We start from the raw sequence: 72,089 nt of genomic DNA, 5'->3' as shown, positions 1-72,089 counted from the left end.
GCAATTACTTTGGATGCAGTTTTCTTTAGTGCCATTAGTTTACTTGAATGTTAAGAGAAAGATGAAAGGTAGAAAGGTCTCACTAGGCGTGCTAATTTGTTTACACGAGATTTCAAGATTATTTCGTGGAACTTGAACTTTATATTTGCATTAATTTTGTAGAAAATGAGTACAATCTCTAATACATAATATTTTGATGCTTTCAAAATAAAATATAGTCTTTAACTTTGTTGATCTTCTTGAATGATTGGCCTTTTGGCTTGTTGATCTTCTTGGATGTTCGGTCTTTGGGCTCTTTGATCTTCTTGGATGATCGGCCTTTGGACTTGATATCCTCTTAGATGATCAGCCTTTGGACATGTTGATCTTCTTGAATGATCAGCCTTTGGGCATGATGATCTTCTTGGAGGATTAGTGTTTGTACGATGCTTCCGGAGAAACTTGTTTCGTGGAGTTGAACTTGAGTTGGTATTGATATTGACGTTGATTTGATGTGATGTGGTTCGATCTTTAATACTTGATCATCTAATTCTCTCTCGATTGAATGCGTACGCTTGATGTATAGAAGCAGAGCATGTGGATATTCTTAGGCTTGGGCTTGGAGTCTTTCAAGAATCTATTTTACTTTCTGCATGTTTACTACTCTTTATGATTGTCAACTCTTTTTTTTCGTACTTCTTTCTATCTTTTTGATCTCATCATTTTGATCGCAATAAACGAATGCGATGGAGTAATGTGATGGGCTTCACACACGCGATCGGTTGAGCTTATAAAATAATAATAATATCAGCCCATTGCAATTACAATATCAGCCCATCACAGGAAATGATGCGATAAAAATGATGTGGGCAAAAATATTAAATTTGAGGGTTGTGTCCTTCTTTGCCTTATCCTATTTCAATTTTTGTACTTCTCACTTTCAATTTAATATTGTTGAATTTTATTATGACATTCTCTCTCGTTTGGCTCAATTCTGAATTTTTTATTACTTTATTTGGTCGCCACATTCATTCTTTGCCCATTATGACTTCAATGATGAAATATATGCTTCTTTTCTTATCACATAAACTAGCGTCATATTAATTTCAGGACAATTGATTCACAAAACATTTCTAAAATTTAGTGGTCTACAAGCTTTACTTCAAAACTATTTTTACTAATTTTTTTAAGTCCATCGCATTAATTATTTCGTTTTCAGCAATGAGGACATTGTTGCATCTTCATTTCAATTTTTAAAATATATATATATACACACTATATAATGTTGAGATCGGATCCTGCTCGTAGTTAGATGTCCGCATGACACCCGTGGGGGCTAACCAAAACGAAGGTGGGAATTGTGATCAACGCAGAAGCTAAGTGATCGCAACTCCGCTGCCAAATTAAAAGGTGGGCATGAGTTTTGAATGAAAAGAGCGCCTCGCTCATAGTTGGATGTTCGCATGACACCCATGGGGGCAAGCCAAAATGAAGGCTGGGCACTTGGATCAACGTAAGATCACAAAACGAATATCTGAATCATGCAAAGGTCGAAAATCGCTTGAACACCCCGGTTTCATAAAATTTGAAATAAATCATGCAATGCGATGTCCATAAAGGTTAGAAATATTTAGGAAGAGATTATGATAGAAATTAATAATGACAACGGTTCAGCTATTTGAATAAGGCATCATGAGAAGCCTAGGCAGGGTGAAGGCGATTGAAATATTGAGAAATCTTTAGTTTTTTGCTTGAGGTTAAGCATTGTTTTAAATCTGGGGGTGTGATAACTGGTAGAAATACAAGTTATTAAAGCTCAAATTATTAAAACAGTGGGAGAAAGCAATGTTGAAATATGCAATATTACGATTGAATGCGCCAAACTAAAAGAAAAATTGTGATCGCATAAAAGCAGTTAAATTGCGTTATTCTGTGTAGGCACAATGCGATGGTACATTTTGAGTTTGCAATCCAAGGATACCTCAAAGATGATCGTGTAATGACTTTATATAAAGGCGGTAGCCTAATGTAATGAAACATGATGGGACTTAAAACTGATAAAGGTCAAATCGGAAATGCAGTTGACGGTCGTTGAAGAGCATACCATTGCAAATACATTGAACTTCCGGTGACAATCAGACGGCGCAACAGGGTATAAAAATTAATGTCGCCCATCCACGTAATCATTAGTGAGAAGAACTGCTTCTTTCTAGAAGTCTATAAATACCCAATGCTACCAAACAAGAAGCAATCCGCGAAGAGGTGAGGCGAAGCTGAGGGAAAGGAATTCTTGAGAAGAAATTAATTTTCGGAGAGGTCGAGAGACTGTTGAAAACAGCACGGAGAAGAGACACCCAACCCTTGCGAGAGCAAGATTCTACAATTTGGGAAAGAAATGAAGTGATAAGAGTAGTGTAAAAAGCTAGAGGAAGCAAGACATTGCTTACCTGGCTTGATACTTCTTACACTATTTATTGTTTTGTACTCAAACACTTTATTTGCAAAAATGGAAACTTCATTTCAATTTATGATCAGTCTATCCACATAATGCATGAGTAACTAAAATTGTGAATGGATTGAAAAGTAATTAGTTAGCATGACTTAAGCTATGTACTTTATGCAATCATCTTGTCTTATGTATGCTTCATTCATCATTTGAAGTACTTGAGAGAGTAGTCTAAAAGACAGAATCCGGGCTTGAGAGATTCGGATTAGATCGCATAAACAAGAGTAGAGACTTAGAAATAAGTTCTATCTACTACATTCCATACACACTGCATGCATCCTAGAAATAGGATGTGGCGTTATGCATTGAGAAATGTAGTGCTTAATATTTGTATATAGCATGATCGCATGACTTGTACAAAATCTTAGGAAATTCTAGCTAATCTCTTCTCAACCCCTTCATCGCATACTTGTTACAACACCACCCTTTCGTTGCTACGCATTTAATTCCATCGCATTAGAAAATCTAAGTTAAATCACCATCTACTTCTTAATCACCATCGCAATAGGATCAAAGAGTCCATCGTATATCTATTTAATAATCCCCCCATTTGACCCTGGACTTACCAGGACCCTAAGAAGGCTTATACTTTGGCTTTGTTAGGAAAACTTGCATGATCATCACATCCACACACCCTTTCATCGCATGATAAATCAATGCATTAAGTTTTTGGTGCCGTTGTCGTAATAAACTCTATATTTTGTTTGTTGTTGTAAGAGACTCTCTTGTCAACTTTATACCCTAGACCAAAGTGTCCTAAACTAGATACGTCACCAGAACACTTACCTTTTGTTAGAATGATATCCTGTTTCTCAAATCCAGAGTTAAGCATTCTCACTGATTTGCACATTGACTCCTTTTCTGCCCGCATTTGATTTCGTTCACGATTCAATCAACAATGTGGGCTTGAGTCCATGGTTATCAATTAGAAGAGATTCAATCAAATCCTTTTAAGCAAAAATAGCTTTTTCATCCTCTTGTCACGTAACATAGGATAAGAAATATCACATCTCAGGTCAAATTTTCTTATTTTCACTACTTACAAACACATCAAGCTTAGGATTTTCATATGAAGAAGTGCCAAACGATATACAATTGTTAAGAGATTTAACATCCTCCTCAGATTCACAACTTTCTCCAAAATTGTCATCAGATTAACTCAGGACATAGCTTTTATCTTGAATTTTTAGAAAATTTGGACATTCAAATTGGAATTGTCTGTATCTATCACATTCCCTGCAGAAAAGATTTTTCCTTGCCTGGGCCAACACCATGCCAAATTTTGTCAGCGTCCTTTTTGAAACTTTGTAATCTGTAGTGTTTTATAGATGTTACATCACTTATCCTACTACTTTGAGGAAAATAATTTCTATATCTTTTCTCAAATTGCTTCATCACTCTATTAATTAATTGTTTGGATAACAATGATATTAAGTTAGTAAGAGAATCTTCCGATGCTCCACCATTTTCTTCATTCAGAATGTCAACTATAGACTGAGAGTTATGCCCATGTCCTTCCTACCTTGTTTGTTCTCAAAAGACATTTCAAATATCAATAAAGACCCAAACAACTCATCAGCATTCATGTTTGAGATATCCTTAGTCTCCTCAATAGCAGTAACTTTCATGTCAAACTTTTTGGACAAGGATCGAAGCACTTTTCTAACTAGTTTCTCTTCAGGGATCTTTTCTCTAGAGCATAAGATTCATTTGCAATATCCAGCAAATGAACATTGAAATCAACAACAAAGTTTTTTTCAAGCATTCTTAAGTTTTCAGACATTGAAGTTATAAATTGAAGCCTTGACATCTTTACTTTCGAAGTTCCTTCATTAGCCATAGAAAAAAGGTCTCATGCTTCTTTAGTAAAAATGCAAGTATTAATTAATCAAAATATGTCTTTGTCAATGCCATTAAAGATGGTGCTAAGAGCATGAGATTTTCCAATAGTCGTCCACTCAATTTCAGGTTTTAGAACCTCCTTACTATTATTAATAGTTCGGGGATGAGACAGACACGACACATTTTCCTATCTTGTAGTTAATGGACTCCAGGAAGGCTTGCATTCGAGAGTTGTAATAAGAGTAATTGCCGCCATCTAAAATAGGAGGTCGAGCTGTAGAATCACCTTCTTTTGTTCCTTCCATGATCAATACATCTAAAGGTGACTCGATCTGATATCAATTGAAGTAAAGGGTATGTACCACAAATTATAATGATGTCTCACACAATGTGCCCAGGAAATATACTTTTACTAATATAAAATGATGCATGAATAACTTCACTATTTTGAACCCATTATTTTGAGGGACATCTTGCAACATTTTTTGAGATACTCAGCAAGACAACTTTTAAACAAATATAGTCAATTTCAAATCTCTAACAGCTTCGGTGTACTAATTTTTTATGTTGTTTTTTATAAACCTTTCTTTTGTGTATTTGTATGGGTTGTCATGTGATTTCATCTACTAAAAAATGGAATAAAATACATAAATTTTTAGAAATGTGATAGGTCTATTGAAATCTATTGGGTTCTTGAAAAAACGATCACGCATTAGATATAGTTTTTATTTTATTTATTATTTTTGTTTTTGAAAATTTAAAATATTTATTTGTGAAGAAACTAGAACAGAAATAATGGTTAAGAGGACAAAACAAAACAGGGTGGAAAATATTTAAGATCCAATTGCATTCAAACAAGACTTTTTTCAAATAATTAACTAATAGAAATTTAATATGCTAAAAAATCAATACATAAACAATTAAATAATGTCTATCCACAGGAAATCTACTTTTAACTTACCAAATACTATTTAAATAACAAAGCTAACTTGTACTATTACACAAACGTTAAAATGGTAATAAACTGGAAAAAATATCGTTTTCGTGTTGAAGTTTTGGGTCTAATTTCTATTTTTTTTTTGTTACAATTTGTTTTTCAAGTTTGATGATTTACATTTTTCCTCTAGATTTTGCACAAATGCTCACTTTTCAGTCATTTACGTTACTGTCTATTAATTAATCCAAAATAATTATGAAGTGAAATCTTAATTAATTATACTTATTTTAATTCTTCTAAATTAATTAATAAACATTAGTATAGAAAATTGAAAGTGTGCATTGAGTAAAAATTGATTTCAAAAGTGTAGCCAACAAGAGCATAACTCAACTGACATAATGTTCATACTATCAATCTCGTGGTTTGAGGTTCGACACTATTCCACCTCCAATTTTCTTCCTTTATTATCCACTTTTTACCACTAATTTAAAAAATCAAGCTAAATTTTGAAAAAAAAAAAAAGTAGCTTTAAGATCCCATTGTATAACAATTTTGTATTTGATTTTTGGTGTTTGAAAATTAACCCTATAATTTGTATATTTCTTAAGTACAATAGTTGAATTCTTAGTCAAATTAAAAAAAAAAAAAAAAAAAAAAACAAACAAAAACAAAAATAAATTTTTAAAAGCTACTTTTTTTAGTTTTCAAATTTTGACTTTGTTTTTTAAGTTATTGGTAAGAAGTAGATAACAAAAAAAAAAAAAAAAAATTTGAGGTTAAAGTAGTGTCTATAGACTTAATTTCAAAAACAAAAAATAAAAACCAAATAGTTAATTTCCAAACGTGGCCTAAAAAACTCGTGTTTGTTTTGAAATTTGGCTAAAAACTCAACCATTGCACTTAAGAAAAATGTAAATCGTGGAAAGAAATGGGGAGGAAATAGACTTTATTTTAAAAAGCAAAAAACGAAAAAATGAAATGGTTACCAAATGAGAACTTAGTTTTTGGTTTTCTGTTTTTGAAAATTAAGCCTATACCCACGACTTCCACCTTTAACTTTCATGAAATAGGCTTAATATTTAAAAACAAAAAATAATAAAAAAAAATAGTTACATATAAGGACCTTAAAAAGTGTAACATCATTAAACTTAAGGACCAATGGGATTATTATATTTTATTAAGAAAAAGATAATTGTTAGAAACATAGTATATAATGCATGTTGTGGGTTTGGAAGAAGACAAGTTACGTAAAGAAGCAAGGTGTGAGAGACATAGAATGTATAGGAAGAAAAGTATACATAATTAATTTTATGTAACATCAACAATAAGATGCATTTTATTCATTAACTAGACTTGAACAATATTCATGAATTCGTTGACTATTTTATCGAAATGATAATAAAAATGATTTTAGAAATATATATGGTTGTTGTGGTGTGTGGGTATGTGGTCATGTGGTCATGGGCAGAAAATAATATCATAGCTAGTTGTATTGCTGCAAGTGAACGTGCTATTTTCGTCGTCATAAGCATCGAGGATTTTCGTCGTCATGTGGTCATGGGCACCGAGGATTCTACCAAGCATGGCTCCTTCTTCGGTGTCGAACAAAGATGGAGCCTTGGAAGTAGTCATAGTGTGATCCGTGGTTGAACTCTATGCCTAGATATGAGTTAGACGGATGGATGACTGGAGGCTTGGTGGTCCTTTGTTCGAGGGAAGGATTGTTGGGAATGCGACCAAAGTCCCACATTGGTTAAATAAGAAGAGGATCATGAGTATATAGGTGAGAATGACTATCTCCATTGGTATGAGGCCTTTTGGGATGAAACCAAAAGCAAAGATATTTTGAGGATCATTGTCCCTATCAATCGTTGTCCTTTTCACAATATAATCCAAATAAAGATTTAAAATGCTTAATTTGTCATTTTTTAATTTGATTCATGTCTGCCAAATAATATCATACCTTAACTTCATCAAACGCATCACATTTCAAACTAAATTTTGTCCCTTAATCCTCCATGCTACCAACAAATTTTTTGGTTTTTATTTTTCTACTTTCTGTCTTTGTTTTCTAAATTCAATTAAAATTTTATAAACTTCAAAAAAAAAAAAAAATAATAATCTGTCAAGAAATTTCGATATTTTTATAAAAGAAAGGTGGAAATCATAGAAAAAAAAGTTGTGAGGAAACAATTGTAATTAAAAAACAAATAATAATAACCTCTTTTTTTTTCTTCATTAAAACTTGACTTTGAAAAGATTTTTTAGAAATTATAATTAAAAGGAGTGGCAATTGCAGGAGTATAACAAGTATTATAAAAATTGAAAATATTTATGATTGGACCACAAGAGGTGTCACATTCCCTTTCGTCCTATCAAAAAATATTTAAATACTCTATATTCAAGTTAATATCGTAGTTATAGTTGGTCAGATCAATCCACATGGAGCGCTCGTGTTTTTCTTTAATTCCAAGTCAAATCTCTCCAAATAACCGATGGGGTTTTATTTGTATTAGCACTAAATTTAAATGGCAAAGAAAGTAAAACAACAAGAATACCTCAATTTTATATTTGTTGATTATTAAGTGACAATTAAGTATTAAAATGGTTATAGAATGATCATTATGATGAAGCCATAAATTAAGATGTTCTATGGAATAATTATTCTTTTCGAGATGTTGTATACTACTTACATCCCCCATTGACGATGGCAAATTTTAAATGTATAATTATTTTCCAAACACTTAGCACCATTAATCCATTGATTCCCTTTTCCCTTTGAACTCCTATGTTTTATTGCATGCGTGCATTGAGCTTTGTATAAATAATGTGAGTTTTTTAACCTAATTTAGATGACCAAACAGAATGCAAACAATCAGCAGAAATAAATCGAAAGCAGTAAAGAACGAACACTAGGATATATAGTGGTTCGACTAGTTTGGTCCACATCCACTTTGAGAACCAGCTTGAATTAATTTTATTATGAGCCATAAGGAATTTACAAATTACAGATAATCAACAATTCACCAATCTGTAATTTCAATATCCACTGATATCGAGAGATCTGCATTAGACGTCGTCTTTGAAACCGAGAACAACACGCTGCAAAACAAACAGCCTAAAACCGTGCACTGTCGCCTTTGACCGGCGAACCACGTGCAGACTGCGCGTCTCTCTCTCGCTGTCAACCTCCTGAACAAAACGCCTGCTCAGACCAGACCTTCCTAGACCAGACCGCACTCCTACACGGACACCCATGTTGGAACGCCGACTCGCTGTCGACTGTTGTTGTGTCCTCCAAGTCGACCGCCTCTCTCCCCTTTGTTCAGACAGTTGTGGCTTCATCGGTTTTGGTCTCAAACGGCGACTTCCCATTGCTTTGGCTATAGTCGGCTGTTGCATTTTTTCTTCTATTTAAAGGGTCACAATTTTGGCCCTAACTTGGAGAAGATAAGAATAATTACAAAATTGCCATTTTGCCCATAATCGCCAGAATGCCATTGGGCTTTTAAATTTACTAAAAACCCAATAAAACCTACTTAAATGTCTTGTTATTTTCTAAAAATTTCCCTGGTAACAAGAATATTTAAATGCCAAGTTGATTCTCCAATTTTTCTATCATCCAGATTTAATATTCAGCTCATCTAATGAGACGGATTCTTCGCAAGATGAATAGCACTCTGGCTATCACAATGGACGATAGGAATGAACTCTTGCGACAACAACTCACCAACTATCCTTTTCAACCACATTACCTCTTTCACAACTTCACCCACTGAAATATACTCTGACTCAGTAATTGTCACACCCCACCTCGATCCCGCACTCCTAAGCCCGAGGAGAGATGTGAGAGACCACAGATACCACTCTTTTGTGATACTTACTATCCAACTGAACCTCTTTACTACACTCAATAAACTTTAAGTCAAGGAGAAAACAACAACTGATTAAGTAGGTCCATTTTATATTACAACAATGTAATGTTCATATAACTTCAAGACTTTATTACAAAGTTTACAACAACCATTCTCAAAACCCTCCGGAAGTGTAACTGTGGCTTGTGGCAGATCTTGACCTTACCCTGGAACTCCTCACCTTCCGCTACCTAGAGAGGGTGGGGAGGGGGAGGGAGGGAAAGATATAAAACATGGAAAACGTGAGCTATAAAGCTCAGTGAGTGGCAGTTTTAAATAAACATAAGTTTGATTTTAAAATCAACAACAACCACATAGCAAAATTTAATCTCCCCAGCCTATCAGTTGGACAGCCCTGTTAAGATTATGTATTTCCCCCAGGTATTCTCCGCGAATGACCCATGATGACCAACGTGGATACAAGATCAATACCCTATTACCCATCGACTGTGCACATGTTGACATTTCTTGTTAGCCATGTTTGGGTATGCTGACAACTCCAGCCAGATATTCTGACAATCCCAGCTAAGCGTCCCACCAAGCACGCTAACAATATCCCGAGTATGACCCCCATTTCCAAATGCAAATATATACGCATTGTGATAACAATACAACAACAATAAAATCCAGGCAAAAGACATTTTCCGTTCATGCCAATATTTCAAAATACAACCTATATATATAATCATATATATATATATGAAATTAACGATTCAAATAATGGAATAACCACTCACCTTGGTTGGTTAGGAACTTTCCTTTCCGAAGTTCCTTTCTTGGTTTTCCTTTTGAACCCTAAATTCCAGATTCAATTATCAGCTTAAATTACTCATAGTTCCAGAACTTATTTTAACACTCATAGTTCCAGAACTTATTTTAAGATACTTCCTTATGAAAATATGTTCTAAAATTTCACAGGAAGCTTACCCTAAAATCTTAGCTCATAACTCTTCATGGGTTGGCTGGAATCATCAAAATATAAGATCTAGCCCAAGCTTACCCGATAGTTCGACCCTTCTGTCTTTTCCTCATTCTCTAGCCCGATTCCTTCGAGATTCGTCTTCAGCAGCCCTACCCGGAAAACTAGACTCTCATAGCTTGCAGATGGCTTTGAAATCACTCCAAACGCATGAGTATTCTAGGAGACATTCTTGTCCTAAGTTGATGCTACTTCCAGACCTTCCTGTCTGACAGCATCTCCTCCTTTTGGAACTTCTTGACCGACGCATGGTTTTTGCTACCAACGCATGCATTCTTCTATTAACACATAGATTCCTCAAAATTGGCCTTCATGTCCTTTGAAGAGAAATTGAGTTATCATCTGAAGTTCTTGGCCCTATTTATAGGCGTCCAAAATCTCCCCCAGCGCGACACCTCCTACTTGGCCACATGTCCAAGTATCCTTTCCCTACACTATTAACACAACCTTTACATCATCGCAATCCAAGGTGTCTTCCTCCCCTTTTACCAACACATAGCCATCACATTTGCATGTCTCCTTGTGCATCCACCTCATTTGCTTAAGGCCTAAGATTTCTTTCCAACAAGACACATGTCTGGTTGACGACCTTGAATGTGTCCATCCAATCTCATATGCGCTTATCCTACCTCAATGCATCCATCTACTGCAAATGCATTCATATGCTTCCATCTACCACAAATGTGTCCATCCAACTTCATATGCATCCATCATTCATATGCGTCCATCCTTTTTATGCTTCCATCCAATTAGCGTGACATACCTATGTCCGGACACTACCCCTTGACGCATGCATCCATCCCATCTTTGCACTCTTGCGATGTCTTTTTAAATCTCAACATAACACCCTTCAAGCCATTGCCGCCTAGAACCTTTCCCCACATGCGACCTACTAACCTCATAATTGTGCCATTTCCAATTAACGCAACCTTAACTTGTGCATCCCATTGACGCAACTTGGTCACATATGCTAGATGCTCACAAGGTTCATCCTTGGCCGCATGTCCTTTTCTCGATTAGCCATCATCAACCCATGGCTTTCTCATCAATGTATAACTTGAGTCATACTAAACTCAAAGCATTGCATCCTTGGCCGTTCCTCTTTCGCATGACTTACCCTTGGCCTATACACTCAACTAAGATTATGACCTACACTCTTCCAACGCATACTATTAGCTCAAGCCTTGTCCTATGCACCCACATGCCCTCGGATGTCCTCGGCACATAGCACATCACCAACGCATAACAACGTTTGGGTTGACCTGGTTCTCAACTCAACACATCATGGTATAGTTCACCATCACCTAGGCTCTTGCTAACGCATCCCTTATGACCAACGCATGTATGTCCTTGTTGCTTGTCAACGTCCTTAGTCTCTTGTTCAAGACCAGCGCAGCTAACCTCACAAGCCTTATGTACAGCAAGCCTTAGCAACGCAAGACGTTTCACCATGCGTTCACTAGCTTATCGTTTAGCAATGTTGCCGCATAGCATCATCGCATAGCGTCTACGCCTATTGCCTCGCTTATCGTTTAGCAAGGCTGCCGCATAGCGTCTGTGCCTATTGCTTGTCTCATTGTCGTATAGCTCATCATTTAGTATTGCTACCGCATAGCACCATCGCATAACGTTATCGTTTAACACGACTCCCCGCATTGTCTAGCGCCACACTTTACCACACGATCGCATATCGTATCGCTTAGCTCCCCGCGTTGCTACACGATCGTTTAGTGCCGCTTACACGATTGCCTACCTCATCGTGTAGCATTGCTCACTTACTATACGATCGTCTACCTCATCGTGTAGCACCACTCCTTTGCTACACGATCGTCTACCTTATCGTGTAGCATTGCTTATTTACTACACGATCAACCACGCACGCAACTCCAACGCCCAACGCTGATGTCCGTGCAACTTGAGCTTGCTGCATTTTTTGCTAACCTCTTAAGATATTGGCTGCCGCATGCTTGTCCCTGCATAGCCTTTCCTCTTGGCCACATTGTAGCCTCTTTCAACACCCAAATAACCTCTCAAATGTTCATGGCCAACGTATGGCATAACACCAACGCATAGCATAAGGTCAACGCATTGTCAAATACTTAACCAAATTTTCACCAGTTAAAGCTTATTTCAAAGCTACTTAACAAATTTATTTAAACACTCAAATTTTTCCTTCTCTTTAACATAGGATTTAACTGATACTTAGTTAATTCCCTTAATCACCTGCTTAAGTAGGGAAAATGAAAATTTGGGTTTCACATTTACTTCCCTCTTAAGAAAATTTCGTCCTCGAAATTTACTCAAACTAACTCCGGTTTAATGTTTCACAACAACCACTATTGTAACCTCTTATAACCTTTTCTATTAGCACGCTTCCACTGCGCTACTCTGATATTAATTTATTAGTTTGTCCAATGGTACCCCATCTAGCCATCGTGAAGCTAGATGTTGAACCAAACTATCTACAACATAGCTTTTTTATCTCAAATACTACATGAGAATAATTTAAATTCATTCTTACCTCCCTCGGTAGATCTTTAGGTACCGGTGTGAGTTCCAACTCCGGTTGCCTGTTAGGTCATGCCACTTCCACCATTTGTCTTAGTCTATTTCGTCTAATTCTTAGGTTTCTCTTCAAACCTTTATTTTACCACACCTCTTCTGGTTTTATTAAACTCAAACCTCAGGTTTTCTAGACTTAACCTTTCGGTTTTCAAGAATTTATGCTTTGATACTGAACTAATATCAACACAATCTCAGCCTTTTCGCAGGTTTTACGTATACATTTGCTCTGATACCAAGTTGTCACACCCCGCCCCGAGCCCACACTCCCGAGCTTGAGAAGAGACGTGAGGGACCGCAGATACCACCCTTTTGTGATACCTACTGTCCAACTGAACCTCTTTACTATACTTGATATACTTTAAGTCAAGGAGATAACAACAACTGTTTAAGTAGGCCCATTTTATATTATAACAATGTAATGTTCATATAACTCCAAGACTTTAATTACAACGTTTACAACAACCATTCTCAAAACCCTCCGGAAGTGTAACTATGGCTTGTGACAGACCTTAACCTTAGCCGCACCCTAGAACTCCTCACCTTCCACTACCTAGGGGGGAAAAGACATAAAACATGGAAAACGTGAGCTACAAAGCTTAGTGAGTGGAAGTTTTAAACAAACATAAGTTTGATTTTAGAAATTCATCTTTGGGAAAACAATCCCACAATTAACAACAACCACATAGCAAAATGTAATCTCCCCAGCCTATCAGCTGGACAACCCAGGCATGATTATGTATTTTCCTCAGGTATTCTCCACGAATGACCCGACCCATGATGACCAACATGGACACAAGCTCAATATCCTATTATTTGTCAACTGTGCACATGTCGACATTTCTTGTTAGCCATGTTTGGGTACGCTGACAATTCCAGCAAGATATTCTCACAATCCCAACCAAGCATCTCACCAAGCAAGCTAACAATATCCCGGGTATGACCCTCATTTTCCAATGCAAATATACATGCATTGTGACAGCAATACAACAACAATCAAATCCAGGCAAAACATATTTTTCGGTCATGCCAATATTTTGAAATACAACCTATATATAATCATATATTAATAGAAATTAACAATTCAAACAATGGAATAACCACTCATCTTGGTTGGTTAGGAACTTTCCTTTCCGAAGTTCCTTAGGTTTTCTTGGTTTCCCTTTTGAACCCTAAATTCCAGATTCAATTATCAGCTTAGATATACTCATAGTTCCAGAACTTATTTTAACACTCATAGTTCCATAACGTATTTTAAGATACTTCCGTCTGAAAACATGTTCTAAAATGTCTCAAAAAGCTTACCTTAAAATATTAGCTTAGAACTCCTCAGGGTTTGGGGAAATCATCAAAACTTCAAGGCTGGCCCAAGCTTACCCGACAGCTTCACCCTTCTGTATTTTCCTTATTCTCCAGCTCAATTCCTTGGAGATTCTTCTCCGACAGCCTTACCCTGAAAACTAGACTTTTATAGCTTTTTGGTGGCTTTAGAATCACTTCAAACGCACAAGTATTCTGGGAGATATCATTGTCCCAAGTTGATGCTACTTCCAGACCTTCCTGTCCGATAGCATCTCCTCCTTTTGGAACTTCTTGACCGACGCATGGTTTTTGCTACCAACGCATACGTTCTTCCATCAATGCATAGATTCCTCACAATTGGCCTTCATGTTATTTTAAGAGAAATTGAGTTATCATCTGAAGTCCTTGGCCTTATTTATAGACGTCTAAAATCTCCCCCAGCACGACACCTCCTCCTTCGCCGCCTGTCCAAGTGTCCTTTCCCTACACTATTAACGCAACCTTTACATCATCGCAATCAAAGGTGTCTTCCTCCCCTTTTACCAACATATAGCCCTCACATTTGCATGTCTTCTTGTGCATCCACCTCATTTACTTAAGGCCTAAGATTTCTTTCCAACAAGCCACATGTCTGGATGACGACCTTGAATGCGTCCATCCAATCTCATATGTGCCCATCATACCTCAATACGTCCATCTACCGAAAATGCATTCATATCCGTCCATTTACCACAAATGCGTTCATCTACCGCATATGCATCCATCCAATTTCATATGCGTCCAACCTTCATATGCATCCATCCAATTGGCGTAACATACCTATGTCCGGACACCATCCCTTGGCCCATTCGTCTATCCCATCTTTGCGCCCTTGCAGTGTCTTTTTAAATCTCAACATAACACCCTTCAAGCCATTTCCGCCTAGCACCTTTCCCCATATATGACAACCTCATAATTATGCCATTTCCAATTAACGTAACCTTACCTTGTGTATCCCATTGACGCAACTTGGTCACATATGCTAGTTGCTCGCAAGGCTCATCCTTGGCCGCATGTCCTTTTCTCGGTTAGCCATCATCAACCCATGGCTTACTCATCAACGTATAACTTGAGTCTTACTAAACTCAAGGTATCACATCCTTGACCACATACCTTCCTCTCCCGCATGGCTTACCTTGAGACTATGCCCTCAACTAGGATTATGACCAACACTCTTCCAACGCATACTATTTGCTAAAGCCTTTTCCTATACGGCCACATGCCCTTAGATGTCCTCGGCACATAACACATCACCAATGCATAACCTTTGTGTTGACCTGGTTCTCAACTCAACACATCATGGTATAGCTCACCATCACCTAGGCTCTTGTTAACGCATCCCTTATGACCAACGTATGTATGTCCTTGTTGCTTGTCAACGTCCTTAGTCTCTTGTTCAAGACCAACGCAGCTAACCTCACAACCCTTATGTACCACAAGCCTTACCAACGCAAGACATTTCACCATGCATTCACTAGCTTATCGTTTAGCAATGTTGCTGCATAGCATCATCATATAGCGACTGCGCCCATTGCCTTGCTTATCGTTTATCAAGTCCGCCGCATAACATCATCGCATAGCGTCTGCACCTATTACTTGTTTCATTGCCGTATAGCTCATCGTCTAGTACTACTGCCGCATAGCACCATCGCATAGCGTTATCGTTTAGTTCGACTCCCCACATCATTCAGCACCGCACTTTACCGCACGATCGCCTACCGCATCACTTAGCTCCCCGCATTGCTACACGATCGACCGGCGCCCGCTTACACGATCGTCTACCTCTTCATGTAGCGTTGCTCACTTACTATACGATTCATCTACCTCATCATGTAGCACCACTTCTTTGCTACATGATCGTCTACCTTATCGTGTAGCACTGCTTATTTAATACACGATCAACCCGCGCACGCAACTCCAATCCCTCGCGCCCTTGTCTGCGCAACTTAAGGCTGTTGCATGCTTTGCTAACCCCTCAAGACATTGGCTGCCGCATGCTTGTCCCCGCATAGCCTTTCCTCTCAGCCACACTTTAGTCTCTTTCAACACCCAAATAACCTCTCAAATGTTCATGGCCAACGCATGGCACAACACCAACGCATAGCACAAGATCAATGCATTGTCAAATACTTATCCAAATTTTCACCAGTTAAAGCTTATTTCAAAGTTACTTAACAAATCTATTTAAACATTCAAAATTTTCCTTCTCTTTAACATAGGATTTAACTTATACTTAGATTCCCTTAATCACCTGCTTGTAGACAAAGCAACAACTGACTGAAGAGCAACCTTCCAACTGACCACATTACCAAACAAACAAAAAATGTGGCCTGATAGAGACCTTCTTTTGTCAAGGCCTGCAACATAATCTGCATCTGTGAAGCCTTCCAAGAGTGGTGATTTATCACAATCTCTGCTAAAACACAATGATACACTGGCATTACCTTTCAAATATCGAAGCACCCATTTAACTGCATTCCAATGCTCCTTCCCAGGATTTGACATAAATCTACTTTTCATACTCATAACATATCCCAAGTCAGGCCTAGTACAAATCATCAAATACATAATACTTCCAACAACATTATAATAGGGAATATTAATCATCTCTAACCTTTCTTGTTCAGTAATAGGACACTGAGACGAAGAAAGCCTAAAATGAGATGCTGTTGAAACTACCTCACAACCATACATATTATACTTCTTAAGCAGTTTATGCAGATAACTCTCCTGTGAAATGATTAATAAACGTTTCTCCCTATCTCTTTTCACATCCATGCCTAGGATCCTTTTCAGTTCACCTAAATCTTTCATCTCAAATTCACTACTCAATCGTTTCTTAAGATAACAGATTTCATAATAATCCTTAGATACCAGGATCATATCATTTACATACAGAAGTAGATAAGTATATGTACCTTCATGAGATAGTTTCCAGTACACGCAGGTATCATTTGAGCTCCTGTGAAACCCCTGCTTCAGAATAAAGGTGTCAAACCTGATATACCACTGTCTTGGTGATTGTTTTAGTCCATAGATGGACTTGTGAAGACGACAAACCATGTTTTCCTTTCCTTTTACCTCATAGCCCTTAGGTTGAGCCATGTAGATCACTTCCTCCGATTCAACATGAAGGAAAGCTGTTGTGACGTCCATCTTTTCAACAAACATATCAAAGTGAACAACAATAGATAAAATTAAACGAATGGATGAATGCCTCACCACCGGAGAGAAAATCTCATGAAAGTCAACTCCTTCATTTTGAGTGTAGCCCTTAGCTACCAGTCTAGCCTTATACCTAGTCTTACCGTCACCTCCTGTACCTGGCTTGATTTTATAAATCCACTTTGACTGAATGAGTTTCTGATTAGGAGGCCTTGGAACCAATGACCATGTCTGATTCTTCTGCAAGGAGAACAACTCTGCTTCCATAGCATCCTTCCATTGTTCCTTCAAATCAAATACAATAGCCTCATCAAAAGTAAGAGGCTCTACTTCAATACTGTCAGCTGCATAAGTAAGAGCATAAGCAACTAAATCAACATAAGCATACCTTGTAGGAGCCTGTCTCACCCGTTGAGGCCTGTCACATGTAAGCTGATAGTTTTGTAGGTCACTGCTACTTGAGCTTTCTTCACCGAAAGCTCCCTCATCAATCAAAGTCCTGTACAGTTGAGACTATCTACCATTAGAACTGGATGACTGATCATTGGATTCGCCTGAACTAACTGATGGTCGTGCTTTAGAATCAATTCTAACCTCTGCCTCAATCTGAATAAGTGTTTGCTGTTTTTGTTGCTCTTTGACATGAAATGGCATCTTTGTTTCAATAAAGGTCACATCTCTGTTGATAATACATTTATTTTTGCCCTCTTCCAAGCACCAAAGTTTATATTCTTTAACACCCTGAGGATAGCCAATAAACATACATTTCAGTGCCCTCTTATTCAGCTTCCCTTCCTTAACATGAGTATAAGCTGAAAATCCAAATACTCTGAGATGATCCAAGCTTGGAGCTTTTCCTATCCATATCTCCTGAGGAGTCTTCAAGCCTAAAGCGGAAGACGGACTCCTATTAATAAGATAACAGGCTGTTTGGGCAGCTTCCCCTCCAAAACTTCAAGGGTAATGAAGCATTTGTCAAGAGACATCTTATACGCTCCATAATTGTCCTATTGAACCTCTCAAATAAACCATTCATTATTGGAGTGTACGTAATAGAGAAATGCCTCGTAATTTCCTCAGATTTGTAAAGTTTATCAAATTTGTGATTCCCAAATTCTAAACCATTATCTGTCCTCAGATACTTCACCTTCCTGCCTGTTTGGTTCTCAACCTGCTTTTTCCATTTAGGAAATTTCCCAAAAGCTTCATCCTTCTGTTTCAGTGGATACATCCACACCTTCCTTGAAAAGTCATCAATGATCGACAGAAAGTATCTCGAACCTCCCATAGAAGGTACCTTTGTAGGACCCCACAAATCTGAATGAACATAATCTAAAATTCCTTTAGTAGAATGCTTCCCTTTCCCAGACTTCACTCTGGTAGACTTTCCCATTATGCTATGTTCATAAAATGGGAGTTCAATGTCTTTAACTTCTCAAAGCAAACCTTGTTGTGAAAGAGCTTGAAGACCTCTTTCACTCACATGAGCCAGTCTGTTATGCTATAACATAGACTTATCTGTTTTTTCCCAAATGCAACAACAACACTACCTGAAACTACATTACCCTCAAACACATAAAGGCCATTCCTCAAGGTCCCCTTCAGCTTAACCAAAGAATCCTTGATAACCCTTAGAACTCCATTCTCAGATTTATAGGAATAACCTGCTCTATCTAATTCGCCCAGAAAAATTAGATTTCGTTTGAGTTCTAGAACATACCATACATTTGTAAGAATTCTGATCGTACCATCATGTGTTGCAATTCGAACTAACCCAATTCCTTTTACATCACAAGCATCACTATCACCAAGCAAAATTGATCCCCCATCATTTTCCTGAAAGTCAATCAAGAAATCCCGATTAGGAGTCATGTGAAACGTGCACTCTGAATCCATGATCCAAGTATTCTAAATGTCCCTTCTGGACACCATCAAGACCTCTGCTGAATCATACCCATCAGTAACATTTGTTGCACTAGAATCCCCTGCATGCTTGCTACTTGATTCTTCCTTACTCTTATTCAAAGGGCAATTTTTTCTAAAGTGTCATTTTTTATGACATAGGAAACATTTTTTGGTTTTTCCCTTTGATTTTGACCTGGATCTCGACTCTTTTCCTTTTCAGTTCTTTTTCTCACTTCTGCCTCTGGCCATGAGTAACTCTCCATCCTTGCATTCCATTTTAATCTCGAGGTTTCTCGTTCTCAAGGCATCAAACACTATATTCATGGACAGTGAATCTTGTCCATATTTAATAGTTGCCTTAACTTCTCGATACGATTCAGGCAAAAAATTCAGAAGAATAACTGCTTGATTTTCATCCGACATCTTCTCACCGATGTTATTGAGATCAACTATAATCTTCTGGAATTCATCTAGGTTCTCTTCTAAGCCTTTACTAGAGTCCATCTTATATCCAAAGAATTTCTCTTTTAGATATAATTTATTTGGCAAGGACTTAGTCAAATAAAGACTTTTTAATTTCTTTCATAACTCCGCTATAATAGTGGCCTCATCTATTAGCCTAAGCACTCCATCTGACAGATATAGAATTATCGTCGAATAGGCCATCAAATCCATATCCCTTTTTTCATCTTCTGTAATTGTTGGTGGAAGGTCATTTTCGTCTAAGATTTTGGCTACCTTTTGTTGTACAAGAATAGACCTAATCTTTTTTCTCTATAACCCGAAATCACCTTTCCCATCAAATTTAACAACTTCAAACCGTGTAGACATCGAAGCCATCTGTCAAATTAAACTCAGTAAAAATTATCCTAAACAAAGAATGAATATGCCAGCATACTACCACACATCCTCCTTGGATTGACAGGAGCTCTGATACCACTTTTGAGAGTTTTTGAACCTAACTTAGATAGCCAAACAGAACGCAAACAATCAGTAAAAATAAATCGAAAGCAGTAAAGAACAAACACAAAGATATATAGTGGTTCAACCAGTTTGGTCTACATCCACTTTGAAAACCAGTTTGAATTAATTTTATTATGAGCAATAAGGAATTTACAAATTACAGATAATCAACAATTCATCAATCTATAATTTCAATATCCACTGATACCGAGAGATTTTCATTAGACATCATCTCTGAAACCAAGAAAACCCCGCTATAAAAGAAATAGCCCAAAATCGTGCACTACTGCCTCTAACCGGCGAACCTTGCGCAGACCCACGCGTCTCTTTCTCGCTGTCAACTTGCCGAACGAAACGCCTACTCAGACCGGACCGCACTCTATGCAGACACCGACGCTCAAACGCCAACTCGCTGTCGACTGATGTTGTGTCCTCCAAGTCAGCCGCCTCTCTCCCCTCTGTTCAGACGGCTGCGGCTTCACTAGTTGTGGTCTCAGATGGTGGCTTCCCACTGCTTTGGCTATAGTCGGCTGCTGCGTTTTTTCTTCTATTCAAATGATCACAATTTTGGCCATAACTTGGAGAAGATAAGAATAATTACAAAATTGCCATTGGGCTTTTAAATTCACCAAAAACCCAATATAACCCACTTAAATACCTTGTTATTTTCTACAAATAATCTTCACTCTAATTAATCTGGAATCCATCTACAATTAAGACAACGCAAGGACCGCATTAGAATGTAAAAAATTATTGTGTTTGACCCTAGACTTACTAGAAAGCCTGAGTCAGATTTATACTTAAGTTTGATTCAAGAGAGCTTGTACGCATTATATGTAAACAACAATCACCTCAACGCATTGCCTATTCTTCTCACATAGAGAATCAATTCGCCAGTCATCACCATTCATCTAAGTTATCATCTTTCACCTTCATTCATAAGCACTTTAAAATACAAATCACGAGGTGAATATTATGCAACATAATTAATTTCTGGAAGTTAAGTATGTGATTTCAATTTACGAATGTTGTATATAGAAACCAAAATATAATAATTACTTAATTTAATACAGAAGATAATTATTGATGACATCAAATAAATTTAGCATTATTTAATCAATAAAAATAAAAATAAATGAATATTTTTATATTAAACATAATTAATTAATTTAAATTAATTATTAAAATAATTAAATTATTATAAATTAATTAGAATATTGATAATGATCATAATAACAATTTATATTAAATAGCTAAGATAACGTAAAATATTAATTGTAAATATATTTGTTGAAATTTATTAAGTCTAATTAATGTATTTATATTTAATAATTAATTAAAATTTATAATAATAAGTATTTGATATTAATTTATTAATTGATTAAGCTATACTTTTACTAGTCATTTCCCAGGCATAAAAATCTCACACTTTTGCAAGATAATAAAAAACCAATGTCATATGGGTTTTGAAGTTCCCGGACTAATAATATCCATAGTTGAAGTTCCCTGACTAATAATATCCATAGTTTTAAAAACTAAAATTATATGAAACAAATAAGAAAATTAAATGTATGTATGAAATCCCATGGGAAAATCTTTTTAACAAACAAACCCTAAAAGACATTCTATACCGTTTTTTGCTATCACTATGAAAGTTTCCATAGCTTTAAATTTAAGCTATTGAAAACGAATTTTCTTTATAGTATTAAAGAAACACTGGAAAGTCAAGAATTTTCAACAACATAGGCTAGATAGCATTTCAAAACTTTATGGAAAATCTACCATAGCTTTTTTTTAATGTTATTGTAAGTGACATTTGTTAGTGATGTTGCTTTTGTTATATGAATCATTTCACCAAAAATATGAGAAAATACATTGTAAATGTGAGAGAATCGAAGCTCAACGAATCCATGTCGTCTCTTATGACAATTTTACTCACTTTAGAGCTTGAGTTTCACGAGTAATTATCTCTTAGGATAAAATAAACTATCTTTCTCATGGAAGCAACATCTCGTCCACAAGATCCAACGAACTGTATTCTATGGAAATAAATCGAACTTCAACGACTTTATAAAAAGGGAGGAAGTTTTAATGAAAGAAAAGTAATTATGAAAAAGTTCTTAAAATCAATTTGAAGAAGATTCATATTTATAGACTATTCGTGGTCATTCGAATAGTCATGTCTTTTCTTCAAATTGGTTATTTTCAAAAGGACATATTTATTCATGAAACAATACAAGGCTACATGAAAAATCACTACCATTTATTTCAACATTCTATCCATAAATGGTAAGTTAACAATTCATGATAAAAGAAAAAAGAAAATATTTGGTATTTTCTAATAAAGAATCTGCATCAAGATAAGTAGTAAACACTTTGAACTTTCCTTAGTGAACATTAATCGAGTTTACTTAGCTAATTAGTAGGCATGATGCCTTGAGCTGTCAGTCGTTCTAGAGTAAACTAAGACAATTGAAGTCATACAATTTCTCATTATAACAAAGTTTGTTCTCAAAATTGTGGTCATTCTGGCCTTGAACACCGCCTGGTCTCATAATGTTTACAAATATGCCTTAAAATTCTTATAGAAACGGCCCTTTCACACTCATATTGGTGATTTCTATAAAGAACATCATATATGCTCTTTATGTAAATAATTATTCAACAACTTATAGAAATTACTAAAAGCATAATTCTTACCCTAAAACCATACTTGCACTGTTTCGTTATCCTAGAATGGGTAAGAAAGAAATCAATGCGGTACTCACTAAGTTATCCAGAGATCGGTTTTTCTATTGAACCTAGATCTTGGGATCTCCAGTCAACTAGGTTGGGTTACCTCGCTGGATAACTTTTTAAAATTAAAGACTTTAATCTCATTCTCCTTGATGAACAATTAACCAACAATCTAGTTAGGCCTTTTACAAGTGGATCTACAATATTATTTTCTGACCTTACAAAGTAAATTGTGATCATTTCTCTAGAATGTAGTTGTCTAATTGTATTAAATCTTCATCCTATATGTTGAGACTTATTATTATTTACTAAAGAGTTTTATGTTATATTCACACTTTTAAGAATACCTTACGAGAATTTTGTAGCCTCCCACTTCAAGAATACCATATAAAAAATTTGTAGCCAACTGAAACGATCCCAACCTCTTTATATATTGTTATCAAATATTCTTAAACTTGGATTATCAATTGGGGAATAGTCACTTTTCCGAAATACCACACAATAACATAAGATTTTAAGAAGACCTTCGACCTTTCCACACAAGGAATTTTCTATGGTTCTTTAGAGCTAGAAAACACATAGTGGAAGTAAAACGGATCAATATTTTAATTCATTAATTTTGGCTTTAAATTAAGTAAGCTTATAAACTAATAAGAGGGTTTCATGACATACCTTTGAAAAGCCTATTGAAACTAGAATTCCAGCTGCAAATCTTCTCTAAATCTGCTTGTGAATAACCTCAAGGCCTTCCTTACTATTCTTTTGGTGTCTTAAATTGAGTTGTGAGACTTAAAATAAGCTTGGATTAAGGGAAAATGGAGAAAAGGTTATGGTTTATGAGCTGAAGAGTTTTCCTCAACCTTTGAAGATTTTTTAGCTTAATCCACTAAAAAGCATGCCGGATTCCACTTCAATCTTACCTATTTATTACATGACCTTCATGTAAAGAGAATTGCTGCATAAATTGCACCTCATGCTTAGAAGATTGACTCAAAACTGTGGTGGAGCGTGGTGATCTTCTTGGAATGGGAAGTGGGAAAAACCCACTTTTGAGATTTTCCATTTTCCATCTTTTTCAATTTTGATTTTTCAATTGATTTCCAAAAGAAAATTTTCAACAATGAAATATTTATTAATTTTATGAAATTAATTCAATAATTAATTTTCTATTAATTTTTAATAATGAATAATTAATTAAACAATTTAATTAATTCTAATTAATTCAATATCAGATATTAAATTAATTTAATACTAGTTCCACCATAGTGAATCTCTATTCATGAATTTAATATATAAATCATATTTAAATATTAATTGATTCTCCAATTTCGTTTAATTCTAAAATTGAACGTGTAATTATATCACATATGATTACTAGTTTCCTTAATTCTAATTCAAACGTTTCAAATTAACTTATCTCTCTACTCTAAGGCTAATCCATTTGTGAGCTAGTAGAGGGACCTTGTGGACCTACAGATCATGGGTTCCAACGATCCGAGACTAATTTGCTAAACTCTTTACACCAAATTAACCTTATTCATTAACTATTGGGTCACTCCACTAAAGCCCAGAGTTGCACTCCCCTCACTGTAGATATATTATGTTCACTCGATATAACCATGATTAGTAAGTTAACCCTTCAAAGGTTGTTCGTAATAACGGTTGGGTGAAATAACTATTTTCTTCACTGATTTTCTAATGAATTATTGGTTTGTGATCCGATCATCAAACCGAATCCCTCTCGGACCAATGAGAGGATGGGACCCCTTGTTCAAGACCTCGAGTAAGACTTCAGGGAACAACCTCTTTACTATCCCCAAAAGCAGATAGGAGTGAATTCTATCTTGCACTCTATCTCCTAGCTCTCTACCCGGTCTTACCCTTGAAATGGAGGTTTATTGAGTTGGTGCTGTTGAGTCATCCCTCACCTATGAAAATCTAAGTATAATCTCGAATTAAAAAAAAGTTCATAGTTAGCTCAGGATTAATATCAAGTTACGTAGGTCATCGATTTGAAATAGTCAGTCTTAAAACAGTAAACAATGTTAAAAAGTAACAGTGACTTAGTTCGTGGTCCGATCTTGTGCAAACTCATTGCGCCACAAGATGCCCTCACTCCTCATGTCATGACATGAATTAGGATCATTTCGTATGTAGCACTTCACAGCTCTTTGTAACAACTACAGAGTGGGCCGCATCCAATAGTGTTAATAGAATAAGGCACCCAACCTTATTCATATACTAAAGATCATTTTGACTATTTACTTGAATCTGATCCACTCTTATATCTCCACATAAAGTTTAATTACTCATGTAATAGTGTTAGATCTTTTAGTTTATTGGATTTATTTCTAAAGCAAAATAAACAATTCATATATTCAATAACAACTTATTGAATTTTCATAATAAGTTTAATTATTTACAAGTCACGAGCATTCAGATATTTTTTTTCTAGAGCCAAAGTATATGTCCTAAACCAATAGAGCAACACAACTTTATGCATATTTCACGTGGAAAAAAAAACATAATAATTACATTTTCAGAAAATTTCCTAAGACAAAACAATTAAAAAGGAAAAACAACATGCACACAATGGAAAGTACTAAATTGAGAACAATAAGAATATGCACACAAGGACAAAATTGAAGATAAAGTGAGGAAAAAAATTGAAGCAAAACAGAAAAAATGGTAAAATATTGTTTTAAGATTGTTATGTGAATAATTTCACAAAAATATGAAAAAATACATAATCTTGTTAACGTGAGAGAACAAGAGAAAACTGCTTATGAAAAAGTTGTTGTCTTTAATGCAATTTGAAGACGAAGAATATTTATAGATTGTTATGTGAATGGTCGTATCTCTTTTTCAAGTTAGTTATATTTAAAAAGACATTCATTCATGAAACAATGCAACTCTACGTGAAAGGTCACTACCATTTATTCCAACCGTCTTTACAGAAATGTTACAACATTGTTCTTAATTTTCGTAACAGTCCACTAAATTACTTTCATGTTTTCAAAAGTGATTGTTAACCCAAATGTTGAAATTTATTAATTTTAGGTGTGTCAATGAATCTTAAAATTGTAGTAGTAAAATGGTTTGTTTGTAAAGAAAAAGAATATTTAGAAATCGAAAGGAAAGAATAGAAATAGAATTCATTTTACACTTCGTGTGAATTTTAAATTCTATAAATCGAGGCTGCATTATTTAGCAGACATGAATGTATTTTTTTGGTTTTTTTAATAAAAGAATAAATTAAATTGCAATTTTGGCAGCTTTAGTTATTCCGGGCAGACGTAGCTTTTATATACACAATACAAGATTGTTTTTCTTTTTCTTTTTTTTTTTTCCAGATGTTTTTTTGCATCCAAACGAAAATTGTTAGGTGAAAGAATATTTAGAATTTAAAATCATTCTAATTCATAAAAGAAAAAAAAAATTAGAATTCACTTAGTTTGAAATGTGATGCGTTTGATGAAGTTAAGACAGGAATATGGATAAGAAAGAAATTAAGTATTATATTATACAAATTAAATTACAACTTGGGCAGCTATTATGAATTTATAGTTTATATATATGTCAATTAAATTCCATGGCCAACTTAGAAAATGACAAATTAAGCATTTTAAATATTTATTTGGGTTATATTGTAAATAAACTAAACTGGCAGCCCCATAGAAATTGGCTTAGCCAAACTCATGAATTTTTGCTATTTTTCCAACAAGTATAAGTAGGGAGGCAACACGTGATTTTCAACATAACTCACAATATTGATTATTAGCAATAGAAGAAACATCTTGAAATTAATTAAATGGCATTCATCCAAGCAACCCTCTTCACATTTGCTTTGCTATTGTCCTCGAGTAAGATTTACATAATAGTACCTTTTTGTGTCTGTTTTAATGTTTTTCTCTTTACGTCTTGTATTTGATACTTGACAATTTTGTTAAACAGGTTATGCCGCTACAATTGTGATTAAAAATAATTGTAGACATACGATATGGCCCGCAACATTAACTAGTGGTAGCGGACAAAGCCAATTATCTGCCACTGGATTTGGATTAGCTTCTGGAGAGAATGAGATTATAAATGTTCCTACACCATGGACTGGTAGAATTTGGACTCGAACAGGTTGCACCATAGATGACTCTTCGAGGTTTTCTTGTGAAACTGGAGATTGTGCCACTGGCTCTGTATTTTGCAATGGCGCTGGAGGAATTCCACCAGCTACGTTAGCTGAATTCACATTAGCTCAAAATGGAGGCACAGATTTCTATGATATCAGCCTCGTTGATGGCTTCAACTTACCTACTTCCATAACTCCAAATGGTGGAACAGGGCAATGTGTATCACCCAAATGTTCTTCAGATGTGAATATGGTGTGTCCATCGGATTTGATTGTCCAGGGGAAAAATGGAGTTATTGGCTGTAAGAGTTCGTGTCTTGCATATAACCGACCAGAGGATTGTTGCACAGCTGAATTTAATGACCCAAAAATATGTCAACCTGGCATCTCTGCTAAGATCTTCGAGGAAGAATGCCCCCAAGCTTACAGCTATGCTTATGACGACGAAAATAGCACTTTTACATGCAGTAGTACAACCAGCTATGATGTTACCTTTTGTCCATGACCACATACCCACCCACCATAACAACCATATATATTTCTAAAATCATTTTTATCATCATTTTTCGATAAAATAATCAGTGAATTCATGAATATTGTTCAAGCCTAGCTAATGAATAAGATGCATCTTATTAATGATGTTACATGAAATTAATTATATATACTTTTCCTCCTATACATTCTACGTCTCACTCCTTGTTCTTTACATAACTTCTCCTCTTCTTCCAAACCCACAACATGCATGCACTGATATAATCGACTATGTTTCTAACGGCCATCTTTTTCTTAATAAAATATAATAATCCTATTGGTTCTTAAGTTTAATGTTACACTTTTAAGGTCCCGTTATGTAACCATTTTGTTTTTTATTATTTTTTTTAAAAAAATTAAGCCTATTCTAAGAAATTTGGAGGTGGAAGTAGTGTGTATAGGCTTAATTTTAAAAAACAAAAAACTAAAAACTAAGTTCTCATTTGGTAAACATTTCATTTTTCGTTTTTTGTTTTTGTAAATAAAGCCTATTTTTCCCCATTTCTTAGGACGATTTACATCTTTCTTAAGTGTAATTGTTAACTTCTAAGCCAAATTTTATAAACAAAAACAAGTTTTTAGGCCCCATTTGATAATTAACCATTTTATTTTTAATTTTTTTTTAAAAAAATTAAGTCTATAGACACTACTTCAACTTTAAATTTCTTTTTTTTTTTTTTGTTAGTTACTTCTAACCAATAATTTAAAAAACCAAGCCAAAATTTGAGAACTAAAAAAAGTAATTTTTAAAAATTTATTTATTTTTTTTTTTAATTTGACTAAGAATTCAACCATTATATTTAAGAAAGATGTAAATTATGGTATGAAATTGAAAGAAAATAGGCTTAATTTTATTTCAATTTTAACGTTTGTGTAATAGTTCAAGCTAGCTTTGTTATTTAAATAGTATTTGGTATGTTAAAAGTAGATTTCCTGTGGATATACATTATTTAATTGTTTATGTATTGATTTTTCAGCATATTAAATTTCAATTACTTAATTATTTGAAAAGTCTTATATGATTGCAATTGGATCTTAAATATTTTCCACCCTGTTTTGTTTTGTCTTCTTAACCATTATTTCTGTTTTTTTTTTTTCACAAATCAGTATTTTAAATTTTCAAAAACAAAAAGAATGAATAAAATAAAAACTATATCTAATGCATGATACTTTTTTCAAGAACCCAATAGATTTCAATAGACCATCATATTTCTAAAAACTTATGTATTTTATTCCATTTTTTAGTACATGAAATCACATGACCACCCATACAAATATAAAGAAGGAAAGTTCATAAAAAACAACATGAAAAATTAGTATACCAAATCTCTTAAAGATTTGAAATGGGTTGTATTTGTTAAAGAGTTTTCTTGCTGGGTATCTAAGAGCTTCGAAATTAGCTATATTTCTTTAAGAATTGTCTTGCTGGGTATCTCATAAATTATCTCGCACGATGTCACTCAAAATGTTGATCGTACAAATTATTTTTTTCTTTATTTGGAATATACTATTGTTTTATTTCTTTTGTATATTTTTCTTATTTAGGCTCTGCAAATTTTAAATGGGGTATTTTCCTTTTTCTGTTGTACTTATTTAAGAGCAAGTTGTTGTCTTTCTAGGGTTGTCACTTTTGATTATTTTTATTGAAGCCATTTGCTTTGTAAGCTGGTGGCTAAACATTGTGGTTGTACGCCAATCTCCATGATTGTAATTCATAGTTCTTGACGATCTTGAGGTTGTATTCTAGATCGGCGTTGAAGCATGCTTCGTGAGAATGTTGACTTATTCTTATGGGGAGTCTAAGACTTCATTACTTGAGAAGCGCTTCTCAAACTTAGGTGGAGCATAAGTTCATCAAGTGAAGTGTTCTTCACTAGAAGGAGTAAAAATTACAGTTGAGAGAGAGTCAATACTTGGGGGGAGCCTAATTAATTATCCACTTATATAAACATACTTACGGGGAGCCCAATTTACTTAAGAGGAGGTCTCACATTTAGGGGGAGCTTAAGTGATCATTCATCAAGTTGAGTTATTCATGCATCATCATATTTACCGTCAATTTACCGATAAGTACAAAGTTGTAATTGCTTAACTTCATATTAGTAAAAGTATATTTCTTGGGCACAATGCCTCTAGATGCAGATTACAACACCGAATTGGGTTACCAAACCTTGTGTTATATCTTTTAGAGTTTATCTATTTTATTTTCTGCTTGTTCTTGCAAAAATTGATGCATTGTGTGAGACATCATTATATTTTGTGGTACATAACTTTTAATTTAATTGATATCAGAGCGAATCACCTTTAGATGCATCGATCATAGAAGGAATAAAAAAAGGTGATTCTACAACTCGACCTCCTATTTTAGATGGTGCCAACTACTCTTATTACATGGCTCATGAAAGCCTTCCTTAAATCCATTAACTACAAGATAGGAAAATGTGTTGTGTCTTTCTCATCCCTGAACTATTGATGATTGTAGTGAGGTTCTAAAACCTAAAATTGAGTGGACTCTAGGGCAATGATAAGATTTTCTTGGAAAATCTCCTGCTTTTAGCGCCATCTTTAATGGCATTGGCAAATACATATTTCGATTATTTAATACTTGCGTTTTTACCAAAGTAGCATGAGACATTTTGTCTATGAGCCATGAAGGAACTTCAAAAGTCAAGATGTCAAGGTTTCAACTTCTAACTTCAAAGTTTGAAAACTTAATAATGCTTTAAGAAAAATTTGTTGCTGATTTCAATATTCGTTTGTTGGATATTGCAAATGAATCTTATGCTCTGTGAGAAAAGATCCCTGAAGAGAAACTGGTTAGAAAAGTTCTTTGATCTTTGTCTAAAATGTTTGACATGAAAGTTACTGCTATGGAGGAGGCTTGAGATTTATGAAACATGAAAGTTGATGAGTTGTTTGGGTCTTTATTGACATTTGAAATGTCTTTTGAGAACAAACTAGGTAAGAAGGGCATGGGAATAACTCTTAAGTCTACAACTGACATTCTGAATGAAGAAAATATTGGATCACCAAAAGATTCTCCTGCTGACTCAATATTGTTGTTATTTAAACAAATAATTAATAGACCGATGAAGCAATTTTAGAAAAGATATAGGAATTATGTTCCTCAAAATGGCAGGACGAGTGGTGTAACATCTACAAAAAAGTACAGATCACAGAATTTCAAACAGGATACTAACAAAATTTGGAACGGTGTTGGCCCAAGCAAGGAAAAATCTTTCCGCTGCATGGAATGTGATGCATACGGACAATTCCAATTTGGGTTTTCAAATTTTCTAAAAAGACAAAATGAATGCTATATTCTGACCCTATCTGATGATGATTTTGGTGAAAGTTGTGAATCTGAAGAGGATGTTAAAGCCTTTTTTAGTTGTATATTGTCTAGCACTTCTTCATAGGAAAATCTTAAGCTCGACGTGTTTGTAAGCTGTGAAAATAAGAAAATTTCACTTGAGATGTGATATTTCTTATCCTGTGTAACATCAAAAGTTGCAAGAGGATGCAAAAGCTATTGTTACTCAAAAGGACTTGATTGAATCTGTTCTAGTTGATAACCATAGACTCATGCCCACCATTGTTGATCTGAATTGTGAAAAGAATAACCTACGGACAGAAAAGAAGTCAATAAGAAAATCAATGAGAATGCTTAACTCTGTATTCGAGAAGCTTGATATGGTTCTAACAAAAGGTAAGTGTTCTGTTGATGTATTTAGTTTAGGACACTCTGATCTAGGGTACAAAGTCAACAGGTGAGCCTCTTATAGCAGCAAACAAAAGATAGAGTTTATTAGAGGGAAAAAATGTTGCTAGCAATCGTTCAATATCCACCATCGATCACTCTGCTCAGAAAGCGAATAGATCATACAAGATGAACTAGATTCATTACTACTGAGGAAAAAGGGGACATATAAAACCATTTCATTTTCGTCTACATAGGCAGTATTACAACTGGAATACATCCTCAACAACTAAGAAACACCACCCTACCAATTCAAGTTGTTCCAGAACAAGACAAAGGTGGCATGTCAAAGGTACCTCCAACAGGTGCATTGTTGTTTTGACATCTATTAGATCATCTGCTAGAGGAGATTGGTTCTTCGATAGTGGGAGCTCACGACATATGACTGACGAGAAGAACTATATTTCGGAGTTGAATACTATGAATTTTGGGCGAGTCACTTTTGGTGATGGTGCAATTCAAAAGATTACCAGGTAAGAGAAACTTCAATATCCAGTCTACCTTCGCTTGATGATGTTATTGTTGGGATAGATATCCTAAATCTCTTGTATTCTCGTAGTTTGTAAACATTGTATAAACAAATTGTTTTTAATAAAATAATTGTTATTTTTTGAGCATACACTCAATCCAATAAACTAACATCCTAGATTATTTTTTTTGTTGGGATTGATGTCCTAAATCTCGTAGGGTTTTGTAGTTTGTAAACACTTGTATGAACAAACATTTTATGATTTATAATATATGATATTATTCACTCCAGTCTATGAAATATTTGATATTTTAGTTGCATTAACCACAAACCAATAAACTATGATCCATGGTTATCGGTGTAACTTAAATATATATGTAGAGACATACAAGTGGATCGTGTTTTAAGTGATAACCTAAATAGTATATAGTATATGGATAAGGAGGGATACCTTATCCTGGTGACACTACGAGTATGACCCGCTTTGTAGGTGTTACAAATGTTATAAAGTGCTACAAATGATCTGATCCTCATCATTCGTGTATTAGACATGCGAGCGGAGATATTCTATTAGAGGGATTTAGTTTAGTGACTAGATCACAGACCAATTGTTCGTTAGAGGATCAGTAAGAACTTAAGGAATAAGACGTAATCTCGGGGGTAAAATAGACATTTGACCCAGCCGTTATTACAAACAACCTGTGAAGGGTCGACTTACTAATTATGGTTAAATCATGTGGACATAATATATCTACAATGACTGGAGTGCAATTATGAGCTTTACTGGAATGACCCATTATTTAACAAATGGAGATTAATTCATTGTAAAGAGTTCAGCTAATTAATCTCGGATCGTAGGTCCACGAGGTCCCCTGCTAGCTCGTAAATAGATTAGTTTTAGAGTAGCATGGTAAGTTAATTTGAAACATTGAAATTAAAATTAAACAGAATTCGAGAATTAATTAATATTTAATTATGATTTTAATTATGATTTAAATATTAAATTCATGAATGTGGTATTTGTGTAAAATTAATTTAACATTAGTTATTAAATTGATTAGAATTAATTAAATTGTTTAATTAATTATTTATTATCATTAATTTTATTAAAAATTAATTTGTGAAATTAATTTTGTAAAACTAATAATATTCTGAAATTTAAAATCAAATTGATTTGTGAGATCATTTTTAAAATTGGAAAAGTTTGAAAACCACACAATGGAATTATGGACTTTCCCATTAACCCCTTCAACTTACTCTCACAACAACCATTAGTCTCTAGCTTGAATGATCCAAGCATGAGCTGCATCTCATACAACCATCTTTTTTGCATAAAAGTCCTGCAATAAATAGAGAAGATGGAAGTAGAATTGAGGCATGCACCTATTGAGTTTTTGCTAAAAAATTCGAATTGAAGAAGTTGTTCTTCAAGTGGGTGTTGCAGTGAGTTCTTCTCCAAGTTTATTTTATTCAAAACTTATCTGGAGTCCCACAACTCAATCTAAAGCTCCAAGAGAATAGTGGAAAAGATCTTGAGGTGGTTCACAACGTGATTTGGAGAGGAATTGCAATTGAGAATCGAGATTTAAGAAGTTCTACAAAGGTATTGCTTGAAACCCTCTTATTATTGTATGAGCATGCTTTAGTTATAGCCAAAATTAATGAATTAGAATGCTTATTGATCCTTAGAATGCTTATTGATCCTTGTTGCTAACACTGCATGCTGATATACTCCAACAATTGGTATCACAACATCATTTAAGCATTCAATTTGGTTTATTTTTGCTTGGTGGGTATTTTTTCATGAGATATATGAAAATGCTACACTGATATATTTTTCTGAGTTTTGGCATTTAATTTCTCTTTGATTCCTTCATTAAATTTGTAATTGACTCTTGTTTGATGAGTTTATTTGTGTGCTCAAGAATTATTAATTTATTTGGAGTCAATAAAATTGAAATTAAGATGTAATTGAAGAAACAAGTGAAGAAGATCGAGTTGCAGTTTCCAGATCGTGTGCTTCTGCCCAGGTAGCATTGCAACGCTACCCTAGAGCGTTGCAATGCTGCTCAAAGTTCGAGCGAGATTCCTGTTCAAAACCAGCGACAGCGAGATATACAATCGGTAGCGTTGCGACGCTGCCCATGAGCGTTGCAATGCTACTAATAAATACAACGAGATTACCATTTGAAGTTCAAACGAGAGCGAGATTTCCATTCAAGCCAGAGCGAGATCTTCACAATTCCAACGAGATTCCATGTACAAGCAGTGAGATTTCAAGTTTCAAGTGAGATTTCATTTTGAACGAGATTCTGATGGAATTTGCGAGTGAGATTTCGAGTTCAAGTGAGATTTTGAATCAAGTCTGAGTGAGATTTCTAGTTCGAGCGAGATTCTAATAGAATTTCAAGCAAGAGATCAAGTTCGAACGGGATTTTGAATTGAGTTCGAGTGAGATTTTGAGCTAGGAGCAAGAGATCAAGTTTGAGCAAGATTTTTTAATCAGTTTGATGAGTTTGACTCGTTGACTGAATTAGGACCATCGAAGATTGACTGGTTTGACTAGTTTTCTTCAAACTTGACCCGGTTCACCTTTAAGAGTGTTTTGATTGGTCTGGTTTAGGTGGTTCTTATCCGATTGAAGCTGTTTGGATCTGGTTCGGAGTGATTCGATCGGTCAAGAAGCGGTTTGGAGCTATTTCTTGCTATTTTTCTTAGGCCTTTATTTGCTTGTTTATGCCAAAACTAAAACCATATCAGTATGTATTTAATTATTTATGCATGTGGTGGATGTGATAATTAAATAAATTTTGTATGTGCATGTAGTATGACATGTAGATTTAAAATCTCGTCATAGGAAGCCTGTTACATGCATTATGTATATGTTATAATATGCTATAATGTAAAGAATGCATGTTTAAGGTTTCTGTTATATAATATAACTGTTATAATAAATTTAAATGCCTTTGATACTTGTTGTGGATGTAAAGCTGTCTAATTTTTCTAAATTGTTATAAAATTTAGTTAGACATTAAAATTCATAACAAAGATAAGTTGTATACTCACGTAGGTTGAACACTTGTTTTAATAGTTAAAATAGGTTGCTATCTTATAAATCACAGTTACAAACTCAACCGGTATATAATCTTGTCTAAGGATGGGGGTGTGAAACCCGTATTTCCATTTTTCCTACTTATGCAGGTGAAAGTTAAATTCTATATTGAAGTAAAGGAAATTTCTAAGTATTGAATAGATTTTCCTTGAGTAGTTTGAGATAAGCCTTAACTAGTAGAAATTGGGTTAAGTATAATGCCAAAAAGGAACTATACATTGGAAGCCAAGGCAAAAATGACTAAGTATTTGAAAATGCATTGGTGTGGTGTCATGCGTTAGCCCTGAAGCTTTTAGAGGTTATTTGGGACGTTGAAGGAAGCCAAAGTGTGGCCAAGAGAAACGCATGCGGCAGCCAATGTCAAAGAGGTTAGAACAACGCATGCGGCAGCCAATGCCTTGAGAGGTTAGAATAACGCATGCGGTGCGATGGATGCGATGGTTGCGGCAGTACTACGTGAGGGCATGCGGTGATGCGACTGAGGGCATGCGGTGATGCGGTCGAGGGCATGCAGTGATGCAGCCAAGGGCATGCAGTGATGCGGCCGAGGGCATGCGTTGATGCTACGTGAGGGCATGCGGTGCGAGGGAATGCGGTGATGCTACACGATGGATGTGTCGATGCAACGCAAGGGGATGTGGTAATGCTATGAAGCGGCCTTGCTACATGATGGATGCGACAGCCTTGCTATGCGAGAGTATGCGGCCTATGGTATGCGGCCGAAAGTATGCGGTCGATGGTATGCGTGTATGCGGCCGCAGGAATGCGTTGGTAGTATGCAGTGCGAGAGGCATGCGGCGATAGAGATATGTGGCAATGGATGCAACAGTGCTATGCAAAGGCATGCGGCGATGCTATACGATGGATGCAACAGTGCTACGCGATGGTATGCGGCAACACTATGCATTGGTGATGTGCTATGTGTTGGACATGTGCTATGCGTTGGACATCCAAAGGCATGTGGGCGCATAGGACAAGCTAGTAGTATGCGTTGAAAGAGTATTGGTCATTATCCAAGTTGAGCGCATAGGGCAAAGATAAGCCAGGTGAAAGGAAAGGATATGCGACCAAAGATGAACCTTGCTTGCATCTAACATATGTGACTAAGTTATGTCAATTAGATGCACAAGGAAAGATTGAATGGATGCATGCACCGATTGATGGTGTCCGGACATAGGAAGGTTGCGGCATTTTGATGGGCTTATTTGTGGTTAGATGAACACATATGAAGGATGAACGCATATGAAGGATGGACGCATTCAAGGACGTCATCTGGACATATGGCTTGTTAGGAGGAAACCTTAGGCCTTAAGAAAATATGGTGGATGCACAAGAAGACATGCAAAATTGAGTGCTATGCGTTGATAAAAGGGGTGGAAGACACCTTGGGTTGCGATGATGCAAGGTTGCGTTAATAATGTAAGGAAAGAACACTTGGACATGCGGCCAAGTAGGAGGTGTCGAACTTAGAGAAGTCTTGGACGTCTATAAATAGAGCCAAGGACATCAGATGAGAACTCAAAATCTCTTTAAAGGACATAAAGAAGAGTGTATTGGAAGGCGACAATGTGTTGATAGTAATACCATGCGTTGGTCAAGAGGTTCTAAGAGAGGAAGATGCTGTCGGACAGGAAGGTCTAGAAGTAGCATCAACTTGGGACAAGGAGTTGTCCCAGAATACTTGTGCGTTTGGAGTGATTCCAAAGCCACCTGAAAGCCATGAGAACATAGTTTTCAGGGTAGGACTTTCGGAGCTCCAAGGAATCGGGATGGAGAATAAGGAAAAGACAGAAGGGTCGAGTTGTCGGGTAAGCTTGGGCCAGCCTTGATGTTTTTAAAATTATAGCCAAACCACGAGGAGTTCTAAGCTAAGATTTTGAGGTAAACTTCCTGAGACATCTTAGAGCATATTTGTAGAAGAAAGTAGCTCGAGATAAAGCTTAGAACTATGAGTAATTTGAGCTTTAATTTAAACCTAGAATTTACCGTTCAAAAGAGGAGCCCAGGAAGATCAAGGAACTTTTAGAAGAAATATTCCTATCCTTATCAAGGTGAGTGTTACTTTCCTTGAAGTCTTAAAGCATATATGTTAAAGTAAATTATATATGCTTATGTTATGAATGAGTATCTAGCATGAGAATAAGATTATGTGATCGGGATGGTTAGGGGGTCAATAGACTTAGTTCTTGAGCCCGTAAGCGAAACCTCACGGGATGGTCAGGGGACCGAGAGGTCTAGTTCCTGAGCCTGTGGGAGGATCCTCGTATCGGATGGTCAGAGGGCCGACGGGCCTAGCTTCTGAGCCCATGAGTGGGGAGCTATGTTGTAAAACCCGAACCTTAATTACTTTAAGTAAGAGTAAGTAATGTGATGTCTTCTAGTGAGTTAAATGAAGCCATGGTTTAGGAGGGATAGAGAATGGAAGCAAGAAGAAATAAGTTCTTATGTAGCTAAGTGTAAACCCCGAATTCTAAGTTTCCTAAACAAGCATGTTTAGCCAAAGGAATGATATATTAAATATCTAATAAGTGAAAATCCATATTATTTATAGGAGTTGTAGAGAAAGGAAAGAAAAAACATGTTAAATAAGGAAACTCACTTATTGGTTTGGCACGTGGCGGTTAATCCTTGAATTCGAGAGGCAGCAAGAAGATTAAAAGGGAAAGGAAACTTCAAAAGTATGGTTTTGGTAATTGACAAGAGAAAATTTAGAAAGTGGTGCCATTTGAAAGCTCGGAGAATCTAGTTTTCGAGGTTGTCTTGCCGGAGAAAGATTGCAAGAGGAGAAGAACAAAATTGTGAATTTGCATAATAGGTAGAATCTCAGATTAATCAGTGCCCAAGGTGAAGATTGAAAGTTCCAGGCCAAATTATAAAGATTTTTTGGCTGAAATTTTAAAGTAAGAAAGTGAAATGAATTCTAAACAAGTTTGTAGAAGGAAGTTCCTTCAAAAGAGGTATGAATTTTGAGTTATGAATTTTTGAAGTTGTAATAGAGAAGCTGTGCATAAGCAGACAACTGCTTGGGAAGAACAAGCAAACAACTCATATGGAGAATGAGGATCTCGCTTATGAAGGAAATCTCGCTAATTTTGTGCTGAGGATCTCGCTAATGATGGAAATCTCACTAATTTTGTGATGAGGATCTCGCTTTAGAAGGAAATCTCGCTAAAAATTGGGTTGAATCTCGCTGGAAAGGTGAGTATCTCTAGGATGAAGGATCTCGCTCATGTGGATCTCACTCATGAAGATCTTGCTCATGAGAAGAATACACTCATGATGAGTATCTCGCTAGTAAAACTGTCTTTAATGATGGAAGTTCCATTAGTAAATGAACTATTTGAGTTATTTTGCTAAGAATTCTAAGTAGTAACTAGAAATTATGTCCTTTCAGACCAAGAAGAGCTAGGAGAGGCGTATAACTCGTTAAGAGGCCAATGAGCTATGAGTGACTATGTGATGATTTAATGTTTTAATGATTTAGAAACTATGATTTCTTAGAAGATATTTCTCATGCTGAGTGTTCAAATGAAGTGCCAAGAAACATATGTTTGAAGCTATTTCTCATGCTAAGTAAAGCATGTTTTCCACGGAAATTGACACGATTTCAATATGTTATCTTGTCCAAATACTTTTAATATGTTTTAATAACTCCATTTTCATGATGTTTACTAGTGTATAGGTTTTCCAAGTATGTTTTCCATGTCTAACGCATGCTAGTGGTTTTTACAAGCTAGTTCAGTATGTTTTAAACCAACTTATTTCACAAAGTATGAAGCATGGTTAGGGTTAAAGCTAAGGTTGAATGAAGCTTGATGTACTATGTTTTAAATACCTAAGGTTGTCAAAGTACATGTGTCGGTATTCCTAAACAAAATGAAAAGGGATACTGAAGGTAAGGATGGTATCTTAAAGAGTTTTCTATGCTATATTTGAAAACTATTTTTTTAATACTCTTCGAGAACTTGATAGCTTAAGTGAGTCGGATACTGAAGGTAAGGAAGGTATCTGAATAAATGTATCGAAGGTGTTGACGGTACATAGAAAAAACCACGTGCACGTTGGTAATACGACGTCGAGGGATTAAGCAAAAGGGTTCTCACCGACTAAGGTTGACGGGGATTGAGCAAAAGGGTTCTCCTCGACTAAGGTTGACGTTGAAGGTTAGATCTAGTAGTTCACTCTCAACTAAGGATAAAGGGAGGTCGAAGTATGGGTCTCTTGGCTGGTAATAAATGTTGGGTGCTAGAACGATGTATGCTCGTTCTCAACTAAGGAATAATGATGTTTAATGGTTGTTTTAAAGGTTTTGTGTTCATGTTTGCTTGATACATTTTAGTTCCAATATTATGTTTTCGAGCTTTCAGTTTAAGCATGAGATTTATGTCTTTATTAAGTCACTCACTGGGCTTTTAGCTCATGTTTTCAAATGTTTTCCTTTTCAGGTAGCGGTCAGTTCCCAAAAGACTTTTCCGCTGCTGCTCTGCCACTTAAAGAAACAAGTTGAAGGAAGTGTAATTGAAAATCTGTATTAGTTAGTACACATGTGTCTGTCTAGTGACTAGTATACTAGATGAGGCTCACTAAGTTGTAATATTCATATATGAATAATGCTGCGAAACCCTGTAATGTAAATGTGTTAAGTTCCGAGTTAATATGTTGGTATATTGATGTGTATGTATTTAGGGTTTGAGTAAAAGTTAACAGGTTAGTTAGGAAGTAAGTGCCAGCAAAAGGGTTGGTAACTGCTGCAGTCACTATTCCATCCAGGTTAAGAGGGTAATCTGGAATGGGGTGTGACATATGTGCACATAGGAGAAAAAGAAAACGTAAAGAGTAAGCGTTGTATTTAGTAACAGGTATCTATCTACCGTGTGTGTAGGCTGGCAGTATACTCATTTTAAGTAGTTATCAGTTTACCTATCTACCGTGCGCTTACAAAGAGTTGAGACCAAACTCATTCAAGGCGGAGGTTTGAATGTAACATCGTATCTATGATATGCTTGTTTTTATGAATTGAATTAGACTCTAGAAGTTGCTTACCACTCACTGAGCTTTGTGAAGCTCATTTTGTTATTTAATGTTTTTCTTCCTAGGTAGCGAAAGGTGAGGAGTTCCAGGGTGCTGCTAAGGTCAAGGTCTGCCACAAGCCACAGTTACACTTTCGGAGGGTCTTAAGAGTTGTTGTTGTAAACTTTGTAATTAAGTTTTGGAGTTGTATAAACGTTACATTGTTATAATAAAATGGGCCTACTTAATCAATCGTTGATATCTCCTTGACTTTAAGTTTACTGAGTGTGAGTAAAAAGGTTTAGTTGGGTAGTAGGTATCACAAAAGGGTGGTATCTGCGGTCCCTCACGCCTCTCCTCGTGCTAAGAAGTGCGGGCTTGGGGTACTTAAGTTTATGTTATACGGAACACCTCCTACCTGGGGATTATGGCCGAATAATTGAGTGTTGTTAACCGATTTTTATAAGCGTACGTGAGCGATGTGAGGTAATAAAATGGTTTTTCACTTAGACATTGTAGGTTAAAATCCAATTATAAGTGTTATACTTAGATAAACCACTTAGACTTAGGGTTGTTTTTATTAGCCGAAAAAAAACCTAAGTATATTTTTACCCATATTAATAGAATACTTTAGTGGGAGTTTAATACATTATATATGATAAAGTTATGAGAACACATCAGTGGGAGATTAATAACATATACGATACGTTATTTTTGGCTCTCATGTTCCTAAGATTCACAATCGAGATTTAAGCGGTACTTCGTGTCACCCTAGGAGTGACCTCCATATGGAAAGTATTTTTTTTAGCATAAATCTAGATTTCGGTGAATAAGGAGAATTCGTTCAAATATAAATCAAATATTTGATAAATATATTTCAATTGTCACGTCTCTACATAGTTCACACTGTGAGATTTATATGACACTTCGTATCACCCTTGGAGTGACCTCCATACATAAAGTGTTTATATGAGTCAATAACAAGGTGAACGAGGGAAATGGTTGATAGTAAGTGAGTAAAGAATATGTGTCAACATATCCTGCGATCTCTTCCGTTAGTTTGGACTGTGAGATTCATATGTCGTGTCTGCCGGTTTGCTTTACATGGCCCTTTCTAGTCATTTAACGATGACTATCCCCATGGAGGGTTGTAACATATGAATCGGAACAACTCAAACTCTAGAAATGGATAGGATTTCTTAGATTCATTCCCTACCTTGACTCTCTATTTTGGTAGCATAGTTGGGGCTGACCTTTGACGTCTGAAAACGGAGGGTTATACTTATAAAATTACTAAAGTGTTAGTAATTTTTTTTACCGAAAAAGGTAACTAAACGATTATAGGAATAACAGCTATTCCGGAGATAGTGTTTGGTCAAAATTGTTTGCTTTAGTGAAGGAATATCCGACTTTCCCTCGATAGCACGTATTCTGACTCACTATAGTATCATTGCAAATAAATAATGATTATGGATACATTATTACTTGTTTTTCTAAAACTTGATTTTGGATTTAGTTGCAATTTGCTAATAAGAATTTGTTTAAAATCTTTAGCATGTCAAATTCTTCTAGAATACTTGCTTCTGAATTAGTTAATGGTAAAATTGAATCAACAAACAAATTATTAGCAGATGATATCTTCAATAGAGTTTTAACAGAGAATTGTCTTATATCTCCCAACGCATCTAAAGTTTTGGACAATATAGATGTCAATGCAAAATTTGAACAACAAGATAAATATGATTTGCTTGTTATCGAAGTATGTTTAGTGAAAAATGATAAAATCTAGATAATAGATTCAAGTGCTTCTAATCATGTCTGTACTTTCTCAATGGAAACAAGTTCCTGGAGACAGTTAATAGAAGGTAAAACAATCTTTAAGGTAGGGACTGGGGATATTGTTTTAGCTAAAGTAGTGGGAGATATGAAGTTATTTATCTGAAGAATGTTCATTACATTCCTTCAATGAAAAGGAATCTAATATCTATCTCTTGTTTGCTATAAAAAAAATTATAAAGTTTCTTTCGATAATGATGAAGTGTTCATCAATACATGAAGTAAACAAATTTGTTCTGCAAAATTAGAAAATAACTTGTATTTGTTAAAGCCAACTAAGGTTAAAGTCATTTTGAACATAAGGAAAGGAAAATTTCTCCAAATGCCTATCATTGGCACTTGAGACTGGGTCACATAAATCTCAATAGGATTGAGAGACTAGTTAAGAACAGTCATCTATATAAGTTAAAAGACAGTTCATTACCACCTTATGAATCATCTCTTGAGGGTAAAATGACCAAAAAATCTTTTTCTGGAAAAGGTCTTAGAGCCAAAGAACCCTTAGAACTCGTACACTTAGACCTATGTGGTCCTCTAAATGTTAGAGCTAGAGGAGGGTATGAATATTTCATCATTGATGGCTATTTTAGGTATGGGTATATTTTAATGCACCAAAAGTCTGATACAATTGAAAAGTTCAAAAAGTATAAGGCCGAGATTGAAAACAAATTAGATAAAAAGATTAAAACACTTTGATCAGATCGAGGTGGTGAGTATATGGACTTAGAATTCTAGAACTATTTGATAGACATGGAATTCAATCTCAACTCATAGCCCCTGGCATACATCAGCAAAACGGTGTGGCAGAAAGGAGAAACAGAACTTTGTTGGACATGGTTCGTTCCATGATGAGTTATGCTCAGTTACCAAATTCTTTCTGGGGAAATGCACTTGAAACTGTAGTGTATATTTTGAACATAGTTCCCTCGAAAAGTGTTTTTGAAACACCTTACGAGCTCTAGAGAGGATGTAGAGGAAATTTACATCACTTCAGAATATGTTGTTGCCCAACACATGTGTTGCTGTAAAATTCTAAAAAGTTGGAACGTCGTTCAAAAGTATGCCTATTTGTAGGCTACCCAAAAGAGACAAAAGGTGGTATCTTTTACCATCCTCAGGAAGACAATGTGTTTGTATCGACAAATGCAACCATCCTGGAGGAAGACCACATGAAGAATCATCAACCTCGCAGTAAGTTAGTAATAGAGGAAATGTCTAGAGAAACGACAAATGCATCAACAAGAATTGTTGATAGAGCAAGTCCATCAACAAGAGTTGTTGATGAAATTGGTACTTCACATCCTTCTCAAGAGTTGAGAATGCCTCATCATAGTGGGAGGGTTGTGCAACAGCCTAATCGGTACATGGGTTTAACTGAAACTCAAGTCATCATATTAGATGATGGCTTAGAGGATCCATTGTCTTTTAAACAAGCAATGAATTATGTGGATAAAGACCAATGGATTAAAGCTATGGATCTTGAAATTGAATCTATTTATTTCAATTTTTTCTGGGACATTGTATATCAACCTGAAGGGGTAAAAACCATCAGGTGCAAATGGATCTACAAGATAAAACAAGATCAAGCTAGTAAGGTCGAGACTTGTGGCAAAAGGGTTTACCCAAAGAGAGGGGGTAGACTATGATGAAAATCTCTCCGGTTGCCATGATAAAGTCAACTCAAATACTCTTATCCATAGCTACATTCTATGATTATGAAATATGGAAAATGGATGTCAAGACATCCTTTCTGATGGCTATCTTGAAGAGAGTATCTATATGTCACAACTAGAAGGATTTATTGAAAAGGGTCAATGTTGGAGGAAATTATGGGTGTTGTGAACGCATTATTTGTTGTGTGTTGTATGTCTAAAGTTATGCATTTATGCCTATGCATCTGAGGTCAGGTGTTGGAATAACAAGTATGCATTAATCTAGTATGCAATGACCATGCATTCCTATCACAAGTTTTCTTGCTTTCTCGCCAAGTATAACGAAAACGCAAGTTTCTTGAGTAATCCGAGGTTGAACACAGGGACTTGTCATTCAATAATGCTTGTGAAGCAATGTGTTTGAGGCGATGAATAAATGTAAAAAGAAGAAGTTTAATGGATTACACACTACTCCTACTCTTAACTAAACAGATTGAGCAATGGAAGTCTTGCGATGAGAATTGGTAGATACACAACAACTGTTAATGCATAGTAATGTTTATTATCTTAAATCGCTCGTGTAATCTCAGCTCGTCACACTAATGGATCACACACCTCTCGGTGGTCAGACGCATGACTATATCTCTATAGTGTATGGGTGCGTCGAGCATAAGACCGTGCCTATCTCTAGGAACAATGCATAATTTGCTTTGTATGTTCCATCTCTTACCTTCTCAGGCAGTTAGATGTGGCTAATTAACTCATAGACAAGCATTGCAACAACCCATCGACAAGCGTTGCTACAGCCTTTCACCAAGCAAAGAGGATTAACTCACTATACTCGCACAACACACACCTCTCAGTGGGTTCTTACATGCGTTCTATCTCTAGGCTACAAGATTGAGTATGCGATCACATTTGATAAATAAACGATGAAGGTAAACGATGATAAAGATAAAGATGATGAAGAAGATGGCGTTGAAGGAATCAAGATATGCATTGATTACAAAATGTCTTAATATCTTAAGCTTAAAATGTAATACAATATAGAGATTAGTGGAGAAATGAAAGACTCTGCTTCAAGGCTACTGGTGGTGCCATGGATGAATGGTGGAGATGTCTCTCTCGAGCTCTATCTCCAACAAAAGCTCCAGTCGTCACTCGGTCTGGTTTGTGGAGATGAAAAATCCTTATAAAAAATCTCGCTCATGCTCTCATCTATGATCGAAAACCTCTGCCTTAAGGCAGAACTTCGGATGTCTTGAAACGAAGGTCCAATGGGCTATTTGTAGAGTTTAAATGCCGATAGCTATCATGATTGTGTTATGTCTCACTGCTGCCTTTGTTGCAGTATGGGCAATGTCACATCATCTTATCTTGTTGATACTCCCAAAGTATGCGTCCGAGCTTGATTCAACTGAAGTATCAATGCATTCTATCCATCTTGCGATCACCCTTCTATTTAAGGTTATCACTCCTTGGCCACAATCTCCAAGTGATTACCGCATTCGCTTGACCACCGCAACTTCCATACGATGGACGAATGCGATCACCGCATGCGTTCTTCTATGTGATAGCTCAGCTTTTAGCGCATGCGTTTATCTTTGTGATCGTCTGGCTTCAGCGCATGTATTTTATTGCGATTGCTTATTTCCAGCGCATGTGTTTGATTCCTACAATAGCTACAAAAATAGACACTTTGACATGGAGTAATGCATAATATTGGGGTTAGTGAGGATTTAGGTACTAATCGATGCAAAACTCAAATTTTCACAAATTTTAAGTATTATCACTGCATTTTCTACTTGTTAGCTCTCATAATTCTAAATAAAAGGCTTATAATAACTGGCATTTCTGGTAGTTATCACACCCCCAAACATAGAATCATGTTTGTCCTCAAGCATGCGTTATACTCAAGAAATTCTTAACTCACCTTCCGACGTTCCTTGGCGATGACTAGCCTCCCAGAATAAAATTTACTCGTACCTCTAACCATGACCGCAATGCTCTCCTCCACTTTGGCTGCTTCTTCAAAAAGATCTTTTCTAAGTTAAATTCGGCAAGCCTTTGCTCAAAAACCTTTTAATCATTCTCCACAACTTTTCGTTCAGCTCTTGAGAATGCGTTCATTCAAAACAATTCAAGATTATGCGATTACTTATTCGAATGTGGCGTTGAACCTGGTTACGCTCTTTGTTTTGGCTTATCCCCACGTGTGTTATGCGGGCATCCAACTTCGGTTGCGTTCCATATTCAACTCAACTCATGTCTTGCTTAATTTGGCTTGCGCTCGACAGAGAATTTGTGCATATGCATTTATCCTTACGACTTACCTTCGTTTTGGCTTGCCCCCACGAGTGTCATGCGGACATCCAACTACGGGTAAGTGCCTTTCACAACTTAACTCTTATCAACATGGGTTTCCCCATTGCGTTGACAGTGGAGTTGTTATTTCAATTTTTTTTTTTTTTTAAGAAGAAGATGGAAATGAGCGCAATGTAATGAATGCAATTCTCTGAGACCACTGCCACCCCCAAACTTAGAGGTTGACAATGTTCTCACCGCAAGCTAAAAACAAACTCAACAGGAATGCGGTAATAAACGTTTAAACAAAGATTTGCGTGCCATAAAACTTAGACTTTCAAAATTTGAAGAAGCTATTAAAAGTAAGGAGCGTCTTGCAATGCCTAGTTAGTGGATGCAGTGAATTATTTGTACCATCATAAATGCGTCGCAAAGGACCGCAATCAGATAAGGAGAATTTCAAAAGGATAATGCATAAGAGATAACAAGAAAAGAACCTTAAGTAGAACAATGCATGCGAGAATGCGTTGGAATTCATGCGATCGACGCCATGTGTTGAAGGATGGGTAGGATTCTTCCGTTGTGACTGCACACCGAGGAGAGTTATTATTGCACCTAGAAGGAGCAAACCCACCATAACCCACAGCCGCATAGCTAAAATAACAATAAAAATAAACTAAGCTAAGAAAGCAACGTAGAGATAGAGTAGAAGACGTCTCTGGAGAAATTGGAGTGAAGCCATCGCAAGGAGTCTTCCATGCAGGAGATTGATCTCAACTGCTTAGGTCGAGACTCGTTGTCCTGACCATTGGAGCTTCCAGCAATTGTTAAACGCATGATGGTTGACATGCGCCTAAGATTGCTTTTAGCTCATGCGACAGATAGCATTTCTATCTCGGGGTCAACATTGACTTTCGACACATCGCCTATACTTCAAATATTGTTTACAGCTTGGTCACACAAGCTACAATAGGCCCAAGACTAAAAAGGTGCCTGTGAAAACACAAAACATAACAAACCATTAGCTGCCAAGTCCCCGGCAACGGTGCCAAAAACTTGTTGGAAGAAATTATGGGTGTTATATGTCTTAAGTTATGCATTTATGCCCATGCATCTGAGGTCATGCGTTGGAATAACAAGTATGTGTTAATCTAGTATGCAATGACCATGCGTTTCTATCACACGTTTTCTTGCCTTCGCCAAGTATAACGAAAACGAAAGTTTCTCGAGTAATCTGAGGTCGTACACAGAGACTTGTCATTCAATAATGCTTGTGAAGCAATGCGTTTGAGGCGATGAATAAAAGTAAAAAGAATAAGTTTAATGGATTACACACTACTCCTACTCCTAACTAAACAGATTGAGCAATGGAAATCTTGCAATGAGAATCGGTAGATACACAACAACTGTTAACGCATAGTAATGTTTATTATCTTAAATCGTTCGTGTAATCCCAGCTCGTCACACTAACGCATCGCACACCTCTCGGTGGTCAGCCGCATGACTATATCTTATAGTGCATGGGTGCATTGAGCATAAGACCGTGCCTATCTCTAGGAACAATGCATACTTTGCTTAGTGCGTTCCATCTCTTACATTCTCAGGAAGTTAGATGCAGCTAATTATCTCACAGACAAGCATTGCAAGAACCCATCGACAAGTGTTGCTATATCCTTTCACCAAGCAAAGAGGATTAACTCTCTATACTTGTACAACGTACGCCTCTCGATGGGTTGCTACATGCGTCCTACTTCTAGGCTACACGATTAAGTATGCGATCGCGTTTGATAAATAAACGATGAAGGTAAACGATGATAAAGATAAAGAAGATGAAGAAGATGGCGTTGAAGGAATCAAGATATGCATTGATTATAAAATGTCTTGATATCTTAAGCTTAAAATGTAATACAATACAGAGATTGGAGGAAAAATGAAAGACTCTACGTCAAGGCTGCTGGTGGTGCCATGGATGAATTGGGGAGATCTCTCTCTCGAGCTCTATCTCCAGCGAAAGCTTCGGTCGTCACTCGGTCTATTTTGTGGAGATGATGAATCCTTATAGAAAATCTCGCTCGTGCTCTCATCTGTGATCGTAAACCTCTGCCATAAGGCAGAAGTTCGAATGTCTTGAAATGAAGGTCTAATGGGGTATTTATAGATTTTAAGCACCGACAGCTATCATGATTGCGTTATGTCTCACTGCTGCCTTTGTCATGGTATGGGCAATGTCACATCATCTTATCTTATTCATACTCCCAAAGTATGCTTCCGAGCTTGAATCAACTGAAGTATTAACACATTCTACCCATCCTGCGATCACCCTTCTATTTAAGGTTATCACTCTGTGGCCACAATCTCCAAGTGTTTACCGCATTCATCACCGCAACTTCCATGTGATGGACGCATGGATCATCGTAACTTCCATGCGAAGGGCGCATGCGATCACCGCATGCATACGTCTATGCGATAGCTTGGCTTTCAGCACATGTGTTTGTCTTTGCGGTTGCCTGGCTTCAGCACATGTGTTTAATTGTGATTGCTTATTTCCAGCGCATACGTTTGATTCTTGCAATAGCTATAAAAATAGACACTTTGGCATGAAGTAATGCATAATATTAGGGTCAGTTAGGATTTATGTGCTAATCGACGCAAAATTTAATTTTTCACAAATTCTAAGTATTATCACTGCATTTTCTACTTGTTAACCCTCATAATTCTAAATAAAAGGCTTATAATAACTGACATTTCTACCAATTATCAGTCAAGAGCAAAAGGTTTTTCAACTAACATAACACCATCCAGCAAAAGTAGAATTGGATATTGAAGTTTCCTTTCCCAATAATCTTCCCAATTGCACCATCACCAAAAGTGGGTTGCCCGAAATTCATAGTCTTCAACTCTGAAATATAATTCTTCTCGTAAGTCATATGTCGTGAGCTCCCACTACCAAAGAACCAATCTCTTCTAGCAAATGATCTAATAGATGTGAAAACAACAATGCACTTGTTGGAGGTACCTTTGACATGCCACTCTTGTTTTGTTCTATAACAACTTGAATTGGTAGGGTTGTGTTCCTGAATTATTGAGGGTCTATTCCAGTTATAATAGTACCCATGCAGAAAAAAATAGAAAGGACTTATATGGCCCATTTTCCCTCAGTAGTGACGAATTCAGTTCATCTTGTCTGATCTATTTGTTTTTTGAGCAGAATGATCAATAGTGGATATTGAACGATTGCTAGGAACATTTTTGTCGTCTAATAAACTCTATCTTTTGTTTGTTGTTGTAAGAGACTCTCCTGTCAACTTTGGACCCTAGACCAAAGTGTCCTAACTAGATACGTCACCAGAACACTTACCTTTTGTTAGAATCATATCAAGCCTCTTAGATTCAGAGTTAAGCATTCTCACTAATCCACACATTGACTCCTTTTCTACCCGCAATTGATTCCGTTCACGATTCAAGTCAACAATGGTGGGCATGAGTCTATGGTTATCAATTAGAAGAGATTCAATCAAGTCCTTTTATGTAATAATAGCTTTTGCATCCTCTTGCAACTTTTGATGGAACATTGGACAAGAAATATCAGACATTAGGTCAAACTTTCTTATTTTCACTGCATACAAACACATCAAGCTTAGGATTTTTCATATGAAGAAGTGCCAAACGACATACAATTGATAAGAGCTTTAACATCCTCCTCAGATTCACAACTTTCTCTAAAATCGTCAGTAGATTGGCTCAAGACATATCTTTTATCTTGACTTTTTAGAAAATTTGGACACTCAAATTGGAATTTTCCGTATCTATCACGTTCCCTACATTGAAAAGATTTTTCTTTGCCTTGGCCAACACCATACCAAATTTTGTCAGCATCCTTTTTAAAATTTTGTGATCCGTACTGTTTTATATATGTTACACCACTTGTTCTACTGCTTCGAGGAACATAATTTCTATATATTTTCTCAAACTGCTTCACCACTCTGTTAATTAATTGTTTGGATAATAGTGATATTAAGACAACAAGAGAATCTTCTGATGCTCCATTATTTTTTTCGTTCAGAATGTCAACTGTAGACTGAGAGTTATGCCCATGTCATTCTTACCTTATTTGTTCTCAAAAGACAGTTCAAATGTCAATAAAGACCAAAAAAACTTATCAACTTTCATGTTTGATATATCTTGAGTCTCTTCAATAATAATAACTTTGATGTCAAACTTTTTGGACAAGGATTGAAGCACTTTTCTAACCAGTTTCTCTTCGGGGATCTTTTCTCCCAGAGCATACAATTCATTTGCAATATCTAGCTAACGAACATTGAAATCAGCAACAAATTTTTCTTCAATCATTCTTAAGTTTTCAAACATTGAAGTTAGAAGTTGAAGCCTTGACATCTTGACTTTCGAAGTTCCTTCATTAGCCATAGACAAAAGGTCTCATGCTTCTTTGGTAAAAACGCAAGTATTAATTAATTGAAATATGTCTTTTTCAACGCCATTAAAGATGGCGCTAAGAGCATGAGATTTTCCAATAGAAGCTTCATCATCTGCCTCAGTCATCCACTCAATTTTAGGTTTTAGAACCTCCTTACTATCATCAATAGTTCAGGGATAAGATAGACACAACACATTATCCTATCTTGTAGTTAATAGACTTCAAGAAGGCTTTCATTCGAGCCTTGTAATAAGAGTAGTTGGCACCATCTAAAATAGGAGGTCGAGCAGTAGAATCACCTTCTTTTGTTCCTTCCATGATCAATGCATCTAAAAGTGACTCGATCTGATATCAATTTTAGTAAAGGTTATGTACCACAAAGTATAATCATGTCTCAAACAATGCATCAACTTTTGCATGAACAAGAAGAAAATTAAATAGATAAACTCTAAGAGATACAACACAAGGGTTGGTAAACCAATTCGGTGTTATACCACTTGTATCTAGAAGCAGTGTGCCCAGGAAATATACTTTTACTAATATGAAGTAATGCATGAATAACTTCACTTATGCTAATAATGACCTGCATCTGTAAATAGATGGTCAATATAGTGATGCATGAATAACTCAACTTGATGAAGGATCACTTAGGCTCCCCCTAAATGTGAGACCTCCTCTCAAGTAAACTCAGGTTCCCCATGAGTATGTGTATATAAATGAGCAATTACCTAGGCTCCCACTAAGTATGAGAATCCTTTTCAACTGTAGTTTTTGCTCCTTCTACTCAAGATCACTCGCTTGATGAACTTAGGCTCCACCTAAGTTTGAGAAGCTCCTCTCAAGTAATGATGTCTTAGGCTCCCCCTAAGAATAAGTCAACATTCTCATGAAGCATGCTTCAACGTCGATCTAGAATCCAACCTCAAGATCTTCAAGAACTATAAATTACAATCACGGAGATTAGCATACAACCACAATGTTCAGCCACCAGCTTAAAAAGCGAAAGGCTTCAATAAAAATATTCAAAAGTAACAACCCTAGAAAGACAATAACATGCTCTTAAATAAGTACAACGAAAAAGGAAAATACCCCATTTAAAATTTGTAGATCATAAATAAGGAAAATACCTAAAAGAAATAAAATAATAGGATATTCTAAATAAAGAAAAAATTATCTATAGGATCAACATTTTGAGTGACATCTTGCGAGACAATTTTTGAGATATCCAAGAAGATAACTTTTAAACAAATATAGTCAATTTCAAATCTCTAACAACTTCGGTATACTAAATTTTTTATGTGGTTTTTTATGATTCTTTCTTTTGTGTATTTGTATGGGTTGTCATGTGATTTCATCAACTAAACAATGGAATAAAATCATAAATTTTTAGAAATATGATGGTCTATTTGAAATCTATTGGGTTCTTGAAAAAACTATCATGCATTAGATATAGTTTTTATTTTATTTATTGTTTTTGTTTTTGAAAATTTAAAATATTGATTTCTGAAAAAACTAAAACAGAAATAATGGTTAAAAAAAACAAAACAAAACAGGGTGGAAAATATTTAAGATCCAATTGCAAATAATTAACTAATAGAAATTTAATATGCTAAAAAGTCAATACATAAACAATTAAATAATGTCTATCCACAAGAAATCTACTTTAACTTACCAAATACTATTTAAACTTACCAAATAAGTTTTGAATTTTATTTCAATTTTATATCGAAATTTCAAAATATTACAATTTTATCTTTGCAATTTGGGTTTTATTGCAATTTAATTCTTAAGTTTAATGATTTACACTTTTATTCTCGATTTTGCACAAATACTCACTTTTCAGTCATTGACGTTAATGTCTATTAATTAATCCAAAATAATTATGAAGTGAAATTTTAAAACTAATTCTAATAGTAGTGGAAAATAGTTAAACTTAATTAATTATATTTATTTTGATTCTTCTAAATTAATTAATAAAACTGAATATAGAAAGTGCGCATTAAGTGAAAATTGATTTCAAAAGTGTAGACCTTGAAACCTAGCAACAAAATTAAAACAAAACTGAAATCCCAAAGGAAAAATAGCAACATTTTGAAGCATAGAGAGTAAATTGATAACCATTTAAGACTCATTTGGTAATTATTTATTTTTTTTTTAATTAAACCTATAGACACTATTCCACGGCCAATTTTTTTTCTTTATTATCCACTTTTTACCACTAGTTTAAAAAATCAAGCTAAATTTTGAAAACGAAAAATAAAAGTAGCTTTAAGATCTCGTTTGGCAACTATTTCGTATTTGGTTCTTAAAAATTAAGCCTATTTTCATTCAATTTCATACAATAATTTACATCTTTCTTAAGTACAATGGTTGAATTCTTAGTCAAATTTTAAAAAAAAAAAAAAAATTAAAAAATTACTTTTTTTAGTTCTCAAATTTTGGCTTGGTTTTTCCAATTATTGGTTAGAAGTAAATAACAAAAAAAAAAAAGAAAAAAAAAGAAAAAAAAAAGAAATTTAAGGTTGAAGTAGTGTCTATAGACTTAATTTTCAAAAAAAAAATTAAAAAAAATGGTTAATTACCAAATGGGGGCCTAAAAAACTTGTTTTTGTTTTTGAAATTTGGCTTAGAACTCAACTATTAAACTTAAGAAAGATGTAAATAGTTCTAAGAAATGGGGGAAAATAGGCTCTATTTTCAAAAACCAAAAACGAAAAATGAAATGTTTACCAAATGAGAAATTAGTTTTTGATTTTTTTTTTTTTTTTTGAAAATTAAACCTATACATACTACTTCCATCTCCAAATTTCTTAAAATAGGCTTAATTTTTAAAAACAAAAAATAATAAAAAGCAAAATGATTACATAACAGGACCTTAAAAATGTAACATTAAACTTAAGGACCGATAGAATTATTAAATTTTATTACGAAAAAGATGATCGTTAGAAACATAGTCGATTATATTAGTGCATGCATATTGTGGGTGTGGAAGAAGAGGAGAAGTTATGTAAAGAAGCAAGGAGTGAGACATAGAATGTATAGGAGGAAAAGTATACATAATTAATTTCATGTAACATCATTACTAAGATGCATTTTATTCATTAGCTAGGCTTGAACAATATTCATGAATTCGCTGATTATTTTATCAAAAAATGATGATAAAAATGATTTTAGAAATATATGGTTGTTATGGTGTGTGGGTCTGTGTTCATGGGTAGAAGGTTACATCATAGCTTGTTGTAGTGCTGCATGTGAAAGAGCTATTTTCGTCGTCATAAGCATAGCTATAAGCCTGGGGGCATTCTTCCTCAAAGATCTTAGCAGAGATACCAAGTTGACATATTTTTGGGTCGTTAAATTCAGCCGTGCAACAATCCTCTGGTCGGTTATATGAGAGACATGAACTCTTACAACCAATAACCTCATTCTTCCCTTGGACAATCAAATCCGATGGGCACACCATATTCACATCTGAAGAACATTTGGGTGATATACATTGCCCTATTCCACCATTCGGATTTATGGAAGCAGGTAAGTTGAAGCTGTCAACGAGGTTGATATCGTAGAAATCTGTGCCTCCATTTTGAGCTAATGTAAATTCAGCTAACGTAGCTGGTGGAATTCCTCCAGCGCCATTGCAAAATACAGAGCCAGTGGCACAATCTCAAGTTTCACAAGAAAACCTCGAACAACCATCTATGGTGCAACCTGTTCGAGCCCAAATTCTACCCGTCCATGGTGTAGGAACATTTATAATCTTATTCTCTCCAGAAGCTAATCCAAATCTAGTGGTAGATAATTGACTTTGACCGCTACCACTAGTTAATGTTGTGGGCCATATCGTATGTCTACAATTATTTTTAATCACGGTTGTAGTGGCATAACCTGTTTAACAAAATTGTCAAATATGAAATATAAGACGTAAAAAGAAAAACATTAAAACAGACACAAAAAGGTACTATTATGTAAATCTTACTCGAGGACAATAGGAAAGCAAATGTGAAGAGGGTTGCTTGGATGAATGCCATTTAATTAATTTCAAGATGTTTCTTCTATTGCTAATAATCAATATTGCGAGTCATGTTGAAAATCACGTGTTGCCTCCCTACTTATACTTGTTGGAAAAATAGCAAAAATTCATGAGTTTGGCTAAGCCAATTTCTATGGGGCTGCCAGTTTAGTTTATTTACAATATAACCCAAATAAATATTTAAAATGCTTAATTTGTCATTTTCTAAGTTGACCATGGAATTTAATTGACATATATATAAACTATAAATTCATAATAGCTGCCCAAGTTGTAATTTAATTTGTATAATATAATACTTAATTTCTTTCGTATCCTTAACTTCATCAAACGCATCACATTTCAAACTAAATTTGTATAATATAATACTTAATCTCTTTCGTATTCTTACATGCATGCAGTATGTGAGTTCAATTTACGAATGTTGTATATAGAAATCAAAGTTAAATAATTACTTAATTAAATACAGAAGACACTTAGCTGAATTAAATATAAAAATAAATGAATAATTTTATATTAAACATAATTAATTCATTTAAATTAATTAGAATATTGATAATCATCATAATAATAATTTATATTAAATAGTTAAGACAACATAAAATATTAATTGTAAAGATTTTTGTTGAAATTTATTAAGTCTAATAATGTATTCATATTTAATAATTAATTAAAATTTATAATAATAAGTATTTCATATTAATTTATTAATTAATTAAGTTATATTTTTACTGGTCATTTCCCAAGCATAAAAATGTCACACTTTTGTAGGATATTAAAAAACCCATGTCGGGTTTTGAAGATGGGTTTTGAAGTTCCCCTAATAATAATATCCATAGTTTTAAAAACTAAAATTATATGAAAGAAACAAGAATATTTAATGTGTATGAAATCCCATGGGAATTTTTTTTAACAAATAGGCCCTAAAAGACCTTCTATATCATTTTTTGCTAACACTATAAAAGTTTCCATAGCTTTAAATTTAAGTTATTGAAAATGAATTTTCTTTTATCATGAATTGTTATTGACAATTCATGATAAAAGAAAAAAGAAAATATTCGGTATTTTCCAATGAAGAATCTGCATCAAAATAAGTGGTAAACACTTTGAACTTTCCCTAGTGAACATCAATCGAGTTTACTTAGCTAATCAATGGACATGATGCCTTGAATTGTCATTCGTTCTTGAGTAAACTAAAACAATTGAAGTCATACAGTTTCTAATTATAACAAAGTTTGTTCTCATAATTATATTCATTTTGGCCTTGAACACTGCCTGGCCTCATGAATGTTTCAGAGAATCTGTTTTAAAATTCTCATAGAAGTGACCCCTTCACACTCACATAGGTGATTTCTATAAAGAACATCATATATGCTCTTTACGTAAATAATTATTCAACAACTTATAGAAATCATTAAAAGCATAATTATTACTCTAAAACCACACTTGCACTGTCTCGTCATCCTAGAATGGGTAGGAAAAAAATCAATGCAGTGCTGACTAAGTTATCTAGAGGTCGGTTTGCCTGTTGAACCTAGATCGCAGGATCTCCAGTCAACTAGGTTAGGTTTCCTCGCTGGTTAACTTTTTAAAATTAAAGACTTTAATCTCATTCTCTTTGATGAAATTTCAACCAACTATCTAATTAGGCTTTCTACAAGCGGATCCGCAATATTATTTTCTGACCTTACAAAGTCAATCGTGATAATTTCTCTAGAAAGTAGTTGTCTGATTGTATTAAATCTTCATCCTATATATTGAGACTTATTATTATTCACTAAAGAGGTTTAGGTTATATTCACACTTTTAAGAATACCTTACAAGAATGTTGCAGTCTCACACTTGAGGAATACCATATAAAAAATTTATAGCAAACTGAAACAATCCAAACCTCTTTTTAAATTGTTATCAAATATTCTCAAACTTGGATATTCAATTGGGGAAAGTCACTTTTCCCAAATACCTCACAATAACATAAGATTTTAAGAAGATTTCTATCTTTCCATAATTCACAAAGATTTTTTCGTGGTTCTGTTAGAGTTAGAGAACACACAACGGAAGTAAAACGGATCATTAAGCATTCTAATTCATTAATTATGACTTTAAATTAAGCATGCTCATAAACTAATAAGAGGGTTTTATGACTTACCTTTGAAGAACCTTTCGAAATTTGAATTTCGGCTGCAAATCTTCTCTAAATCTGCTTGTGAATCACCTCAAAGCCTTCCCTACTATCCTCGGTGCCTTAAATTGAGTTGTGAGACTCAAAATAAGCTTGGATTAAGGAAAAATGGAGAAAAGATTCTGGTTTATCAGCTGAAGAGTCTTCTTCAACCTTTGAAGATTTTTTAGCTTAATCCACCAAAAAGCATACCCGATTTCCACTTCAATATTCTCTATTTATTGTATGACTTTCATGCAAAGAGAATTGCGGCATGAATTATACCTCATGCTTGGAAGATTGACTCAAAACTATGGTGGAGTGTATATGAGCTTCTTGGAATGGAAAGCGGGAAAAACCCACTTTTGAGATTTTCCATTTTCCATCTTTTTCAATTTTGATTTTCCAATTGATTTCCAAAATCAATTTTTCAACAATGAAATCTTTATTAATTTTACTAAATTAATTCAATAATTAATTTTCTAATAAAATTAATAATAAATAATTAATTAAACAATTTAATTCATTCTAATTAAATCAATATCAAATATTAAATTAATTTAACACTAATTCCACCATCATAAATCTCTATTCATGAATTTAATATTTAAATCATATTTAAATATTAATTGATTCTTTAATTTTATTTAATTCCAAAATTAGACGTATAATTATATCACATATAATTAATAGTTCCCTTAATTCTAATTCGAACGTTTAAAATTAACTTATCTCTCTACTCTAAGGCTAATCCATTTGTGAGCTAGTAGGGGAACCTCGTGGACCTACAGATCATGGGCTCCAATGATTCGAGATTAATTGGCTAAACTCTCTACACCGAATTAACCCTCATTTGTTAACTACTGGGTTACTCCACTAAAGCCTAGAGTTGCATTCTCTTCACTATAGATATATTATGTCCACTCGATATAACCAAGATTAGTAAGTTAACCCTTCATAGGTTGTTCGTAATAACGACTACGTCAAACAGTTATTTTACCCCTGAGATTACCTCTTGTTTCTTTAAGTCCCACTGATCCTCTAATGAACAATTGGTTTACGATTCGATCATCAAATTGAATCCTTCTCGGGCCAATGAGAGGGTGGGCCCCTCGTTCAAGACCTAGAGTCAGCACTTAAGGGAACAACCTTTCTACTCTCCCTGAAAGTGGGAAGGAGTGAATTCCATCTTACACTCTATGTCCCCAACTATCTACCCAGTCTTACCCCTAAAATGGCGGTTTATTGAGCCGACGCTGTTGAGCTATCCCTCACCTATGCAAATCTAAGTATAATCTTGAATAAACAGGAGTTCGTAGTTAGCTTAGGATTAAGGTCAAGTTACGTAGGTCATCAATTTAAAATAATCAGTCCTAAAACAGTAAACAACGTTAAAAAGTAAGAGTGTCTTATTTCGTCGCCCGATCTTGTACAAACTCATTGCATAGGACGCCTCCACTCCTTATGTCATGACATGTACGAATTAGGATCACTTTGTCTGTAGCACTTTACAACTCCTTGTAACAACTACATAGTGGGTCGCATCCAATAGTGTTAATGGAATAACGCACCCAACCATATTCATATACTACAAATCATTTTGATTATTTACTTTAACCTGATCCACTTTTATATCTGCACATAAAGTTTAAGTACTCATGTAATACTCATGGATCTTTTAATTTATTGGATTTATTTCCAAAACAAAATAAGCAATTCATATATTCAATAACAACTTATTGTATTTTCAGAATAAGTTTAATTATTTACAAACCACGAGTTTTAGGACATAAAACCCAATAGGTTCCATATATAAAATGCAAAATTAGTGCAAAACATCAAACAACAATCCACTACACATATGCCAAACGATGAACTCATGCTAAAAAATTATATTTGTTTCGACCTATGAAAAAATATGATTTAAGGAGGACCATCTCTTCTAATGTAGAATATGAAATCTCCCACTCTCAACATATAGTGGCACTTCCAAAACACAATGAATTTGAAATAAGAGATTTATTTTTGTATTTTTTTAATTTAAGCCAAGAGGGAAAAAATCATAATCAATCAATTTCCAGTAAAGAAAAGAACACAGATAATTCGATAATTCAAGTTTGCTTAACAAAATTTTTTAAGGAATAATGATAATAATAACCAACATATTAGTACTTCATGTATGCAAAAGGTTTGTTAAAAAATTAATATAGATACCATTGAAAAGAACAAACATCTTTTGAAGCAATACTACAAAATTGTGAATCAATCACAAAATTGCCAAAATACAACCTGAAAGTTCTTGCAATTGTCAGTTGCAACAGATTGTCAACAATATAGGCAGTATTCAATCCAGCAAACGCCTAACTGATGGTAAAATCGTAGTAATTACTTAATCACATAAAAGCAAGAAAGATCAAAATCAGAATATTATATATGTATACATAATTCTAATCTATAACATCTTTGTATATAGAGAGCATTCAGATATTTTTTCTAGAGCCAAAGTATATGTCCTAAACCAATAGAGCAACACAACTTTATTCATATTTCACATGGAAAAAAAACATAGTAATTACATTTTCAGAAAATTTCCTAAGACAAAACAATTAAAAAGGAAAAACAACATGCACTGGATTTTACATGCACACAATGGAAAGTACTAAATTGAGAACAATAAGAATATGCACACAAGGACAAAATGGATTACAAACACAATAATAACGATATAATTGTGTACAAAGTCTATACAAGAAGATAAAGTGAGGAAAAAAATTGAAGCAAAACAGAAAAAAATGGTAGAATATTGTTTTAAGATTGTTATGTAAATAATTTCACAAAAATATGAAAGAATACATAACCTTGTAAACGTGAGAGAACGAGAGAAAACTGCTTATGAAAAAGTTGTTGTCTTTAATGCAATTTGAAGAAGAAGCATATTTATAGACTATTCATGGTCATTCGAATTGTCTTATCTCTTCTTCAAGTTGGTTATTTTTAAAGAGACATATTCATTCATGCACTACAAGAAAATTGACCTTTTTTCGAAGGTTATTGTCGTATCTCTTCTTCAAGTTGGTCATTTTTTAAAAAGACATATTCATTCATGCACTACAAGAAAATTGACCTTTTTCGAAGGTCAAAACCTTCGAAAAAAATATTTAATAGAAATTCAATACATTTTTTTTAAAAGGTTATCTCAACCTTTGAAAAGTGTCGAAATAGATCTGTCGAAAAAACTTTTTCAAAGGTTTACTAACTTTCGAAAAATATTATTTTTCAAAAGTTGATTAACTTTCGAAAATTATTATTTCTCAAAGGTTATATATCTTCGACAATTGTCAAATTATTTATCGATAATTATCTATTATCAAGTAGTCTTTTTCGAAGGTTTTCATTATTTTTAAAGGTTTATCATGTTATTTTAAAAAATTTTAAAACCTTCATAAAAACTTATTTATCGACAATTGTATATCGATAATTATCTGAAGTGAATTGCATCTCCACCTGTTTATCAATACTACTACTTTCTCTCACATCAGTAGACGTCACAAAAGACTTTATAGTTGAGTTAAGCATGGAATTTTCATCAAATATCACAGTCCTACAAAGTATGACTCTATTCTCAGAAGGTGACCATACTCTATATTCCCAAAACCCACAAATATACCCCTTTTAGCTCTTGGTTCTAATTTACCCTCATTAACATGATAGTACACAGTACAACCAAAAACTTTTAATAAAGAATAATCTGTAGGCTTACCAAACCACACCTCGTAAGGTGTTTTACAATCAATAACTGTGTGAGGTTCACGATTGATTAGATAACATGATGTATTCACTGCTTCTACCCAAAACTTTCTAACCAACCCTGCATTAGAGAGCATGCATCTTGCACTCTCCAACAACGTCTGATTCATACGTTATGCAATCCCATTTTGCAGTGGAGTATTCTTAACAGTATGATGGCAAACAATCCCCTCAGTTTTACAGAACTCATTAAATTCAAATCCACAAAATTCCAGACCATTATCAGTTCGCTGCCTTTTGATCTTCTTCCCAGTTTGATTTTCATTCAATATCTCCCACTGCTTGAAATTCTTGAAGGCTTCATTTTTATGTTTCATCATAAACACCCAAGTCATTCTTGAGTAATCATCAATTATAGACAAAAAAATACCTACTGTCTCCAATAGATTCAACTTTAGAAGGTCCCCAACAGTCTGAATGAATATAATCAAGTGTCCCTTTTGTATGATGAACACCTCTTGGAAACTTGCTACGATGAAGCTTCCCAAATACATAATGTTCACAAAATTCAAAATCCTGCACCTTATGCACACAAAGAAAATCTCTTTTTGACAGAATTTGCATCCCTTTTTCACTCATATGGCCAAGTCTCATATGTCATAACTTAGTCATATCATCCTTGTGAATGATCGACGATGCAACATAGATGCCTGACTTTATATAACTAAACTTTCTGCATTCTGACTGTCCTCTCTCATAAGCAACGTGGACTTTGTATCTTCTAAGGTCAGGGTTTCTTTCCCTCCAATATACGAGTCAACAAAAGTCTCGTAAGACGGTGGCAAAGATGTCAACAAAATTAGGGCAACATCCTCATCATCAACCTTAAAATTTTAATAAAATTTTAATACGCAGATCTAATAAAATTTTATTTAATTGATCAAGATGGTCTCGTAGAGACGTACCTTCCTACATACATAGATGATACAAACGTTTCTTCAGAAACAACTAGTTAAAGATTTCGTCATGTAAAGACTCTCAAACTTCAACCAAAGACTAACGGCAGTTTCTTCATCTGCGACCTCAATGATGACATCATCAGCCAAACATAGCATGATCGTCGAATGAGCCTTCTCCTCAAAATTCTGCCATTCGTCGTCATCCACGATAGCCTTCTTTGACTTACTCGTTAGAGGCGCCCACAGCCCCTACTGCTTTAGCAGGGATCGTATCTTGATCTGCCATAAACCAAAACTGCTCCTCCTGGTAAATTTGTCGATTTTTACATTCACGCCAGACATCTTCAATTGTCGAACAAATGCGGAATTTCGAAAAAATCCTAACAAGGCTCTGATACCAGTTTGAAGCGAAATCGACAATTAAAGAACACAAAAAAGGAATGTAGAGTAGGAAAAAAACGGCATACAAATATACATGGTTGAGTAACAGTGTGTTAGCTACGTCCACGGGCAGAGGGATAACAATAATATTTCGAGAGAATGTTTTCAGAATTACATAAAAAATGACACGTCTAGGTTAGAGAGTTTATATATCGCACTACTCTAAACCCTAGGGTCAAAATCGTAAATAATTGGAAATAAATAAATATGCTGAATACAAAAATCTGAATTGATTTCGGGGGCGTTGCCCCCGAACCCTCACTAGGGCGCATTGCCCCTGGACCCCGGTCAGCAAGACCTCCACACTAGGTTGTTCGAAGCGTCAGCAAACAGATTTAAGGCATTTCAACAGTTGTTTTTACTAATTCATCTACATGTAGTACCCTAAATTACAAAGTATAAGAATAGAATAAAGAAAATGGCATGGATGGAAGTAAACTTATATGCCATAAAAGTATACCAAAAGGCTATCCAAATTCTATAACATCAAACTACAATTGATCAATTGGAAACAAATTTTTTACACTTCTCTGCCATCATTTTTTGAAATCTATCCACAAAACGATTTTCTAATTCGCTTATTTGACGCCTAAGTGCTTCTATCTCAACCTCTCTTTGTTGTTCAGATTCTTTTCTTTGTTGTTCAGATTCTTGAAGTCGTTGTTCAGATTCATTAAAACGACGCTCAAAATCGCTTATAGTAGACGATGATCCAAACAACTCAGAAGGAGTAACACCTAAACCATAACCACAAACATGCCCGTGTTTCTCCTGTCTAAATACTCATACAAAAATCTCATCCTTGTTCATGTCAAGTGTACGATCAATCACTTGAGAAGCATATGATTTAACTTTCGATACAAATACAAATTCACATATTATAATTCAAAACTAACACATATAAATTCAAATGTTTACAACAAACAAACACATGTCTTTGTTTGAGATTCAAGAAATATTTTTACCTCGATTGGGGAAGATGGAGATTCAAGAAGTATTTTTATTACATCTAACAACATCAAATTATTACTTTAAACTAATTTACAATTCAAAAAATAAAGGGAGAGAATGATAATAAAAGAAAAGTAAATAATGTATTTAAAAGTAGTTTAAATAATATAAGTATTCATCATGATTTTTCATTGTCTTTTTAGTTTAAAAAATTCATAAACCTACTTGTTTAAAGGTATCTGCTCAATGGTCCACTGGTTGGTATTGTTAAAAAATTCAGAAATCGCCCTATGAAGATACACTTTGTTAATATTCTGTAATATATACCTGAACCTTCCCTTCGTAAGAAATAAGAGTACCACCCTTCACATCAGCCAAGGTTTTGGATGTCACCTACATGTAATCAATGATGAAAAATTTTATAAACACGAGAAACAGTGAGAATAAGAAATGAATACGTAACAAACTATTTTTTCACTCATGAAATGATTGAACTGGTTTTCATACCTCCATGCAATACTCATTCTTGTTCCGAATCAAATGATTTAAAATTTCTATAATATATAGGGTCAAGGATAATGAAAGCCCAAGGAACTAATTTCATGTTTTGTGTAGTAAGCAACAAGTACGGTAAGAAGTAAACTAGAGGCCTAAGAGAAACTAAGGCCTCTGAAAAATTAAATATGGATACACATCATTGATATAAACATTTTGAATAGTCTTTTTATTTTATAACATTTAAAAAGAGGTGTGTGTATATATTCTTTTGTCAGAGGCTCATAATAATAAAAAAGGTAAACGTAAGAAGGCATAAAATATCTCCTCTATTTGTTGATCAATCAACATAGAAATAAAGACATGAAGCAAAAAGGTACATATTGGCACCTCAGACCAAAACAAAAGTGGTTCTAGGCAAAAACACAAAATGAGAAAATGCCCAAGGAGACAAGTTGATAAACTGAGTACATTTATCATACCATCCATCCTTGTCAGTGCGTCCTTTGCTAGGGAGTGGAAGATAGTCCTCAGCAACCAAACGTGGATATTGGCTCTGTTTATAGTCCAGAGATAGGAAAGAGAAACCCGTTATTCCAAAGAATAAAAAGAAGATATGAAAAAAGCCAACCTAGTTTATCTTGCACACACCTGATTGAAAGTATGAATCTCCACATTTGAACCTTTGTATTTTTCAATGATCTGATTTGATGAAGCGTTAGTAAAGCACAAGATATTGAGGAAAGCATGGGTAACAACTATTCATGCATGTTTTTACTCTGTGTTTAAAAATAGAAAATTTCATCACATGAGATTTTGACTTCAGAAAACTGCATAAAAATTCTCACCAGTCGAGCACTTTTTTTTTCTTCTTAATATTGGACATTCGATAAATTAACTCTTTGCAATATATACACAAACACAATATGATTTCTTGTTATAAAAAGATGATTATTCAGTATCAATGTGTAAATTGAGAATACACAATTCGTGATGTTAAAAAAGGTAGCCGTAAGGATACAAGAATATGATCAACTCGCTTTACTTCATTAAAGTTAATGGCTTCTTTTGCAGGTTTTACTTCTTTAACCTCATTTTCCAGAATCAACTGAACCAGAAATGAGAAAACAGTTAACAAAATTGAAGCTGCAAGATGAAAGAAGAAAGTTTAAAGATTATCAGACTGTTAGGCAATTGTGTTGCATGGTATCTTTATAGTTTATTCCTATAAATTCAAAAGAACATATAACCGACTAATCTTGAAAGTAAATAAAGGGGCAATTTGATTTCAGAATGAGACCCAAAATTTGATTTCAGAATGAGGTCTGAATTCAAAAGAACATATAACCGACTAATCTTGAAAGCTCAAAGAATTCTTCCAAAGCAAAACACCTCAAGATAATCGCTAAATTAGTATGACTAAACTAAAATATTAAAAATAAAACGTGTTAAAATAAGATAGCAAAACCGCGAGTGCGTAAAATCATTGGTGAATAATTATCTTTTACTTATAACTTTAAATAGTATGTGCAAAAAATATATCACCAATTGCTAGAAGATACCATATCCTATCTTCTCCAACTTTGAGGAAGCAGTGGGTAAAAGCCTTCGATATATAATATAATTCCCGACTCTACAGTATGATGAAAACTCAATGTAAGACTACAACAAAACAGAGCAAGAGAGGCAGAATACATTAATTTCGAAGCAATAATAGACGATTGGCAACAAGAAAAAAAAAACTGCAATAAAACCAAGAACAAAAAAACAAACAGAATTTCAATAATAGACGATTGGCAATAAAAAAAAACTACAAGTATGAACTATGAAAGAAAAACTTATTCAAATTATTCATTGTAGATAAGCATAAACAGACTTATACCTTAATTTAGGGGAAATAATGCGCTATGCACTAACATTAAGATAAGCATAACATGCAGCGTCTTCTCTATAGCATCGAAGAAATTGCACGACAGCTCCTTCCAAGTAAAGCTCAGTAATACAGAAGGTGTTCATTGAATCATTGGATATAAGTAAGGCAATTTACAAAAGAGAATCAGAAATACATTAGGAGGGAGAACTATCGGTACAACACAAAGGTAATACATGATCGACTTAGTTTACCGTTATTGCCCATGGGGTAAAATCTTCCACCCAACAGCAAAAAAAAATCTTATAAATATTGTTGTACATTATGATAGTCACAATTAAACTAAAAAGTAAATAAAGGGGCAATTACAAGATTTTCAAATGAAGGGCAAGAAAAAATGCTCTAGGTACAACTATAAGTAGGGCTGCATATTCAGAACTGGATGAAACAGGGGCAGGGGTCCTCAATTCACTCTTCAATCTCGCCAACTCTTTCTGCAAAAAAATAAGTACAACACAAGATAATTAAAATAATAATAATAAAAAATCGAGCCAAGTGATTCCTGTACCAATCTAGACTACTTTACACTTCGTTTCCATCGCAGATGAAATCTGTCAAGATCTTCCTTTTTTTCTTTCCTAGAAATATGATATAGAAAAGTTCAAGGGGACTGCTTAAAAGTTATTATATATATATATTCATCCCCAATCAAAAGACACAAGCTAAGCTACTCTAATAATACATTACTCAATCAAAAGAAATTAGGCTTCTTTTCTACTTAAAGCAGATTATTGAACTGAGTCCCTAAGTTATGGAACTGTACAGAGAGATTACAAACCATAAGCTTTCCTTGTCATTTTTCATGGTTATCTTCAGTTCGGTCTATCTTGAGTATCAAAGGTTGCTTGAAATCTACAAGAACATCAGCAACAACGGGTACCTGACCCGATGTGATATCGTCGTAATCCTCATTTTCAGCCAAAGCTTTATCTAGAGTAAAGCTTTTTTGGTTATTGAAAGGTCAGCAAAGCTTCCAACTATACCTAAGGAACCAAAGTTGTGTAGATTGCAGAAGATGTGAAGTTAGTTGAACATTAGTATTAACTAACAAAGTCCAACAAATATGATTCTATTGTTAAAGTAAACATGGTACACAATGACTGTCAAATTTCAACAACCGAGTTAATTCTATAGCTAATTTATTCATGTTCCATGACAACAATTGGGTGTCTCTCAAAAGGAATTCAATAAGACAAATTGAAGGAAACAAAATATTAATCATTAATGATATGATGAGTGTAATCAGTTGATTTAAATACACAATTTGGTTATGCATATTAGTGAGTGATGAAATCAAAAGGAGAAAAAAGATCTATAAAATTGACCCTGCACAATACTCACAGTAAAGGAAAAAGAGCACAACATCTCTTATCATAGGTCTCTTGTTAGGATCCTTTTCTGTGCATCTCAAAGCCACCAAAACCACCTTCTTAATCTACTCCCTTCAATCAGAATCTACAAGTTCTTCAATCAAAATCTTCAATCAGAATCACCACATAATTTAATACTTTAAAACAAAAACATGAGAATGAAGAGCTAATTCCTAATGTATGTGTAGAATGATCCTTGGTGCAATGTAGCCAATTGTTCCTACAAAAGAAGAAGAAGCCGTTGGTGCAGAAGTTTGGTTCAGCAGCTTTGCAAGACCAAAATCAGCAATATGAGGTTCCATCTCCGAATCTAGGAAAACGAAGGAAAAATAAGCACATCTAAGCGAAGGAAGAGAGAGAGTAGGCGGAGCAAGAATCGTAGTGTTAAATTAAGATCGGAACACTTACGAGTTTAATTGTAACCTCTTCATTCGTTTGTATATTCATACCTGCAGATAGAATTGAACCATTAAAATCTAGTTGTTGTAATAGAGCAGCATAATGAGAAGCTAGAATGGAGAAAAACCAGACGAACCAAGATAGATCTCCCCGAAGGAGCCTCTACCGATCTTCTGGCCAAGGCGAAACTTATTGCCGCCTTGAGGTTCCATCCAGGAAGGAAAAAGAAGAAAGAGAAGTGTAAAAATGGAAGATGATTAGGAAAAGTTGAACATGGAATCGAGGGAATCGAGGGAATCGACGCTGAGAAGAGGAATCAGAGGTTCATCGATTAAGAAAGAAATAAAAGAAAGAGAGAAATTGCAATTAGAGATCTAGGGTAAGACAAGGGCGGCTAGGGTTGGGTAGGTTAAAAACATAGAAATTACAATTAATATAACTTGTGCATAGCCCATCGTTTAGCTACCACGGCCATCGTTTAGCGCTGATGCCTTATCGTTTAATGCATCTGCCTATCGCTTAACGTCATCGCCCAGCGCCTGCGTCTATCGCCCAACGCCCATCGCTTAGTATTCTGCCTATCGTATAGCACATCTGTTCATGGTTTAACACAGCATGGCTATCGTCTAGCACTATCATCCAGCTTCTACACTTATTGTCTAGCGCTTTCACTGATCGTACAGTACTTTGTCTATCGTATAGCCCGATCGTCTAGCCGTAACTCCTCATTGTTTAACGTCGCGCGCATCTTCACGATCGTCTAACACATCCGCCTATCGCTTAACGTCATCGCCCAGTGCCTACGTCTATCACCCAATGGCCATCGTTTAGTATTTCGCCTATCGTGTAGCGCGTCTGCTCATCGTTTAGTGTAGCACGGCTATTGTCTAGCGCTATCGTCCAACTTCTACGCTTATCGTCTAGCGCTTTCACTGATCGTGCAGTACTTTGCCTATCGTATAGCCCGATCGTATAGCCCGATCGTATAGCGCGTCACTCCTCATCGTTCAACGCTGCGCGCATCTTCACAATCCTTTAATGCATCCACCTATCGCTTAACGTCATCGTCCAGCACCTGCGTCTATCGCCAAATGCCCATTGCTCAGTATTCTGCCCATCGTGTAGCGCGTCTACTCTTCGTTTAGCGCAGTACAATTATCGTCTGCTCACCGTTTAGTACAACACGTCTGCTTATTACAAATGCATATTTTTCTTAAAGGCTTCTACTAATCTTCGATAAAAGTAAGTATTTCCAAAGGTATTTTAACGACCTTTGATAAATGTTAATATATATTTTTTATTAAAATAAATCTCATCTTTAATAATTTTATTAAGAATAAACTTTTTCAAAGGTTTTTTGAAATCCTTTAATAATTTGATAACATTGTTATATTTCTCAAAGGTGTTTTTATTAACCTTCAATAAAAAATACATATTTCTCAAAGGTTTTTCCAATACCTTCAATAAATGTATATCTTTCTCAAATGTTTTTATTAACCTTCAATAAAAGGTGCATATTTTTTAAAGGACTTATCAAAGCCTCCGATAAATGTATGTCTTTCTCAAAGGTTTTTATTACCCTTCGATAAAAACTAAATATATCTCACGTTTTTATTAACCTCCGATAAAAAGCATAAATTTCTCAAGGGTTTTTCCAATACCTTCAATAAATGTAAATCTTTCTCAAAGGTTTTTATTAACCTTCAATAAAATGTGCATATTTTTCAAAGGACTTATCAAATCCTTCGATAAATGTATGTCTTTCTCAAATGTTTTTATTACCCTTCGATAAAAACTAAATATTTCTCAAAGGTTTTTTCAAACCTCCAATAAATATATATCTTTTTCAAAGGTTTTTATTAACCTCCGATAAAAAGCGTATATTTCTCAAGGGTTTTTCCAATACCTTCAATAAATGTATATCTTTCTCAAAGGTTTTTATTAACCTTCAATAAAATGTGCATATTTTTCAAAAGACTTATCAAAGCTTCCGATAAATGTATGTCTTTCTCAAAGGTTTTTATTACCCTTCGATAAAAATTACATATTTTTCAAAGATTTTTTTTCCAAAACCTCCAATAAATATATATCTTTTTCAAAGGTTTTTATTAACTTTAATAAAAAGTACATATTTCTCAAAGGTTTTTCCAATACTTTCAACAAATGTATATCTTTCTCAAACGTTTTTTATAGCCTCCGCTATAAGATTGTCGAAATAGCTCAATTTTCTTGTAGTGATGAAACAATGCAACTCTATAGGAAAGGTCACTACCATTCATTCCAACAATTTTTGCAAAAATCTTACAGCATTGTTCTTAATTTTCGTAACTGTCCACTAAATTACTTTCATATTTTCAAAGTGATTGTTAACCTAAACGTTGAAATTTTTAAATCTTAGGTGTGTCAATGAACTTAAAATCGTAGTAGTAAAATGGTTTGTTTGTAAAGAAAAAGAATATTTAGAAATCGAAAGGAATGAAATAGAAATAGAATTCATTTCATACTTTGTGTGAATTTTAAATTCTATAAATCGAGGCTGCATTATTTAGCAGACATGAATGTATTTTTTTGGTTTTTTTAATAAAAGAATAAATTAAATTGCAATTTGGGGAGATATAGTTATTCCAGGCAGACGTAGCTTTTATATACACAATACAAGATTGTTTTTCATACTTTTTTTTTCAGATGTTTTTTTTTTTTTTTCATTCTAATTCATAAAATAAAAAAATAGAATTCACTTAGTTTGAAATGATATGCGTTGGATGAAGTTAAGGTATGATATTATTTGGCAGACATGAAAATTGATAAGAAAGAAATGAAGTATTATATTATACAAATTAAATTACAACTTGGGCAGCTATTATGAATTTATAGTTTATATATATGTCAATTAAATTCCATGGTCAACTTAGAAAATGACAAATTAAGCATTTTAAATATTTATTTGGGTTATATTGTAAATAAACTAAACTGGCAGCCCCATAGAAATTGGCTTAGCCAAACTCATGAATTTTTCCTATTTTTCTAACAAGTATAAGTAGGGAGGCAACACGTGATTTTCAACATAACTCACAATATTGATTATTAGCAATAGAAGAAACATCTTGAAATTAATTAAATGGCATTCATCCAAGCAACCCTCTTCACATTTGCTTTGCTATTGTCCTCGAGTAAGATTTACATAATAGTACCTTTTTGTGTCTGTTTTAATGTTTTTCTCTTTACGTCTTGTATTTGATAATTGACAATTTTGTTAAACAGGTTATGCCGCTACAATTGTGATTAAAAATAATTGTAGACATACGATATGGCCCGCAACATTAACTAGTGGTAGTGGACAAAGCCAATTATCTGCCACTGGATTTGGATTAGCTTCTGGAGCGAATGAGATTATAAATGTTCCTACACCATGGACAGGTAGAATTTGGGCTCGAACAGGTTGCACCATAGATGACTCTTCAAGGTTTTCTTGTGAAACTGGAGATTGTGCCACTGGCTCTGTATTTTGCAATGGCGCTGGAGGAATTCCACCAGCTACGTTAGCTGAATTCACATTAGCTCAAAATGGAGGCACAGATTTCTACGATATCAGCCTTGTTGACGGCTTCAACTTACCTGCTTCCATAACTCCAAATGGTGGAACAGGGCAATGTGTATCACCCAAATGTTCTTCAGATGTGAATCTGGTGTGCCCATCAGATTTGATTGTCCAAGGGAAAAATGGGGTTATTGGCTGTAAGAGTTCATGTCTCGCATATAACCGACCAGAGGATTGTTGCACAGCTGAATTTAACGATCCAAAAATATGTCAACCTGGCATCTCTGCTAAGATCTTCGAGGAAGAATGCCCCCAGGCTTACAGCTATGCTTATGATGACGAAAATAGCACTTTCACATGCAGCAGTACAACCAGCTATGATGTTACCTTCTGCCCATGACTACATACCCACACACCATAACAACCATATATATTTCCAAAATCATTTTTATCCCCATTTTTCGATAAAATAATCAGCGAATTCATGAAGATTGTTCAAGCTTAGCTAATGAATAAAATGCATCTTATTGATGATGTTACATGAAATTAATTATGTATACTTTTCCTCCTATACATTCTATGTCTCACTCCTTGCTTCTTTACATAACATCTCCTCTTCTTCCAAACCCACAACATGCATGCACTCATTTAATCGACTATGTTTCTAACGATCATCCTTTTCTTAATAAAATATAATAATCTTATTGGTCCTTAAGTTTAATGTTACACTTTAAAGGTCCCGTTATGTAACCATTTTGTTTTTTTTATTATTTTCTGTTTTTAAAAATTAAGTCTATTTTAAGAAATTTAGAGATGGAAGTAGTGTGTATAGGCTTAATTTTCAAAGAAAAAAAATCAAAAACTAAGTTCTCATTGGTAAACATTTCATTTTTCGTTTTTGGTTTTTGAAAATAAAGCCTATTTTTTCCCATTTCTTAGAACGATATACATCTTTCTTAAGTGTAATAGTTGAGTTCTAAGACAAATTTCAAAAATAAAAACAAGATTTTTAGGCCCTGTTTCGTAATTAACCATTTTATTTTTAATTTTTTTCTGAAAATTAAGTCTATAGACACTACTTCAAGCTTAAATTTCTTTTCTTTTTTTTTTTGATATTTACTTCTAACCAATAATTTAAAAAACTAAGCAAAAATTTGAGAAGTAAAAAAAGTAACTTTTAAAAATTTGTTTTTCTTTTTTTCAATTTGACTAAGAATTCAACCATTGTACTTAAGAAAGATGCAAATTATTATATAAAATTGAATGAAAAGAGGCTTAATTTTTAAGAACTAAACACCAAATATGAAATAATTGCCAAACGGGATCTTAAAGCTATTTATTTTTTTTTCATTTTCAAAATTTAGCTTGATTTTTGAAACTAGTGGTAAAAAGTGGATAATAAAGGAAGAAATTTGGAGCTGGAATAGTGTCTGTAGGTTTAATTAAAAAAAAAACTAAATTATTACCAAATGAGGCCTAAATGGTTACCAATTTACTCTTTTACTATTTTTCCTTTGAGATTTCAATTTTGTTTTAATTTTGTTGCTAGGTTTCAAGATCTAAGACTTTTGAAATCAATTTTTACTCATTGCACACTTTCTATTTTCTATATTAATTTTTATTAATTAATTTAGAAGAATTAAAATAAGTATAATTAATTATGTTTCACTATTTTCCACTACTATTAGAATTAGCTTTAAAATTTTACTTCATAATTATTTTGGATTAATTAATAGATATTAACGTCAATGACTGAAATGTGAGTATTTGTGCAAAATAAGAGTAAAATTGTAAATCATCAAACTTAGGAACTAAATTGCAACAAAACTCAAATTACAAGGGTTAAATTGTAATATTTTGAAATTTAGATACATAATTGAAATAAAACTCAAAACTTAAAAGCTAAAAATTTAACCTTTTAAAATTAGAAAAGAATTATAAATTAGACCTAAAACTTGAAGACCAAAATGATATTTTTTCGCAGTTTATTTCAATTTTAACGTTTGT

At 34.6% G+C, this 72,089-nt stretch overlaps 2 protein-coding genes and 1 pseudogene across 2 annotated transcripts; 2 read left to right on the top strand and 1 right to left on the bottom strand.

Annotated features, from left to right (window-relative positions):
* Positions 1-26,591: 26,591 nt before the first annotated feature.
* On the top strand, positions 26,592-27,635 carry LOC120078816 (thaumatin-like protein 1b). The gene is made up of 2 exons (XM_039033141.2): positions 26,592-26,692; positions 26,784-27,635. The coding sequence occupies exons 1-2, from the start codon at positions 26,641-26,643 to the stop codon at positions 27,458-27,460; spliced, it is 729 nt and encodes a 242-aa protein (XP_038889069.2). The 5' UTR covers positions 26,592-26,640; the 3' UTR covers positions 27,461-27,635.
* A 25,505-nt stretch (positions 27,636-53,140) lies between these two features.
* On the bottom strand, positions 53,141-62,863 carry LOC150036032 (thaumatin-like protein 1b; annotated as a pseudogene).
* A 6,723-nt stretch (positions 62,864-69,586) lies between these two features.
* Positions 69,587-70,628, top strand: LOC120077459 (thaumatin-like protein 1b). The gene is made up of 2 exons (XM_090314149.1): positions 69,587-69,714; positions 69,806-70,628. Exons 1-2 carry the CDS (start codon positions 69,663-69,665, stop codon positions 70,480-70,482), a joined length of 729 nt encoding a protein of 242 aa, XP_090170275.1. The 5' UTR covers positions 69,587-69,662; the 3' UTR covers positions 70,483-70,628.
* The last annotated feature ends 1,461 nt before the right edge of the window (positions 70,629-72,089 follow it).

This window comes from Benincasa hispida, chromosome 5 (assembly GCF_027475165.1).
Source record: "Benincasa hispida cultivar pf3 chromosome 5, pf3_genome.v1.1, whole genome shotgun sequence".
NCBI lineage: Eukaryota > Viridiplantae > Streptophyta > Magnoliopsida > Cucurbitales > Cucurbitaceae > Benincasa > Benincasa hispida.
Note: the sequence above shows the minus strand (reverse complement) of the source record. Positions and strands in the feature narration are given on the sequence as shown.

Bases quoted from the DNA above. Each gene is read 5' to 3' on its own strand.
- LOC120078816 (XM_039033141.2), top strand. From the start codon at position 26,641: ATGGCATTCATCCAAGCAACCCTCTTCACATTTGCTTTGCTATTGTCC. The intron at 26,693-26,783 runs GTAAGATTTACA...TTTGTTAAACAG, and splicing joins TGCTTTGCTATTGTCCTCGA to GTTATGCCGCTACAATTGTG.
- LOC120077459 (XM_090314149.1), top strand. From the start codon at position 69,663: ATGGCATTCATCCAAGCAACCCTCTTCACATTTGCTTTGCTATTGTCC. The intron at 69,715-69,805 runs GTAAGATTTACA...TTTGTTAAACAG, and splicing joins TGCTTTGCTATTGTCCTCGA to GTTATGCCGCTACAATTGTG.